This window comes from Coffea eugenioides, chromosome 2, assembly GCF_003713205.1.
Source record: "Coffea eugenioides isolate CCC68of chromosome 2, Ceug_1.0, whole genome shotgun sequence".
NCBI lineage: Eukaryota > Viridiplantae > Streptophyta > Magnoliopsida > Gentianales > Rubiaceae > Coffea > Coffea eugenioides.
Window position 1 is genome coordinate 10391261 of NC_040036.1, and position 60948 is coordinate 10452208.

General features: G+C 36.8%; 6 protein-coding genes across 10 annotated transcripts; 4 read left to right on the forward strand and 2 right to left on the reverse strand.

Moving 5' to 3' along the window:
- The first annotated feature begins 3898 nt into the window (after positions 1–3898).
- Positions 3899–12185, forward strand: LOC113763737 (amino acid transporter AVT1C). Its single transcript, XM_027307647.1, has 14 exons — positions 3899–3957; positions 4144–4433; positions 5040–5254; positions 6317–6645; positions 7156–7370; positions 8457–8480; positions 9037–9217; positions 9603–9822; positions 10121–10256; positions 10541–10560; positions 10981–11126; positions 11318–11361; positions 11465–11527; positions 11871–12185. The coding sequence occupies exons 3-14, from the start codon at positions 5070–5072 to the stop codon at positions 11967–11969; spliced, it is 1662 nt and encodes a 553-aa protein (XP_027163448.1). The 5' UTR covers positions 3899–3957; positions 4144–4433; positions 5040–5069; the 3' UTR covers positions 11970–12185.
- Positions 12186–13684: 1499 nt separating this feature from the next.
- On the forward strand, positions 13685–17710 carry LOC113762538 (thioredoxin-like 3-2, chloroplastic). Of its 3 annotated transcripts, none has more exons than XR_003467208.1 (5): positions 13685–14177; positions 15551–15625; positions 16439–16505; positions 16848–16954; positions 17066–17141. XR_003467208.1 is itself a non-coding variant. In XM_027306027.1 (5 exons), exons 1-5 carry the CDS (start codon positions 13846–13848, stop codon positions 17097–17099), a joined length of 531 nt encoding a protein of 176 aa, XP_027161828.1. In that variant the 5' UTR covers positions 13685–13845; the 3' UTR covers positions 17100–17710. The 3 variants fall into 3 exon arrangements, 2 of the variants coding, with proteins under 2 accessions (XP_027161828.1, XP_027161827.1); XM_027306027.1 differs by having other exon boundaries at positions 16932–16954; positions 17066–17710; XM_027306026.1 differs by having other exon boundaries at positions 16937–16954; positions 17066–17710.
- A 1855-nt stretch (positions 17711–19565) lies between these two features.
- LOC113763451 (pumilio homolog 4) lies at positions 19566–27151 on the forward strand. The gene is made up of 11 exons (XM_027307273.1): positions 19566–19609; positions 19864–20615; positions 21737–22394; positions 22552–23119; positions 23229–23370; positions 23444–23551; positions 24390–24602; positions 24688–24798; positions 26100–26294; positions 26547–26721; positions 26834–27151. Exons 2-11 carry the CDS (start codon positions 19875–19877, stop codon positions 26860–26862), a joined length of 2940 nt encoding a protein of 979 aa, XP_027163074.1. The 5' UTR covers positions 19566–19609; positions 19864–19874; the 3' UTR covers positions 26863–27151.
- Positions 27152–27624: 473 nt separating this feature from the next.
- Positions 27625–35117, reverse strand: LOC113764090 (OTU domain-containing protein DDB_G0284757). Of its 3 annotated transcripts, none has more exons than XM_027308145.1 (12): positions 34817–35117; positions 32894–33246; positions 32640–32812; positions 32387–32460; positions 31605–31659; positions 30616–30690; positions 30420–30493; positions 30271–30319; positions 29862–29946; positions 28602–28658; positions 28056–28086; positions 27625–27967 (listed from the first exon to the last, which is right to left on the reverse strand). In XM_027308145.1, exons 2-11 carry the CDS (start codon positions 33219–33221, stop codon positions 28079–28081), a joined length of 978 nt encoding a protein of 325 aa, XP_027163946.1. In that variant the 5' UTR covers positions 33222–33246; positions 34817–35117; the 3' UTR covers positions 27625–27967; positions 28056–28078. The 3 variants fall into 3 exon arrangements, with proteins under 3 accessions (XP_027163946.1, XP_027163944.1, XP_027163945.1); XM_027308143.1 differs by lacking the exon at positions 28056–28086 and adding an exon at positions 28466–28489; XM_027308144.1 differs by lacking the exon at positions 28056–28086.
- Positions 35118–38853: 3736 nt separating this feature from the next.
- Positions 38854–42020, forward strand: LOC113762469 (pentatricopeptide repeat-containing protein At1g60770). Its single transcript, XM_027305931.1, has 2 exons — positions 38854–39171; positions 40193–42020. Exons 1-2 carry the CDS (start codon positions 38932–38934, stop codon positions 41435–41437), a joined length of 1485 nt encoding a protein of 494 aa, XP_027161732.1. The 5' UTR covers positions 38854–38931; the 3' UTR covers positions 41438–42020.
- Positions 42021–42146: 126 nt separating this feature from the next.
- On the reverse strand, positions 42147–46105 carry LOC113762470 (serine/threonine-protein kinase PCRK1-like). The gene is made up of 5 exons (XM_027305932.1): positions 45767–46105; positions 44665–45071; positions 43861–44121; positions 43027–43149; positions 42147–42786 (listed from the first exon to the last, which is right to left on the reverse strand). Exons 2-5 carry the CDS (start codon positions 45061–45063, stop codon positions 42271–42273), a joined length of 1299 nt encoding a protein of 432 aa, XP_027161733.1. The 5' UTR covers positions 45064–45071; positions 45767–46105; the 3' UTR covers positions 42147–42270.
- Positions 46106–60948: the final 14843 nt, after the last annotated feature.

Below are 60948 nucleotides of genomic sequence, written 5' to 3' on the forward strand. Positions count from 1 at the left end.
TGCATTTACAGGATTTCCTTCCTAGAGAAACATTAGCAAGTTAAAAGCTACTCCTTTCAGCTCTTGAAGTAGATTTTCTTCATGACGTTGATATATATACCTTAACAGGTCTTAACAACAATCAGAAGGAGAAGAATAATTTTGTGACAACGACACACTTGAATGATGGATGCATAAGTACCAATGTACTCTTTTTTTTTTTCATTCTTCCACTCTCCAACAACGGTTAGACATAGAATTCAAATCTTTAAATCTGACGGTGATAAAGATTTTAAAAACCCTCTCCTGACCATTGAGCCAACTCCATTGACTGAAGATAACTTTGTACAATGTAAAGTAATTTGATTCACAAACTGATAAAAGATCGTAACTGGACTAAAATAGTGACTGGATCAAAGTTTATTGACAACGGAAGTTCCTTTTTTAATCTAATCGATTCAATTGTTTGTTGTAGTTTCTTGTCAATAAGGACTGCTTGGAGAACAGCATCCGTATCATTCTTTTTTCTACACATGCATTTTTATGTTGATTTTTTAACCCCAAAAAAAATGTTTTTATGTTACTTATGATGGACGACTTCTCTTAACAGGACACGAATGAATACTTGCATACATACAAGCATAAAACTGATAAAGATGAGGAATCTTGAACCAAGAAAACAGCAAATATATAGCTCAGCACTTTGGAAGATCTGCAAAGCAACACCTCTTTTTATGCTTGATTAGAACAAAGAAATCCTTTTACTTATATTAGTTTATACATGTCCTGTTATGAGTAACTCCTCCATCTAAATAAAGGAATCTGGTTTACATTAAAGAAAGAACAGTATACCTAGATAGCCAACAAAATGCGTTCATGGATCCCCAACCACTTTGATGCGAAACCCAGGTCACTGATTCAAATGATTCATTGAGCCCAACTAACACTTTCACAAGAATAATTGGTGAATCCTTAGAATTAGTGGAATTGGATTCATCCCACATATGAATCTTTCCCTTCAGATTCCAGTGAAAATAACGCAAGTGCACAGCAGTATGGTGCTTTATGTTTATAATAATAATCTTTCAATCAATGTGCAAAGTTAATTTAATGCAATCCACCCGTCTGCAGTTGAACAGTATATTGATGATGATTTTGGCGCCATTATAGGAGTTTTAAATTATAAGGAATTAAATTCTGAATGCTGTGCTACTTAATTAAACTTTTTCTTTCATACATCAAAATCCCACTACGATGAAATAGGTAGACATATGTGGAATCGAAGATTCATTCTTGATTTTGACTTTTTACATCTATAAATTTTTGGATTATCTTTTATTTCACGTATATCAAATTGCTGTCGCATATTTTTTTTAAATTTTTTTTAGACAAATACAAGAGTTTTACTATGTGTGATGCCGCTATTATCGATGTAAGAATTGTATTTTCTTGTATCTTAACATGCTTCATCACCTTCAAATAGATAGGCAACAAAAATTGAAAATGAAATGGTTGAAAGTCGACATCATGGTGGGTGACGTGGGGATAAGCACACGTTTATTTAATACGACTATCACTTAATTTTAGTGAGACGGCGTAAATCGTTGGCATGGGCTTTCTATGGATCGAATGATTATGCTTCCAGATGGACAAATTCATACGTCTTAAAGAAATCATTTTTCCTTTGGCCTAGTGACGATGTACATATCTGGAATGTATTGTTGCCATTCTTCCATTAGTTTCTTTGGAGGGTCACCCTTTTGACTGAAAAACATGGGCGTCAACCAGATGAATTCATTGAACGTTAGCATTTCTTGCGCATATGAGCTTCATTCGGTTGAAATGATGGAAAAGGAAATTCAACAATATGCTTATGATGGTTTGTCAAGCTGTAACTTAATTCATTAACATATCTTTCCTTTTTTTTTTTTCTGGATGAATATCTGGGTCAAATTAGGTAGAGTACAATTGGATTATACGTTATCCTTGCCTTCGTGCTCAATTTTAATTGTTTGAACGCATAAACATATTATAACATGCACGACGATAAAGTGTCAGTATAAGTTGATTTAATTGAAAAGAATAGATCACTTTCTTAGAAAAATGATGTGTATTTGAATTTCGCTGTCGACGTGAAAACTGCGTTGATAAACGATCTATAAGAACTTTTATAAGCAACAACATGTGATCGTGATGCATGCTCTGACCCGTGGTGATAATCGGAACTAAACTTTAATTTACTAAAAGAAATGCATGATGACAGAGCGAGAGGCCTTATTTACAGCGTCTTGCACCATTAATGATGCCCACAAATTCAATATACTGTATATGCTCAAATCATCAAAATTCAGGCTCTGCATCGTCGGCTACAGATGTTATATTTACTTTAACCGATTTTTCTTGTCTTCTTGGTTTGCAGAGAGTATATTCCATAACGAATACATCCAATATACTGACCACAACATGCATAAATCTTGCCCAACCCTTCAAGAAAGAAAATCGTAAGGAACATTAATAGAGACCACTCAATCCAAATTATACATCAACTTCCATCATCAGTTCTTTTCCAACAAGTGACTGGAATGAACCTAGACATGATAATAGATCTGAGACGTGGAGAATCGAAAATCAAATCTTGTGTTTCGTAAATGTCCCACGCTGTCACAAACAGCCTGCAGTGGCAGATCTGGTCTGTATTTGAGTACGTATTATGCTGATGCTGGAGTTGCAGGGCAATTATATCAATAAAATTGTTCATTGCACATATGAAATTTTTTTTTTAAAAAAAAAACTTCACTTATAAGAGACTATTATTTCACAGGTAAAAAGGGTTTGTCCTAATTATCCAGCTCAGGGGCTGTAAAATCACATCCGCCCCCTTGCTTACAAATCCAAATGGAAACAAAAAGACAAAAAAAAAAGTAGAGCTTTTCGGGTTGGAATTTGTATAGTACCTGATTAACAAGAATACAATATAGCCATTATGTGACATCCATCCCCACATGCAGGACCCTTGGATCTTGATGGATCACCATTTATTTGTCGCTGTCCATGAGTAGCAGCCTAACACTAGGAGGAGGGTTGTATAAAACTGGCCCTGCAATACAAACTAGTTGTGCAACTTGATGTAATGTAATGCCATGGATGCCAACGTTGATGTTGCCATAATCTTATGAATAATTGATTTGTTAAGAAAGAACCATGTATTTTATGGGAGTTTTGGTGGGGACTTTTTTCTGTTCCTTGAGTTTATTGGAGAGGCAGCAGCTATGCATACTTTTGCATAGTTTTTTTCCTGCTGTACTTGAGATGATCTTTTTATTGTTATTATTATCTTTAATCTTTTTTACGCCTAGATAGAAGTAGGACATACACGTATGCTCATCTCTGATGAAGTGTACAGAGAACGACATTTTGTCTCCTTCTTGATTTTTTTTTCTGGGATTTTTTTTTGACTCAATCAAGCCTAATATTTCAAAGAATGAACTAAATGTAATGTTAACGCAAACATTATTATTACAAGTGTATATGTGAGAGAAAAAAGAATCATAAACTCAACTCATACCGTGAGATCTTAGAGTAGTCTTTAAGTAGGTACTCTTGATAACTCTTTTAATAAAATAATTCAACTGATGTCCTGTTTATAATTTATTAAAATTTGGACTCACTCGCGCGCAGAATTACTTAATAAAACAGTAAATAAAGAAAGTACTGAAACTGGACTCCAATTCAGATACTAAAAATTAATTAAGAATCTTCTAAGATTACTTGGTTTATTTGGAAGACATTTTCTCATTTTCACTCCAAGATTTCTTCTTCTTGACAGATTGAACATAGGAAGAAAGCACAAAGATGATAAAGTTGGCCTAAAGTGCTTCCTTTGCCAATCCATGCAGAATGGTGGTAAGAAGCAACAACCAATGCCATTCCCACCCGCGACTTTCTACCAAGTTGGACTCTGCAATTCAGTCTATATGTGTAAGTGAAAACTTTATGGTTTTATGATTTTATATCCCAAAAGGGCTACAACTTTCACAGACACAACAGTAGCTGCACTTTCTGTCACTCGACAGAATCTTGAAAGTTCTCCGCCCTGTAAGCATATTAGTTCTGTTACCATAGGGATCTTGACACCTCGGTATAAATTTACCTGTAAATTAGCAGACTTTGGAGTAGATTAAACTACAGCAGCTCAGCACTCCACGGCTCTGGCCCCCAACATTGCTAGTTTTACACGCGCCTGCGCACACAGACAAACAAAAACAGAGTCACAGGCTGCCAGAGAACAGAAGCTAACTGGAGTTTGGTGCTTCTGAGTCTTTCAAGATCCAGAGAAGATTTATCTTTCATCCACCAAGCTTTTGTAAAGAAAAACAGAAAAGGGTCAGGATTTTAGAACAAGAACTCACCAGAAAAGCACAGCATTTCTGGCTCGGGACCCTGCAAGGCTGCAGGTATGGTACCCTTTTCTTTCTTCTTTCTCTTCTCTGTCTCTGCAGACGTCTTGTAGAAACCAGTTAGAAATCTGGGAATGCATGTGCATGCAATTAGTCCTGCATCTTGAAAGTTGGATAAATATTTGGAAATGTCTAGGAAATGTTCGAAAGTGGCTCTCAAAATCCTGTCAAAGTTTATTGATTGGTTTAATCTGTATTACTATGTTTAGCTACACTTGTATCCGGCCCGTATTTTCAGCCACCTTTTTTTTTCTTTTCTTTCCCTATCCTGTCTATTTTTGGTTTCTCCTGTCAAGTTTTTTCTCCCTTCATTCACGTCGAATTAGAGACAATCACCGACGTCTTAGCTAATCTGTTGACATGCATGTATGTCCATCTTCCTTTGTTAGAAATTCAATACTTCTTATCCTCCTTAGATACACATTTCATAAGGATATTTATGGTACTAATATTGAAGGAAGTTCTTAATGATTATTGAGATTGAGAGCATCAACTAATTTCTTAATATCCATGATTCTGTTGGAATTTGTTTATTAGTTGGATCTAGCTTTCCAATATTGTTACGATTGCCATAAAGGGTTGAGTTTAATTTACAATTTGAAGTTTTGGAGAGAGAGAGACACACAGAGAAAGATGAAGAATTCGGTATCAGAACAGAGTTTCTACATAGAGAGCGACGAGGAAGATGAGGAGAAGGCACTGGAGAAAGAAGATAGTGAAGATGGAAATAATTCTGATTCTAGCACTTATTCTAATGATAATGAGGACGAAAGGCCGGAGAGCAAATCTATCACCACCTCTTGGCCTCAAAGTTACAGGTGCGTATCATCTTATCGCACATATCTATAGTTGTTTCTTTCTACATCTAGCTATGGTGTTCTCTACGTTTGTTCTGTTCTTGTTCTGCAGATTCTGTATTTAGCAGTGAAGCACTTGGTTTCTTGAAATCTGTTATATTTATATAGTACCAGATATTTAGCTTTACCCATTCATTTTTAGCTAGGAGAGATATTTAGAAATGGGATTGAAATGCTTTCATCATTCATATTTTGGAGCTTCTTCAAATATTTTCATTCTGTTTCAGCCATGAATATCAGTAGTTTATGAGTTTGAATGGATCCAGTAACATCAGTAAAGCATAGCTATGGGCTTAAGGTAGGCTATGTAATGTTATCAAAAGGCCAGAGCATTTTATGTCATCCCTGGCTCCTCCTTCAGCTTAGCCGAACTTGGTAGGATGCACTTATATTGCTGATTACTGCCTCTATTGAAAAGTTTTTCCTTCGTCATGAGGGACTGGTGGTTAATCCCTGTGAACCATCTTTGGAAGTGAAGGAGTTGCATTTGTCCTTACTACATTTATCAATGGTAGAAACCATATTTTGGATATTACCTTTCATCGAACCGCTGATTCTAGAAGAGAAGTTGCCAAACCGCATCCAGAGTATTCATTTCATGGGCTTTAGACTGAACCAATTTCCATAACTTGTGTGTCATAACATCTGGCCAGAACTATACCAACTTTTAGACAGTCTGCCAGATGTTTTGATTGAAATAAGTGCCAGAGATTCACTTTCCTCCTTAAATCATGTACCAGAGTTTCTTATTTGCATCAGTTTTCAGTTGTTTTTGGAGAGGATAAAACATACTGGTTTGATCATGAGTACAACCATCACTCCCTCACGTGCAATTCTACAAGCTGCAAATAATTTGGCTCTTAACTTTTAAGATTTAGAATCAATTCCAATGGTTCTTTGTTAATATGTTTTAAACTTGCACAACTGGATTATTTATTTGAGAAATGGTTACATTAGTCATCTGACTTGGACTGTGTTCAAACTCTGGTTGATAATGCTTGGTATCTCATATCCTTGTATCAGGCAGTCCATCGATTTATACAGTAGTGTACCATCTCCAAGTCTTAACTTCCTGGGGACGCCTACATTATCACGTTTAGGCAGCTCATTTATCTCTTCTTCATTAACAAGAAGACACACTCCTGAAGTACTCCCTTCTTTGCAAAAACCTCTATTACCACCAGTAGCAGATGCACGGCAGCCACCAGAAAGGCGTAGTTCACATTCTCTGCTGCCCCCCATTCAAAGGAGGCCTTCCTTAAGAAAAGGAACTGCTGACAGGAAATCATCCAAGGTCTCACATGAGGTTTCTCTTCCTCGCCAGAGTTCATATGGACAAGCTGTGGTGAATGGTAGGTTTATTTGATTGGCTATCCATCAATCTACATAGAAATGCAGGAATATCAAAGAAGCATTTATCAGAGCAACTGCATAATTAACTTGTATGTTGACGTGAATGTTGATGATTCGTACTTCAGTAATCTGTCCTCATTCAACTTCTAGATGTAGGAATATAAACTTGCCCACTTTACTGTAAATTATAAAGAAAAGCCTAAATTTGCTATAATCTATTCACTCACTGAGAACTCTGATGTCTCGCATAATATTCTAAATCCTTTTCTTCTATCTGCAGATATATATTCTACCTATACACTTGATCTTTTTCCCTTTCCACTCACGTAAGGAAGTTCGTCCTTGCAGTTCCTTGCAAAATGAAATAAAATATCAAATCAGAAACTATCATGAAACATCTAGAACCGTTTGAAGGCCTTGACAATTCTGATTTTGCCTTTGCATTTAGCTGCTAATGTGCTCATGGTGAATGAAGACACATAAAAATTATGTACGTTTACCTTTCACAGGCATAAATGTTCTTTGTGGTGTTGGAATTCTTTCAACTCCTTATGCTGTCAAAGAAGGTGGATGGGTTGGGCTATCAATTCTGTTTATCTTCGCTGTTGTTTCTTACTACACTGGGATTCTCCTGCGTTCCTGTTTGGACAGTCAGCCTGGGCTCGAGACTTACCCGGATATTGGCCATGCTGCCTTCGGTAATGTGGGACGTATTGCTATATCTGTAAGTATACTGTATCTTTCATTTGCTTCTCCTATAGATTCCATCTAAAGATCCAAAGATATGAAAGGTCTCCTAGCTTGCATGGGAAAATTTAAATTGCCGACACCCAAGAGAGAAATAATAAAAACCAAGCGAACTTGTGAACTCCTTTCTTTGATTTTGTCCGAAGTTAGAATAAAGTAGAATACTAGTCTTCATTTCAAGATCTAGCAGAGAGTATAACATTGGGAACTGATGTACAAGAAGCTAAACTGGAGAGGAAGTTTGTGGCTTTTGATGTCGGAAAGTATCTTGGAGTCGTTAGTTATTAAAATTAAAAAAAAATACACTGTTGTTTTTATCTCATGGGAAGGATACATGGATTTAAGGTTCAAATTGCTTTTATCTTTGCCTTTTCTATCTTGGCCCCTCATGAACAAGCTCCTTTTTTCTAAACAAAGATTTGACCAATAATAATGTCATGCCAATGCAAACATTATTCATCCTACATAATTAAGTCTTAAATTAGGCCAGGCAAGTTGGTAGCTTTCAATCTAACCTCCCCTGACATGTGAGCCAGGACACTGCTACAACAAAAGCTGTCTAATGTCAGTGGATCCATGCAGCTTTATGCAGCGCAAAAGATGATTCACTCTAATTGGCTATCGGGCCTTTAGGTAGAAAAACCTATGCTGTCAGACCCTTTAATCTTTTTGGTAAAAAGTCATATATAATACTATATCAGTAGAATAATTTATCAAGTCGACCTGCACTGAGAGCTCCTGAATTGAATTCCTTTCTTGTATCATACAAGACACTGTGACTCAAAAGTACTTGTATTATAATGAGAATCTGCACTTCAATTCTGGAAGCGATATCATTGCAGCAATATCAGGGTTTAGTTCCGTCCACTACTCATTCTAAACTAGTCAGCCTTAATTTGGAGCTTTTCAAAATTCATAAATGATATTCTGTTCCAAGAAATCAATATACAACAGGCTTTTGCTTATTAAGCCATTGATGATTTATCATTTGTTGAATTGTTGATCACTTTACATACTTCATCATTTACTGACAATGTTAATCTTCTGTGTTTTGTGGATGCAGATTATTTTATATGCAGAATTATACGTAAGTAGATCTTTCTCAACTTCGAGCTTTTTTCATACTTTGGTGTCAGTTACATTGCCATACCTTGGAAGTATAATCTAACAGTATTCTGATAAAGTAACAACCAAAACAAAAAAGGAAGGAAATCAAAGAAAGTGCACACTCACTCATTATATAGGTCTTTCAAGTGTTGCAGTTTGCTAGTTTGTTAATTTTTTCGCTTCAGTCTATACTTTTAAAGGTTTTGAAGAATCGTGGACACTTTTATCAGTGATGTTGATTCTTGTGGCATCTGGTTAGAACTGTTATCCTCATCTAGCAATAGATTATTTGTCAAACTTTATGTTGCTTCTTTTCATTTGGCATCTAATATTTTATGTTGGATTTCTAGTTGCGGCATGTGTGTCTTGATTTGGCTAGATTGTGACATACCTTGAAATGAAGGCTATGGAGACATAAGTGAACTTTTGGAATTCGTCTCCCTAATTTTTTTCTGCCAACATGCAGCATTTCCTACTCTTTTAGTCTGATTTATATATCATGCTACTACTAAAGATTCCGTGTTCTCGCCTTGCAGGCTTGTTGTGTTGAATATATCATTCTGGAGAGTGATAACTTATCATCTCTGTTTCCTAATGCACATTTAAGCTTGGGAGGACTTGAATTAAATTCAAAACACCTATTTGCTTTGCTCGCTACCCTCACTGTTCTCCCTACTGTTTGGCTGCGAGATCTCACTCTGCTTAGTTACATCTCAGGTGAGTGATTTATTGATTAAGGAACTTTTCAAAGGAAAGAAGTGCAGATTTTGAGTATGATAGTGTAAGTATATCTTTCTTGAAATGTTCTGCACTGGTAATCTAGCAGATTGTATTGTCTCTTCAGCTGCGTTCAGGTAAAAGTTACCAATAATTTCCAAGTATTACCAGTGTTATATCTAGTGTTTCTCCTATTAAATTTTTGCTATAGGAGATTTTAGATCAATATTGGGTCAAAAGCACTCTCATCTGTCCCCTGAGGAAAATCAGCTTACGCTCTCATTGTTTCTTTGTGAATCTCTTTTGTTAATCTGAGTGTATCATGCACTGGGTGTCATGTACACTAAATTAACCATTATCCTCGTTTGTAAATTACTCTCTTTAGCTGGAGGAGTTATTGCTTCAATATTAGTGGTCTCCTGCTTATTCTGGGTTGGCTTGGTGGACAAAGTTGGCTTTGAGCCCAAGGGGACCGTATTAAATCTCTCAACTCTTCCTGTTGCTATTGGCCTATATGGTTATTGCTACTCAGGCCATGCGGTTTTTCCCAATATCTACACATCAATGGAGAAACCTAGCCAGTACCCTGCAGTTCTCTTAACCAGGTAAATCATGCAACAGCTGTCCTGTGAACTGTTACATATTGTGTTGGTACGGAAAAGGTCATTTTCTACATTATACATGCTTGAAAACTTTCTTTAACTGCCACTCTGAGTAGATATTAGAAACTCATAACAACATTATGTCATTGGAAGCTTGCACCAACGTCTGGCACCACTTTGCACATTCCTTACATTGCATCATCATATTGGCATTAGTAATCCTGTATACAGGGTGGCATATCTCATTAGGAGCTTCAAATGTTTTTTTCTTGATTTTTTCTTGTTTTTGCGTTGAATCTAGTTTTGGAATCTGTACTCTGATGTATGCCGGAGTTGCCGTATTGGGATACTTGGTGTTTGGAGAATCAACAAAATCACAATTCACTCTTAACTTGCCCCAAGATTTAATTGCCTCCAAAATTGCTGTCTGGACAACGGTAGGTCATTTTAAAGTTTCAGTGAAATGCTTCGCAGTGTTTTCTTTGATTCTTAATATTTGGACACATGCTAAGTTCACCTACCTTAACCACGTAAAGCACCATGTGAGAGGGCTTATCTTTCACATTTTGCTTACTAATTTATTATGCTTCCTCTTGGACTCTTTGACCACTGTATCAAACTTGAACTCGTTTTGGAATTTGAATTGCAGTTAGCTGGCTTATTTTGATTTTGCAGCCTGTGCACTATCTATAACTTCTGTTTTGTCCTTGCTATTTTGCAGGTTGTTAATCCATTTACAAAATATCCTTTTTAGAATTAAAATTGCTGACTAGAATTTGCATGCACTACAATCACTTCTGACAGCAATTCCCGCTTCTGATCAGCATATGTATTTAGGACATGATACTGGAGACAAAAAGGGATAGAAATTTTATTGCTAAAACTTTTAAAATCTGTAGATACTGGTTTACTTTTCAAAACAGCATGCTGAGTATTTGTTTATCAAGATAAGAACAATAAAACCAATGTTGTAGTGCTTTAGCAACTTAAGTATCAATGCACAATTAAAAATCCCAAAAAGTATATTGCTCAGGAAATTTAGGATGTAATTTCTCGCAATGGTAGTATCTGTTTGGATGATCTTCTTGAAGCTTTTAGATTTGCCAAACTGCGATGCTTTTAATCACAATGGAAGAGCTGAATTTCCTTAATATGAAACACATATGCTTTAACCATGACTCCTGTGGCCTTGTGTCTGGAAGAACTGATACCTGCAAACCACATCAAGTCTCACATATACTCAATCCTCATAAGGACAGCGCTAGTTGTCTCTACTCTGATTGTGGGCCTTTCTGTTCCGTTCTTCGGTAAGTTTCATTTGAATATTTGGCAGTGTAGCTTCTCAAATTTTTTCTTCGACTATGTTAATTGGCCGAGTCTATCATGATGCAAATTGCATCAGTTTCCTATTTAATTGGGATCTATTTTTCCAACTTTTTAAGAGCTGAGCTAAACAGTATCATACTGCTTTTTTTTTTCTTCTTTTTTTCTTTTTCAGGTCTGGTCATGGCACTTATTGGATCTTTACTCACAATGCTAGTGGTAAGTCTTACTATACCACTTATATGCAGTTACTTCTCCTACCACCTTCACATTGCCAATTTCAGTTTCTTCAGTAAGCTGATTTCAGAATTTTTTTTTCCAGACATTTATACTTCCTTGCGTTTGCTATCTTCGCATCTTGAAAGGAAAAACAAACCAGTTCCAGGTAAAACCAACTCGTGCCCCGCATTTTTATTCCACATTCCGCAAACCATGCTCAGATATGATTATTTATTGATTAATGGGAATAGAAAGAAACATGCTGCATAGACGAATGATTGAGATTAAAATCTCAAATCCATCTAATCCTCATAGTAACAAGTGGAAGAAGAAAATCATTCCGGAAATCGAAACACCTGATGCAGCTTTGAGAGATGAGGCGTATAGAACAAGCACAAATAAGCCACACTATCGCTTTGTACATGAGAAACATTAGGTGCCTAGGCCTTTGCTTGACACCCATTGTTTACTGTTTAGTCAGTCTTTTTATTTCCTGTTCATTCTTGCAGGTAGCTGCTTGTGTATCGGTCATAATAGTTGGATCTGTGTCATCTGCTTTTGGTACTTACTCAGCTGTCTCCCAAATTGTTGAGAACTTGATCAGTTGAGCTAAAACTTTTATGTGGTTCTCGCAACGGGGATAACCTTTTTTCCCTCAACGGAGAATATCCATTCTTTCCTCTTTTGAAACTGGGATTTTGTAGGGTACTTTATACACATTGTGCCATTTTCCCAAAATTTTTTGTGATGTATCACTTAATGTGTAGTTAATTCTCATAACTATATTGCATGAAATTGTCATGTATCTCAAGTTTCATTGAAAATTATAGCTGCATACATTCTAGATGTGTACTTGATCAACCTGCAAATTTCAAAAAGAAAATTCTTGATAAGAAGCTTTGTCCCACACTTTGCAGCCACTAAGTTAGCCACAAATGTGCATTTTTTCTCCCCTTTACAAGATCTCTTGTTCTACTGCAGTATTGCTAACATAAACATTTTCTGGCCATCTGAAGAGATGTCCATTATCCAAAGTAAAATTTAAGATCAGATGGGTTTTTTTGGTATATCCATAGATGAATATTCAGTTTAACTGATGGATATAATTATAGCAGATACTTATTTTCATCTAAATGTTTTGATAAGCACTTAAACAGATATCTGAAAGGCTTTTTTACAAGTTACAGTAATGTCAGACCATAAAGTTTGTCATCATCATGGAAATCTCACCTCTACTTTTAAGATTGTATGGATGTCTCTTGCCATCTATGTTTAGGGTCATTTTACTTTGGTTCCGTATCTATAACTTCAATAACTTATCTACTCTAAAAAATGATGATGATAAACTTCGAAGGTACAATTTTTCAATGAGAGATCACAGGCTCATATTATTACAAAAACAAGCATAAAATGTAAACACCAGCTGATTTAAACGTGCAAAAAACTGGAGATTTTTTGTTGAAGTATCTACATTTAGCAAGTTTTTGCAATGCATTTCTTAAAGATCTAAATATTAGTTTAGTCCCTTCATAAAAGGTTACAAGTTTGAATTGTAACAAGTGTTATGATCTACTTTTTTTTTTTTTTTTTTTTATCTTGTGTTATGATTTACATTGACTACTGTAACTGTAAATACATAAATAGCAATGGAAAAGTACACATTGTGTGTCTCATTTTACAATTAGTAAAAGAAGCTAGTTAATCGGATCGGATTGACTTCTGTAAATGTAAATATCTACGTTGACTTCTGTAACTGGAAAGGAGACATTCTGGAAGCCTAAGCCATAATGGAGGAAAAGATAGGAGAACCAAGACTAGAGAAGGCTTTGGCAGTCAGAACAGCTATGCAATTAGGAAAAGAAACACGTTGGTGGAAGATTGAAATGCACTGGAGGATATACAACAGTTGAGGGAGTTTTTTGATCAATGCAATTTCTTCTTTATACGTAGAGAAAGAAATCAGTTGTGTCCTGGGCTAGCAAAATTCGCTTTTTGATGTTAGTTAATGATAGATGTATATTAAAATACCAATTTTCTGGGTTGGATAAAAGATCAAGCACTAAAGAATTATGAGGGCAGCTTATCCCTTTTGTGAAGCATGCTTATATTATCAAGTTAAATCAATACAAATGTCATCGTTTTGAAAAAAAAAAAAAATGTATCTCATTTTACAACGTTGTTGTAGCTTTGTGCAATTGTACTTTGTCTGCCAATCTTGTCGGGTCAATACTAGCAGTCCCAGAATAAAACCTTAACCCATTTCCTCAATAAAGTCTTCTCATTTTTTGTCACTTGTTCTTTTGTCGGAACTCAGAATTCAGAATCCTCGTCCCCTCAAATTCTCCACATAGTATTCCAGGGTTTAAGACTTCACCTTTCCCATCCCCCAATTTCTAATTCCCTCCCCCACGCCCCCGCCCAGAAAAAAAGGAGAAAAAAAAAAAAACACACACACACACACACAGAGGGGAGGAACACAGGGACATGTCTGAAATAATGAAAACATATCCTACCAATGAGTATTTGCATGAAAGGAAGCTCTTTTTCGGCCCAACATTAGAGACTAGAATGATTTTTTCGGTTCCAAATGAAATAATTCAATCAAAGATGAATAGAATAAGATTAATTGGCGGCGGAGGAAATAAGGTGAAGGGCAAGGCGGCTTTATTAGCTAATTATAGTGATGAAGGGTCTGTTCAAGGTGCCCTTGACAATTCCCCGATTTCGATAGAGCTAGAGCCAATTTTGAGCGAATCCCAGTTCGATCGGGTCATTGCTGAAGCTCAACAGCTTGAAGAACCAATTTTAATTGTATGGTATGCAGTTGACATCATAGATTTTATTTGTTTTTGGGTCTTGTGATTTGAATGAAAAAGTTGACTTTTACATTGAGTTGGCATTTTTTGTTGCATGTTTTTCCCAACTTTTTTCCGTTGGAACAATTGAACGTCTGGTCTTAGTAAATATCGTTTCTTGTCGATGTAGAGGCTAACGTAGTGCAGAAGGCAATCGGGTTGCTAATAACTTGTTTAAGCATTTTGTGTCCGTGAACTGGGTCAAAAAGTTATTGGGCTAGTCTTTATTTTTTGCTGTTAGACTATTGCTTTTTCATTTCTGGATCAGTTGGATGACTTCACTAGTTTCTATCGTGAAGAGTCCTCATGGTGAATTTGAGAATTATAGCTGAGGCAGATTCTATTGATTTTGTTGAACAATAATGGAATGCATGGACTGATAAAGTCAGTAGTAACTCGTCAGATTAGGATTTGCCAGATCACAGAGAGTGCACGTGGTGACAGTCGTAGAGTTTTGTTTAAATTTTCTGATTCTTTTCTTTCGTATCTTGTGATTTTGCATAATAGATTTTGTATCACTTTTTCCAAGAGTGCTACTTTTTTTTGAATGTGAAAATAAATTGGAACTATTGATCCAGGAATATATGGGATTCAGAAATATTACCTACGACATGTTCATGGGATCTAGGTAGTTGTGTCCTACATGCGCCTATATTCAGGATATTTACGTGTTGTACAATATCTGTGTTTCAAAATAACTTTTGAAGTTTGATCTGTTCTCTGTACCTTAGTTGGTTACCACATGTTTGGGAGGGTAAAAATCCTAAGAAAGTTGTTTTTTCTGATTATTAGAAATAAGTGCCTTTGGTGTTGTAGGGCAGGTATAATTATGGTCAACAGAGAAGAGACCTCATGTTTTACCATCTACAGTTGGCTACCCCAGCTTGCTAGATAGACCAAGTGATTTAAATATTTGTCTTCCTATAAATCAGTTGGAAATTGTGATGCCTGCTGTTGAGTTTGTTTGTTAGGAGACCAAGCAATCTAATCCTTCAGTTGCCCTAGTCAGATATCAGCAACAGATATTTTTAATAGTAGGACCACATTTTCAAAGTCATTTTGTTTCTAATTTCATACACGCTTGATATGTTCATAATGCTAATAAATATGGTACAGAAGTATAGAACAAAATGGAAGAAGATCAGTGCTTGATTCAAATATTGCATGAAAAGTCCTTTTAGGAATTCAGTTGAGTTGTGTATCGATTTCTGCGGTGCTTTTACATGTTTCACATATGCAGTTACATGCTCACTGTCCTGTGGTATTTTGTTTCTTACCTGAGATTTATGCTGAGAATATTAAGCTTAGAGCATCCAGGATTATATTGGTTGCAGGATGGCAAGGTGGTGCAGAAAATGCATATATTTAAAACCGAAGTTGGAAAAGTTAGCTGCTGAGTATAATCCGAGGTAATTGATCTCATGTACCAAATTCTTGCAATCCGATCTTCAAACTCTGTTTGGTTTTGTAGGTGCTGGATCAGGTTAATTGGTTCTTCGCTTTCTTCTGTATTTTATAGAAAAGCATTGATGCACCTATCCTTTTGAAGACTTAATTTTGTTCTTCTTGGTATCAATTCAATGAAATCTTAATTACAGCAAGGTACTTTTTTGTTCTAGGTCAAATCCTGTGATAGTTGGAACTGTCCATGCTGATTTTTCTGCACTGGCCTCTTTTAAATAATGTATTTTCTGATTGTTCTACTGCCACTAGTTGCATTTAGCAGTGTGACAGACTGGTTAGTCTTTGTACTTATGGTGATGAAGGAAGAGGTGGACTTTGTTTTTTGAACGTCCCAAGCCTACTTGTTTCATAAGCATTACTGGTTAATTCCTAAATTTGGTTGCCTGTAATGAGTTCACAATTATCTTGAAGTAGGATATCCCTCTTAGATTATGAATTACAAGGGATGCTATTTGCATCTCAATAAGATCCATTTACCATCATAAGAGATGAAATCTTAGAACTTGCTTTTAGTTCACTGCCAGTGGCTCATGCTTCTTTTCACATGCTTATCTTCACAAGTATGAAATGGCATTTCCTGCTTAACTCTGAGAAAATAACATCCTTATTGCAGCCTTTTCTATGAACAAAACAATTATCTAAGATTGCAGTTATCTCTCATTTTCTCTTTTCACCTCACTCATCCATCCAACCCCCTCGTCAGGGGCTCTGTCTATATGCCTCTGCAATGACAATTATTGATGCCTTCACTGATGCAGAGTACGCTTTTTCCATGTTGATGTTAATAATGTTTCACACAAGCTCGTGGTTCGAGCAGGAGTTACTGTAAGTTTCCCTTTAATGATAAAAGTTTTTAAATGCTGTTGACATCTGCTTGCCTCATCATATTATCTGAATAATTATATCTGTTTCTCTGCTGTATGGATGCAGATTTCTACCACAAAATGTTATAAAACAATCATTTACTCTTTAAGTTGTATATATGAGTTCTGTGCATAAAGTGGTATTATTGTTTCAAAATGGATAAGTTAGCCAAATGAAACTGCTTCATTACTATGCAATCTAACTGGATGACTAAGAATATGCTACTCTCATGTACTAGACTGGAGTATTTCCATTGTGAGTCAGTCGATTTTTTTTAACACCCCATTATTCTGCGTAGGTTAGTTAAAGTTCAGACAAACGATTCGAATGAAATCTAACTGGACTTAATCTGCCTTTCATGTATCTGAAATGCGGCTTCCAAACAAGAGCAGAAAATGCCTACCATACAGGTAACTCAGTTTAATTACCCTGGAAATTGTGTATTGTCTTGACAGTTTCTGGCTTCAAACATTTCTAGAATTTTTGCAATGTGAATGATTTTAAAAAAGCATTGACAACAGCTATGGAAGGATGGCCAGAAAGAAGGGGAGGTGATTGGACGGCACAAAGCACATTTGGTGGTTAATGAGATACGTGAAATGATTGAAAATGAATACACCTTGTAATTCAATCCAGTCCCTGAGGGTATGCATTTAAACTTCATTCAACATTAGCCAATCGCACAGGAAAAAGCTGCATTCAGGTGTTTCGCTTGCCCAATTATAGGGAGATCATTGGCTTACTTTTTCCAATGCGTCATAGGAAGATAATTAATATACTTGTCCCCTTGTTTTTCCTATTTGTCTTCTCCCCTCGCAAAACCTCCCTCTTTTGGGGGTAGAAGGAGGGGAGGGGGCAGGGGAGTTTGCCACTTTTCGTTCTGGTTATGTAGCTGGCTACATACTTACCCATCTTAAGAATAATATAGTGCCACCTTTCAGGAAAAAAAAAAAAAAAAAAGGAAAAAAATAGTGCCACTCCTGTACTTACCAAGATTAGCTGAGGATGCACTACATATATCGGTGGCCAGGATGTCCCATCTTCACTGGTTTGTTCTTTCCTTTTTGAGTATTCTCATTTTACCTTGTTTTATGGAACCTTCCGCTGCCTGTTAGATTACTCACAAAAGATTTGCTGATAAAGATGGATCCATGTGTTTAATTCCACTCATTACTTTCTCTAGTTGATTTTACACACAGAAATTTTCTATGATGAATTATTATAACCTTGAAGTTTAGAACAATAAATTAATAAAGTAGTGGTGATGGATTATGATAAAAAAAAAAAAAAAAAAGTTTCAGAAGTAAGTGTCCATGCAACAGGGCTGGAAAATGTAAAGAATCAGATCAGTAATTCATGCTGCTGCTAAACAGCAATTGATATGTGACAAACTGTCCATGTTGAATGGATATATATGCCTTTCCCAGTACGTCTGGTGCTTGGACAATATCTAATAACCCCTCTTATTTAATTTTTCGTTTGTAATTCATGGTATCTACGAATTTTAGCAGTTGAATCCTCTCAAAAATCTATAATTCAATAATAATTTCATTAATCTGAGAAATTTTTTTTATAGAATGGTATATCTACAACCGATAATTCCTTCCTGGAGAAAATTGAAAAATGAAACTTGATAAGATTAATTGATACTACATTCACTTTATGGCTTCTTCAAACCGAGAGACAGAGCGAGAAGCAGATAACCACAAATGATTTTTGCTTCTTCTCTGTCTTCCATCCCTTTTGACTTAAATTAACTCCTACATAGAAATCTATACAATATATAAAGAAGTAGAGGCAGTGGTTGGTATAACCTTTTTTTTTTTATTCATTTTTTGAACTTTCAATTATATCCTTAACAAAATCTAATTTTTACCTTAATTACCTAATCATAGTTTATTAGTATAACTACTTATAACTGCTTTTGCTTTTTAAGTATTGTAACTACCAAATTACTATAGCCTTATAAATCAAAGCTCCTTAATTAATTTATATAAATTGTATTTATGTGAAAAACAAAATTCATATGATACTAATTCGTTTTAATTGTTTTTAAATTGCAGACACATTGGAGGTGCACTCGAATGTCTAAACAAAAAAAAAAGCACGTTTAAAATGTGCTCTGAACAATTATTTATAGTACTAAGTCGCACTTAACTGGGAGGAGAGACATGAACGGTTGCAGGAAGCAACTGTGACCGTTCCTGAAGGTTCATGACTAAGATTTAGCCAAAAAAATAAATGTAAAGTCCAAATTACATCTTGTACATTGTTCTTCACATCATCTGTGAGGTTCACAAAATTTTGTTTTATAGTTATACGTTATTGAAAGTGAATTATATCGTTTGTGTGTGTATATCTTATGCATTTTGCATAAAATTGACCCGAACGATTTTCCTAAGTATTCGATTTTCCTGACAACATTCGGGCCCTGTTCCACTTAAGTAACATAAAGTGATTGCGCCGTCATGGCAATGGCGGTCCCCAACCTCATGCACGTAACCTATAAAAACGCTAATCTCAGGCACCACATTAATCCCATGCAAATTTCCAAATTCCTCCACTCATATTCGTATGATCGTATCTATGAATCTATATACCAACCGACCGATAAATGATTCCATAAATTGGAAAGGTTGCCATAATAAGTAAAAAGATTTCCAATAATTGTACACGCAATAAATGAAATCCCAGAAAAATTCCTGAGATTCCTCCTTCATATCAATGCTAACTATCGTACACTCGTTCAATTTTGGTGTGTGTCCGACTATTTTTAGGTAGCATGCTTAACCAGAAAGTCTCTGATCTGTAATTGCTTTTGGTTTGTTCTTGTTTTCCTTTCCTTGTTTTGTTTTTCTTTCTCGCTTTCTCCTCCTCTTCTTTTGTTTGGAAGATCCCCGTTCCGTTTGATCTTTCCGCTGGAATTTCTCATTTTTCTTCAACATTCTTGCTTTCCCTGGATTTTTGTTGTAAATTTTGACGAGAATGATCAAAAAGCCTGAATTTTCAAGAGCCAGGAGGATTTCTTGAAAGCCCAACTGGATGCTATTCAATTACTCACGGTGGTAAGTTTCTTCTTCTTTTTTATCCAATTATGTCGTTTCAACCGCATTAATGTTGCTAGGATGGTAATTAATTTAGGATATTCGTTTTAAATCTTTTAATTATGGTTCTTCATTATGTTATTATTCTCTTTTCATTTTTATTTTTTTTTGTCCTTTTTTTTGTTTATTTTATATGCATTTTATATTTTTGCTCCTGATTTTGCTGGATTGTGTTTATCTTAATTTTTGTGGGAAATTCTTGTTTCTTGATTTAGGGATTCGTAAGATGGCTGATGAGGGTGGGAAAGATGACTGCTTGCTGTCAAGTGGGAGACTAATGAGTGATTCTGGTGATGATCTAATGTTGGGAGGATCAAGTTGTAATGGGGATTTAATGAACAATAGTAGTATTCTGGAAAGTGAACTTGAATTATTGCTGCTACAGAAAGAGCAGCAGAGGCAGCGAAATCGCGGCTTATTTGTTGGAAGTGCGAGGGATTTTGACATTCACAGGAGTGGTAGTGCTCCACCAAGTGTAGAAGGGGCCTTGAGTGCTGCTGGAAGTCTATCCAGGAATCCCAATTTTGCATCGCTTCATAGTACTGCTTCTAATACTGGTACTGATAGAGTTTTGACAGAAGAAGAGATTAGGTCTCACCCTGCATATTTAGCATATTATTATTCAAATGAGAATCTTAATCCGAGGTTGCCTCCACCATTGTTATCGAAAGAAGATTGGCGGATTGCTCAGAGGGTTCAGGCAGCAGGGTCTTCAGTTGATGGGACTGGGGACTTGAGGAACAACCTCTTGGTTGACGATGGTGTCAGCTCATTGTTGCTGTCAATGCAGCCTAGGTTAGCTGTCAAGAAGGCGGAAGAGGATTTGATTGAATTAAGAAAGGCTGCAGTGAGGAACCTTTCGCGGAAAAGCTCCACAGAATATCTGGAAGGGAGCTCTTCTAGTTCTGTTGGCCTATCAAAAGCTGGAATGGGTGCGAGAAGGAAGAGTTTTGCAGATATAGTTCAGGTTGTGCAGCTCGCATGTGTTGGAATTTGAAATTGAGTGTGCATTATTCTTTCTGTCATAGTTATTCATATTGCTTTGCTTGATTTTAATATCATCATCTTTTAGCCATGTGCACTTAACTTCAGTTGCACTTGGCCCATACCATAACTGCCCCTGCCCAATGAGTTACTGATTGTTATGACTACCTTCATTGTCTTGTCTTCTTATCATGTTATCATTGACTCACACGTCATTTACTGACATCTTAGAAGGGATTCAATTGACTTAGTGTTCATGCTTCCATATTTTGAAGATTACTGTTCATCTCCTATGCTACATCATTGGCAGAACCACTTGCAATGTTTATTTACTTGAGACAATTGGAATAATAATCACTAGCTGCACTTAGCCGCAATATGCCACATTACCCCTAAATAACTTTTGCTCCATAGGCAAACTCCAATCATTACAAAGCTTTCCATCAGAAGATTTGGACAAGTAAATGAAGTTCTCACTGGTTGCTATAAACAATCAAGAAATTCTACAGTGAAAAAATTTTCCATAACAGATATGACTCTGGTACATTGATTTCTCCACTTGGAATCATTTCAACAAACAGAGCTTGTAATTCTAGAGTTTGAGCATAATGCTTAAATTCTGATTTAAGTTGTAAGCAGATTGCTTTACTCAATTACGTGGACCCTATCAGCTGCAACAATATTATGACATGTGAAAAGACTGAACAATTACATTTTTCATGCTTCCTTTGATTTTGGTGTATGTATGGAATATATCAGGGACATACCTAACTATAATCATGTTGAAACCCCAGCACTCTAATTCTTAAGAGGATGTAAGAATTGTCTTTTGTTTCCTTCACTGGTACTGTGATTTGTTTCCAAGAGAAGTTAGCAACTGTTTCTTTTACTATATGAAAGTTATACTGAGGAGATTTATGATAGAGAAGTCTTAAATTTCTCCCAGTTCCCTTGATTCTGTGTGCACTTAAAAAAAACTTCAAAAAAAAAATCAACTCCCTTTGATAGGGAACTCTCTCTCTCACACATACACAATTATATATACCACTGTCTATTTGTTCGCACACTTTGTCCATCTATTCAACTGAAATGAGTGATTTACAGGAAGGATGTGGTCAACCTGCAACATCCTCAGGTCGTCTTTCACGGTCTGCTAGCCGTAACTCAGTTGGTGATATCTTGGATTCGAGAACTATATCTGATACCTATTCTGGAGTATTGCAAAATAGAGCAGAATCTTTTGATTCAATGCATCGTGGGCAACTTACTTCAGGCTTGTCCAGGGATTTAGGCCACCCCAGTGCTTATCCATGTACAACAGGTGCATCTTTGACATCTCCTCCAGGGTTCCCTGCTGTGGGTAGCCGAGTCTCCCTTGATGCCAAGAAAAACATCAGGGATCCAAAATCACAGGACCTTTCATCTCATGACACTGAAATTTATCATATTTTAGCTTCTTTCCCAGGATTAACTGTCAATAAAGTCAGCGAGGATGCTCCTTTAAGTTCTCCGACTCCAAATTGTCATCAGCTGAATATGCAGCAGCACTTCATTGACAAGTCTAGAGCTGAAAAATTGATCCCCGCTACCAATCATAATGAATTTTCCAGGGGGAAGATGGTATCACAGCTAGATTATGGGAACTTTAATTTAGACAGACAAGTAAATCTTCCAAGAAGAGCCTCTTCTTTAGTCAACCTTCAGTCACTAGTAAATTCTTCTGAGTTCACAATGTTGGACAACCCTAATCTCCAATATCCAGGTGATAATTTCTATGCTGAGGACTTCTAATGTCTTATATGTTGTGTATATCTATCTAGTCTGGTAATGAGCTAGCTATCTATATTCATGATGTCTCATAACACAATTCCTTTTCTTTTAAGTTTGAAGTTCTTAGTTTTTTTGTTTTATAATTTTAGGTTCACATTTGGGTAATGTTACTCTGAATGGACAAAGCTTGAGGAGGAGTGGTAATTTGGGTCTCTCTAACATTCATTCCCCAGACATACGTCAGGCTCATTATTCAGAGAAACAGTTGAACTATGCTACACATGCAGCGGCTATGCCAAGAAATCTGTCCCACACAAGAAATTACACAAGCACTTCTCACCCTGATTTGCACCAATTAGAGAGAATGTATATTGAAACATTGCTTGCACAACAGAATCAACATTGTCAGTTGCCCCTCTTATCTAAATCTGGAAGTTTGAATCTCCAGTACCACGGGATCCCTACATTTGGCCTACACATGTCTCATCAAGGAAACAGAATGCCAAATGCCGTTCATCCTACAGTGGAATCTGGAGGTCCTACTTTTCAAAATGAGCAACGTTCACAGTTTACTATTGCATTGAAAAGTCAACTGGGGGGAGCTAGTGGGACTAGAATAGAAGGGAAGACCATATCACCATTGTTAGAAGAGCTCAAGAGCAACAAGGGCAGATCTTTGGAACTTTCAGATGTTCTTGATCATGTTGTTGAATTCAGGTGATTATCGAGTCTAATGGCTTGTTTGTTCTGTATCAAGATAAGTTATCAATACAGGTAGTTTTCTCTAGTTTCTTCTCTGAGTTCTACCCCCTTCTCTGTAATGTAGTATGGATCAGTATGGGAGTCGGTTTATTCAGCAGAAGCTGGAAACTGCCTCTACTGAGGATAAGATTACAATATTTCCAAAGATCATTCCTCATGCTCGAAGTCTGATGACTGATGTCTTTGGTAATTATGTCATACAGAAGGTAATTATCTTTATCATCCAATAATTGTAATTGATATTCCAGTTGTTGATGCAATTGTTACTTGGATATGCAGTTCTTTGAGCATGGCACAGAAACTCAAAGAAAAGAGTTGGCTGATCAACTTGTTGGTCATGTTTTAGGCCTCAGTCTTCAAATGTACGGTTGCAGAGTAATTCAGAAGGTTTGTTCTTGAGCTTTTCTTATGTCTTGAATCTGAGTGTCAGAACTTTCAGATATTTTTTAATGATTGAATCATGAAATTTGTGGTCGGGTGATAAAACATATTCATCACAACACATTCTTCTGACATCTAGATATCTGAATAATATATATCTTCTCTGAGAATACTTGGGGTATGAAGCACCATATATCTGGTCTCTAAACTCCACTAATCCAATAAATAGCCTCCTTGATTGAACAAGCACAGAAATTGTTTCCAAAGTTAAGCTTTAACTGTAAAAAAATAAAAATAAAAATAAATAAGTCAAGCAACAAAGGTTTGAGAAGGAACAGAGAAAAATGTGAACACAGGTATAAATTTGATGTTTACTTCATTGCTTTTGAAAGGGGTTTTCAGTCAGGATGCCTAGAACACATGCAGCTACAATTAATTGATGAGGACAAAGTGAGGATGCTATCTGGAGGTCTGATGCTTATGCTACTTCTTATTAGGATTAAGTGGGTTCATATCATACTGTGCGTTTACACTCTATTGTTGTATGCTTGTTCTTGCATTACACCTCCTCAGTACTTATCTTACAATATTTATCATCAATGGTAGAAAAATGTGGATGGTGAGAGTGGAGAGTGAGTATCTTATGAGAGGAAGAGAGAACAATATTTTCCTCTACCATTCTTGTTTCTGTCCTGGATGTCGACCATAGATTGACTCACAAAAGAAATTTTACAATGACAGCACCACATGACCATTTACTAAAGGTTTAAATTTCCACTTTCTGTAATTGGTCTATTCTCCCGACTGGAAATAATTTACGAAAACTTGGTACTTACTGATTCAGGCCTTGGAAGTGGTTGATGTGGAGCAGCAGACACGAATGGTGACAGAGCTTAATGGTTCTGTTATGAAATGTGTCCGTGACCAGAATGGTAATCATGTAATCCAGAAATGTATTGAGTGTGTCCCACAAGATCGGATCCAATTTATTATCTCATCCTTTTTTGGACAAGTTGTTGCCTTGTCTACCCATCCTTATGGTTGCCGTGTCATTCAGGTTTGGTTTTAGCTGTTCATCTTTCTGTCATGATCTTTCTTGTTCCTGCATGCCAATCATGTCTGATGTCCTGTTTTTTATTCAGAGGGTCCTGGAACACTGCAATGATCCAAATACTCAACATTTCATCATGGATGAAATAATGAACTCTATATGTACATTAGCGCAAGACCAATATGGAAATTATGTCATCCAGGTACTCTATTACCTCTTTAGATCTATTTGTCTGTCTTGTCGCATCATTCCAGTTTACCAATATTTTATTCTCTATCACGCATGTGGCTGTTTGGTCTTAAATTTTTTCCATATATCAGATTTTAGTTCCTTGTCATCATATAATAATTGGGGTTTTTCCTTCAAAGTACTAACCTGAACTGTATTGTTTTGAAATCTGGTTGTGTCTGTTTTCTTTTCTACTTTCTTTCCCCTTCACAGATACTTTTGGTTGTCAATCGTAAATTCTAGCTACTGGTTTTGGTCACAGACCACAGTGGCACTGTCTGAATCTTTTTGCTTACAAAATCAGGGAGAAAGTTTACAGGGCTGAAATTAGGTTACTTAATCATGGTCTAGAAGGCATAGGTTGTTCTGTGTTGGAAATAGGCTTCTTGATTACAAGGGAAGGGCTCCATCCCCTACCAATTGCCAAATACTTAAACACCTGGAGGCCATTTGTATTTAAAGCTCAGTAAGAGAGAAACACATTTTGGTGTTTCTTTTGTAACTGACAAAAACTATGGCCTACTTGTGAAATGGTTTCATACAAATATTGAGAGCTTGTGGAATTTAGCTGACACTCTATCTTATACTTCCCTTTCGTTCTATTCCTTTTCCAACTGAATGACTTAGTTTCTTCTTTAGTCCATCCAGATATTAATGTCTACTTGCATTATGTTTGAACAACTCATAAATGCTCTGAAGAAACTCCTAATAAGGTAGTGGCTCCACATGTTTCTCACTTTGCCCTTAAAGTCCCATTGAATAATATGGCAGACTCTGTCACATGTTTTGCAATCCCTCTCTAAGGTAGTAGTATATACTTTTCAACACATCTTAGTACTAGGACACAGCCGAACTACAACATTAAATTTAGGACACTGGAAATGTTAAAATTTGAATTAGTTATTGAACTTCTTGGGTGTTGAAGCCAATTGGCACATTGTTACCTAAATTGCAATACACTTTTTTATTAGAATAGTTGCTGAGTGAAACTTATGCTTCAGTGCAAAATGTCATATGTTTCAAACAAGGCTACTTAGAAGGATGTGATATCGTATTAAATGTCAATGCTGTACTTGGTGGAAAGCAGGATAGCAATTTGTTTAATTGCTTTGTATAGCTTTTCTGTCGGTTCCTCAAACATTTTGCATGAATGATGGTTTTTCGTTTTGCTATTAGTAGAAATCTTTTTTTTTTTTTTTGTATTGAAGTAATGTGGTGCATTTGCTTTTCTTATGCTCAATGATGTAAACTCTTCTGTTCTTTCGCCTTGCTTAGCACGTCTTGCAACATGGGAATCCCCGCGAACGGTCTGAAGTCATTAGCAAGCTCGCTGGACAAATTGTGAAGATGAGTCAGCAGAAATTTGCTTCCAATGTCATTGAGAAGTGCTTAACTTTTGGTGGTCCACAAGAGCGTAAAGTTCTGATAGATGAGATGCTTGGTTCCACCGATGAAAATGAACCGCTACAGGTTGATTTTTAAATCTTAGTCCCGCATGCTAAGATTCAGCTTTTATCCTTTGGTTACTGAGCATTTGATTTGATGATTTGGCAGGCCACCTTTTGTTTTACTGACATATTTCTTGGTCCTTCTGTGCTTCTATTTTGATTTTTAGTTCTTCTTCTCTCAAGTCTTGAGAGGAGGAGGAGGAGAAAATGATGCCATTTTTTCAGGTCATTCGTTGCTAAAAACACTTTCAATCGGTTAATGATGTCCTTGCAGGCTATGATGAAAGATCCCTTTGGAAACTATGTTGTCCAGAAGGTCCTCGAGACTTGTGATGATCAAAGCCGCGGGCTAATTGTCTCTCGTATTAAGGTGCACTTGACTGCGTTAAAGAAATACACTTACGGGAAGCATATTGTTTCTCGTGTTGAGAAGCTCATAGCAACTGGAGGTGAGTGAATATCCCGCCGCGTCTTCAGACTTTTTGGTTTATTAGCACTTCTTTTAACATTTTGCTGTTTTTAGTAAAAGAATTCACCCCATGACATTCAACTTGAATACAGAGAAGCATATGGCAGTATCCTCTTCTTGAATTGAATGACAGAGAACCCCATATAACAAGATGGGATGGTGGCTCAGCCGCAGCGCCTTTTAGTTGATTGGAACCTCTGCTACTTGTAGTTGTAGATAGACTACACACTTCTTTTTTGCTTCCGTTGGAATAAGACTTTCATTTTGTCTTTTCCATCTGTATGTAGCCCTCTTATAAAGTTTATGCATAGTTTTTAGAAAGTCAAGAAGGTGTAGTGAGAGGAAGAATTTGTATCGACTCTTTTCCTCAACGAGCATATGTAAGTAACTGGGCAATTATTTGTAGAGAGATTGACTGTACATGATCGCTTTTCAATGATGGAAAAAGCTTGGTAAAAATGGCTATCATGCACTTTGATGCATTGGAACTCCTTATGCTTATTATGCATCATGACCGTTGGGAACTCCTTATGCACTTTGATCCAACATTTTTGTTTTTATTTTTTTGTAAGTAAGATTCGAACCATAATCTCTCACTTATGCTCACACCTTCCGAACTACTCAACTCATCCGTCCGCTCAACAGTACCTAAGTTAAATAACATCAGATTCTCCACTTTTCCCCCTTATTTTGGGGTGGTATCCATGGTTTAATATGCTGCCCTGCAGAAATACTTGGCAGGCATTCTTGCATATCGTGCCTCCGATTCAGAAAATGAGTGAAACCAAGTACAACAAAGAGACAATACATAATTTGCCAAAGTATCCCAATTCTAGCTTTTTTTTTAAAAAAATCTAGCAAAGCGGTGGCAAATTCTAAGCCCTGATACAGTAATTATGCATGGATATAATTGCCAAATAGCATTCGTGCTGTGCTCGCACAAAAAGTTAAAATTCTCCTCATAAATCTTTAAACTATGTACAAAAGAATAGAGCCTCAGAAAAAGAAGGGGTTTAAATTCCTACTACATATATATACAGTAGAAACCTATGTACAAAAGAATGTGAAGTGAACAACGCTCATCAGATCAACTGCGTCTTGCATGGAAATTATCCCGGACATCAACCTCCTAGCAACGCTAAACAACCAGTGTTCTACATTGAACAACTTTTAACCGCCAGGCCACCACCATCTCTTCTTTTTCTTGTTTTCTAGTTCAGGAAATTCTGCAAATCACAGACATTAGTAGGCACAGCATTTCAGTCTGAAACTTAAACCAAATATCTTTTCCAATTAATATAGACAAACTGTTACCTTCTAGGTTAAAATGTGAACATTTAGGCGTCTGATGGAAAAGAGTAAGCATATATAAGTTCAACTTCAAGACGGTAAGAAATGCTTGAAAACAACAATTGCTTGATTATATCGTCTATCAAAAACGCCCAATTAAAGCAATCATCCCATCAACAGCCATCTTCCAAACTACCTATCCCTCCATCACTAGCCTATTATCGTTTTTTTAATCTCCCAAAAGCATCAAGACTTGATCTTTGCTAAAATCTTAACAAACAGTTGGATTAACCATTCTAATTGACCTGGGTAAAGAGTGTTGAGCTAAATCCAAAGAAATTTTCTTGTCTTCATGCACTCACGTATGTTAAAACATGCAACAATTAGAAAGGAAAAGCAAAGATACTGTATACAAATTAAATGGATAAACTCACTGCTAATGGGAGATGCAAGGGTTCCTAAATTCAGCAATAAAGGACCTTGATGAGCCAGAGTATACAGAGTATTGTGTTGAATTGGAAGAAAAAATATAAAAGACAAAAAGAAAGAGAAGCGGATTAACGTTCTTACCTCCATGCGGATATATGGAGTTATAGTGCACTTCTGCCCAGAAGCTCAAAGTTATTACTGCAGGAAACATTATAACAATAAGGATCAACAGAAGTTATCTTAAACTCGGTACTCTTCAACTGATTATCAATCTCTCACTTTTAGCACACAGATGTAACATATAAAAGATAAAAAGGGTCCTTGCAGAGGAGGAAATTCCAGATTGACATTTCCAAAGCATGTAAAACAAACACGTCAAAGGACAACAGATGTCATTTAAGACAATAAGAAAGCTGAAAGTGAGAACCAGAGAAAGCTTTATCCAGCCAAACGGATGGCTAAGTGATCCAGGAAACTCCAATTAAAATTCAAAACCAAGAATATATTCGACACATAGCGGACTTACATTATACATTCCATTCTTCACCAATACATTGAAGAACAATTTCTCGGGGATTCAACACTTCTAAAATGGGGAATCGCATGAGAATCAGGTAAACCAACTCTCCTTAGGCGAGTTGGCCACCAGGCAAAGTATAGATTTGCAGTCTGGATACAGGTTGCAGGTTCAAACCCTTGCATCCACAGTTAAATCCAAAGGGTGTGCAGCAGTGCACCCCTTTGGTCTAGAGGTGGGTTTCTCTCCCTCTAGCCCCCCATGGCCCAATTGGGCCCTCCCCTAGTATAGGTTAGAGTAGGAATAGTGTGTAGCTGTTGCCAATTGACCCAAAGGGAAAAAAACAACAATTTCATCATTCTGCACTACTCTGCTCAAAAGCAGCACCAATTACTAAAAGCCATGAGACCTTCTTGACTAAATATGTTTCCCATCACAAGAGCGAGTCCTATTGCGAAATTCAGGTTTTCAGCTTCTAGCTTTTATTGCATCTATTTTTTGCAACACTAAATAATTTACTCCAGTGCAACCTTGAGTTACAAAAATAATGTAGTGCATACTCTCCTAATGTCATGTTTCACAAGTTTCTTGGTTACAATTCATCCTTGCAATTTAAAATTATTAACAACGGGATTCAATTCAGTAGCCATTTTAAGATCATAAAATTCAAAAAGTATGTGGGTTAATAAGAGTTTCTGTTGGATTAGCTTTGTTCTGAACTCTCCTTGCTTTACATAGAAAGGCAATCTCAAATTAAGGTACTGCTGAAGCTAGGTCAGGTCATCTGACAAATCTTAGTTACTTGTTTTAGAAAATTGTACCTGCTCTTAAGTTTCATGATCCGGAAAAATAAACTTGTACATCAAATGATAGAAAATACTTACTTCTGTCTGACTTCTGTATTTGAGGAAGAATCTCAATATAGCATGTGTCCTTGAAGGACGTTATCACAAAAATCCTCACACCATACTGTATAAGATGACAAGCATTAGTCACGATGAATGCAAAGTCACATTCAAAGAATGACGACACATCCTAAAAAAGGCAAGGAATATTGGTGAGAATTTATCTATGCAAATTTTAAGCCCCTAACTTGCAGCTAATTAATGTGTGCCAAATGCAGGTTCAGCAATTCAAGGAAAATTTATTATAGAAATCTGACTGAAAAGACCTGCTTATAGATATGCTACCCTTTTTGTGGATATAGAAACCATCTTCTACTCCATTTTGCAGAAAAATGAAAGAAGACTAAACCAAAACAAGCTCAGACAGAGGAAAAGTGAGGCCCTTTACCGAATCTGCTGCTGCCTGCAGTGTGACATGATCACCCCATTCGCCAGTCCTGTAAGGTTAAACTAGTTATCAATAGGAAATAAACACATAACAGGGAAATAGTCTAAAACACACCATGGAAGAGAAGACAACAGAAGCGAGATGAATACTTGGTTATTCTTTTCAAGTAGTCATCATAGGCCATGGGAACATAACCTTCATACAACTCTGGATGAGATTGAAGCTGATCAAATTGACAAAAAGGAATTATTAGCATCCAATAGAACACAAATCTATGACTAGAATTAAACATGCTGATTTCCTATAAGGATAATAAGTCATTCTAAAAATTTAACAGTATACAACCTGGGTGACAATTTGCTGTCTAACAAACTTGTGATGCTCAGGAGTACGATATATTTGATCCGACAAGGAGCGGAACTACAGGGAAACCAATAGATGTGAAAGTCATTGATCATAACACGACGACACTAAAACAAAAATCTGAATCAAGATATAAGACTCACTTCGATAAAGTATACTAACACCCAAAAAGAAGAGAGAGAACACACAAGATCAAATAAAACAACTCATCTATCCACGAGCCAAAGCCATATGAACTCAGAGACGCAATAAGACATTCTTACTAAAAGGGAAAACTTGATCTAGTGAAAAACAGCACAGACTTGACGTAGTGTGATAGCTAAGCTTTTAAGCAAGAACCTATGTTCCACAAAGTGCGGGATTTGGGGGAAGGGGTAGGACACAAGTTGCAATTTTACACTACAGAGACATTTACCATAAAACCACAAAGAAACCATGTAAATAGCACCTTAAATACCTTATCAGACCACAGTAGACAGTTGCTTTAGCATACACTCCCAAGTAGGTAGGGAAATGACATCAGCACTGGAGTTTTTCTTTTCTGAACCTTTGTTGCATGCAACTTGAGAGGTGAAATCCAGAATGATAACAAAGAAGGGACTCATAAAATACTTATTTTAGTTGGTAAGACCAAAATACATCCTTTCTCAAATTATTTGAGTCTCAAAAATCTTAAAGACCTATAAATTACCAAAAGTAATTAACATATTCCTAGGAAGGCAATATAATTACTTCAATATAGAAAAGTGATTGTTCAACCCTCAGAGAGATGCCATCAATGTAATCCAAACAAACAATTATGCAATTATCAGGATATGTGCCCACTAGATGCATAAAGCATAATCAAGAAACTATGACACTTCTGTCAAAGATATCATTGAAGTGAAGTTGAAGTTATATAATTTGACAATAAAACTCAGCCCTTATAACACATAGGTAATACTATTGCATGGGAATGTCAAAAAACCAACCTGGCAATTGCCATCTCCTGATACTTTTAGCTCGACCAAGTCATACAACTGCAATCTGAAAACCATTAAAAAAAATTCCAGCAAATAAGCATGGCAAGAGTGAGAGCAGATTATTTAAAGTCAAAAGGCTTAGGTTAATATTGAGCAAATGTCAGAGAGAGCTTTTTTCCCATTAAATCCGTTCAGAAATGCATGCAGATTGTAATATATTTATTTTAAGATAAAGTAAAAATAGATCTGGCTCACAACAAATTAATTACATTGATTCCTGAAAGACAAAAAACTATGCTTGCCCTGATTATACTAAGCAATTACTGGTTTTACAGCCAAGATAACACAATGGCCAACAAATCTATAGAAGAAGAGGAAAGGAAAGGCACTCCTAAACTTGCCCAGATGATATTTTAATTTTTATCTGGCCGTGGAAATTTCACTTCCACCTAAGAAGAAGAAATAATGAGAATCATAAGCAAGATGGAGCAGCAGCCTTAGCCCTACACAGCATACAAACAGATAATCACAGAAAATATAGGTGGACACGTAGGTGGACATGTCCCATGCTAACACTATAGCAAACTTTTCAGGACAAACGTAGGCAATAAAAATCATGCGGACAAAATCCCTATAAACAGCTATAGGTTACATCCTAGAATCATGGTATCTTGTGTTTGAAGAAAGACATTTTTAGAAAAAAGATTTGTGAAACAGTCCACGAAACTTCAGAGCAACCAGAGCTACAAAAAACAAGAGGCTAGTGAACTAAACAAGTGCTGTAAAAAAACCTGTCTAGCAATCTTTGATGATCAGAGGTAGCTTCATCAACTGAAGGTATTTCTCCATTAATTCTAGGCACATGCTGCAAGCAGTGATGACAAAAGAACATCAGTTACAATCCAAAAACAAACTCTGTCATTTTTATGTCCCCTGGCACAATGATATTCTGTTTTCCATTTGTTTACAATAACCACCACATCATTCATAATCCATAAAATGGGACATCTCTGTAGTGTAATGTACAAAAAGAGGAGTACATACAGGGACGGAGAACATCTGATTCAACCTCCTGCCAACTTCTCCATCAAGAGCAGATTCATCTTCTATCTCTGGGGAACCTGGTTGGTCCTCTGCATTAACAACAGCTCGTCCTGGGCTGGGGCATAATTTAAACATTCCTGCTTCATCAGGATCGTCCTGATTGCTTTGACATTCTACAATTCATATACTTGTTTCATCAAAGTAATTCAACAGAGTAGATTGACCAATTAACAGAATTTCTGCTCTTCCCATACCAGAATTGCAGTGTCTTCTTGAAGAACCAAACCAATCCTGTGAAAGAACTGAGATTTGCTGATGCTCTTCCTCAGCATGTGAAGATCCTGATGTTTCAGCTGCTGCAAGTCGTGATAGTTCTTCTTGATAAGCATGAGCAATTATCTCGTCATTGTACACATTTGCTTGCATGGGCTCACAGTATTCTTCATCTACATATGCAACTTCAGACAAGTCCTTATCGTATTTAGTAACAGTATTGGGACAGCCACTATCATTCGGTATACAGACATCTAGATGATGTAGACCCCACCGAATGACATCAGGGTCATACTCATAGATTGCCATCTTACTGTCCGTATGCCACAGATCCCTGTTCCAAACAACAAACATTTATTCCATTAATTAGTCCTATGTGAGAATGTCGTGTTCATCACATTAATTGGCAAGCATTCCATGATACAAGTGATTCTTCTAGCATTAACTTCTAGGCTATTTCAAACATAATAATTTCTCTCAACCAGACCATAGAAAAACCACTAATTTGCAATATAGATCATGGAAAAAAGTTTTTCTTCATAGGCTTCAGCTTAGTTAATTTTGATCAGCTCCCCAAAAACATGATATAGTGGCCTAAATTATGTATACTTAAATGTGTAATAGTTCCAACCATGCATGAAGCGAATTAATCACAAAGCTAAATATAGCAAGCATATGAAGTAAATTATTAGGATACCAAGCAATACACTGAAAAAAATGGGGGGAAAAGTCATTGGCTTATTTCAGATAGCATTACAACAGTACGAATCTGTCAATGTTTTATTCCTTATGAGCTGAACAACATAAACCGGACAAAACTTATAGACACCAAAACCAGAAAAGCAAACTTCTATCTAGAGTCCATAAAATAATTTAAACTAGTTTTAATGTCCAACGAAGAACTTCAAATTCTTTGACAAGCACCTTATAAATAGTGCCTAAGCTGAATCACAATTCTTATAGCCGGAGGCAAGATTCCCTGTTTTCATTAATCTTCAAACTTATGAGTTGCCTATACTCAAATATCCAGTAAATGAGTATAGAAATGTCCAATTGACCACGTAGCAAAATCCAATCCTACAACATTTTGCAAAAGAACATATAGATAATAATGTATTCTCAAGATAGTTGTATCGCATTGAGCGCTACATCCCCAAAAACCAATATGAAAACAAATAAAACAAAATCCAACTCTGACGTTGTCTGCAACTATAGAATTTAACAATCTAGGGGCATGGGGGCTGCAGAAGCTATGATTATAATCCAATCCTGGCACCACTTGGGTCGACGCTTGCCCTCATCTTGACAATTCAAACTAGAACATGATAAAAATCCAAAAACCTGGAAAACTTCCCTACTCTTACAATCCAAGATCCCTTTTTCAGCTTATTGAAATCCCAGCACACGCACAAAATGCAAAAAGCCTTGGGAGGGCAAAAGAAAAAAAAAAACCTTAGCAAGATCTTCTTTTTAGCTTTAGAAATCCCTGCTAATCTTCTTTCCTTAACCTAAATTTCATTATTTTCCTTTCCTCTACAAATTACAATTCCACAAAAGCATATCAGTTGCATCCAATTAAGCTTCCCGATTAATTTAAAAAAAGAAAGAAAGAAAGAAAGAAAAGCTGGTTTATCATCACAAACCATTAAATAAAATTACTCAAAAAAAAAGTAGCAAATCCAACCATGGCAACAATCAAATCTTCAGGATATTCATATTCGAAAGTTAATCTAGACCACAAGAAGCTTAAGGAATTTTACTAGTACAAGCATCTCTAGCAAACTTAGACACCCAGAAACCTAGAACAGAAAAACCTTCCCAAATTCAAAATCATTACATCCAATAACATATTAAATATAAAAAAAATTCATTATCACCTAAAAAAAAAAGATCAAGATGCAAACCTCAAAAAGTTAGAAAAATCGATTGGCCCGTTCAGACCTCAAAATCCTCCTTATATGATTGACTTATCTTTGCCGGAGCGAAATTTGTGAATATTCAATATTTGAGTTTGACTACTTTAATACGCAGATAGGATTTGATTTGGCATTGAATGGGATTCGAAAAAAAGGAGCAGACGCCGCCGCTTTCATAAAAAGAGCAGCAGTAGCCACGAATTGAAAAAATGGTCTACGAATGGGACTGATTTAGGCGGAAAGGCGGCCAGGGATTAGACTTTCGCCGTCTGTCTAGGCACTGATGAGTCCGGAAAAATCAGTTATTGTGGGGTCCACTTATACCTGTTTCCGGTAAGAGGCTTTTGTTTTTTCGACCTACTTTATTGTTTTTCGCCAGACGGACACGTGTCGGTATCAAAAGCTTCTTTTGGGGCAGTTGGTGTCACGTGTATGGTGGGGTTTGGTCGGTCGCCTTTGTTATGTAACCTTTTTTGCTTTCTTCTTCTTTATATTTATGGGAAGGGAAAATAGAATAGAAAAAAGAAAGGGGTGGACATTTTAAAAATCAAGGACCCCATCAATGCTCCTAAGACGAGTGTCAAGTAAACTCTTATGACAAGTTTAGAATCTTTCTATTCACCACAAAGCAAATATGAGTATTTTGTAATATTCTTGTGATTTAAGAATCATGGACATGTTTGGAACCAAGGGCCTGTTTGGAAGCTAATTTTTTAGCCAAGTATTTTACCTACAAGTTTTTTAACAACTTTTGCTACAGGAACCCTAAAAAACCTTCTCAAAGTTTTTTACCTACACACTTCAAAATACCCAAAACACACAAAAAAAAAATTCAACACAAAAAAAATTCCCTTCCTTTTTTTCTTCTTCCACCCCCATCCCAACCCGCCACCACCGCCGATGTCGACCACCACCGCCGTTTCGTCCCCCATCGTGCGGAGATACGCACGGCTTGTTGATGGCTATGGAGAAGGCGCACGCTGGGGAAAAGGCAGGGGGGAGGGGTCGGGCTGGAGGTGGGGGGCGTCAGGTGGCGAGAAGGTAGAGGGTGCGGGTTGGCGGTGAGAGGGGTCGGGCTGGGCAGGGTGGCTGGGGAAGGGGTCGCGGGCAAAAGGGGGGTGGCGGGGGGAGGGGGTCATTAAGTTGGGAAAGGGCAGGGGGAGGGCAGGAGGAGGGGGTGGCGGGGCAGAGGGGTGGCGGGGAAGGGAGTGGGAAGGCAGACGTGGGAGGAGAAAGGGGAAGGGTAGAGGGTAGCCGGGGGGAGAAAGGGCAGCAGGGTGGCGGGGGTAGGGGGTCGCTGGCAGAGAGGGGTGGCGGGAGAGGGGTGGTCGCGCTGGGGCCAAGGGGGTGGGGGGGAAGGGGTCGTCGGGCATAGGGGTGGCGGGGGAGGGAGTGGGAGGACAGAGGGGAGGAGAAGGGAAAAGGGTGGAGAGGGGTGGCGGGAGAGGGGGTCGGTGCTGGGAGGGAACGGGGAGGCTACACAGAACGAAGAAGAAAAAGAAAAAGGAAGAAGAAGAGAATAGAGAAAAGAAAAGAAAAAGGAAAGAAAGAAAAAGAAAAAGAAAGAGAAAGAGAAAGAGAAAGATAAAGAGAAAAAGAAAGAAAAAAAAAAAGAAAAGGAATCAAAAAAGTTTTTCATTTTACAAAAACTCCTATAAAATTTTTCACCTTACAAAATCTTCTACAAAAAAAATTTTCAAAAACTTCTACAGTGCACTATAGTAAAGTTTTAGACAAACTCCCAAAAAACTCAGGTTCCAAACAGGCCCTTTTTTATCAAGTTTTTTAGCTACTAATTTTTAATAACTTTAGCTACAGGAATCCAAAAAAAACTTATCAAATTTTTTAACCTACACACTTCAAAATATCTAATACATAAAAAACTTTCTCTTTTATTCTTCTTTCTTCCCCACCCCGATCCACCACACCTTTATCGCCGGCCACCACCTCCGCCGCTGCTTCCGGCGCCGGCATTCCTTCTTTTTTTTTCCTTTCTCCCTTTCCCTCTCCCCCTCCGCCTTTGACCGATCTAAACTGCGTATTCAAAGTCGAGGTAGACGCATTCGAAATCCAAAAAGAAAACATAGACAAAACGGAATCACTTTCTTCAGTGACATATCTATGCCAGAAAAACAGTGCTTATTCAAATGTCCCGGGATCGAGGACATCAAGACACCAAAATTTTTGCCCCTCTTCATCTCACAACCCCAGCCCAAGCTCCTCCAGCAATGCCTCTCTTTTCTTTTCTTTTTTCTCTCTCTCTCCCCCTCTACTTCCCTCCCTTCTCCCCCTCTCCTCCCCAGCCACCCTCCCCCTTCCCCCAGTCGCGGTACCAGATCGCAACACGACCACATTAGGCAAAGGAGAAGGGGGAAGGGGAGGAGAGTAGGAAAGGGAACGAGGGGGGAGAGGGAGATGGAGAAGAGGGGGAGAGAAAAAGCAAAAAAAAAAAAACCATGGCTGCTGTTCTCTGGCTTCGGGAGAGGAGTAGAGGGGGAGAGGAGAGCAGAGAGGGAGAGGGAGAGGGAGAAGAGGGGAAGAGAAAAGGAAAAAAAAATTAGCTTAACCATGGCTGCTGAGTCTTCAAAGCTGGAGGCAGAGGTGGCGAGGGAGGGAAGGGGAGGGGGAAGGAAGGAAGAAGAAGAAGAAGAAGAGAGGAAAGAAAAGAAAAAAAAATTGGACCATCTGCTGGTTCTTCAAAGCTGGCGGCAGAGGTGACGGGGGAGGGGGAAGGAAGAAAAAGAAGAAGAAAAAAGGAAAGAAAGGAAAAAAGCAAAGAAAGAAAAAAAGAAAAGGGAAAAAAAAAATTTCATCTCAAAATATTTTTTCAAAAAACTTCTACAGTACGCTACAGTAAATTTTTAAACAAATTTCCAAAAAACTTAGGTTCCAAACGGGGCCCATATTTATGTTTTGGAATAATCGTATGCCAAAGCCAAATTTTATCTAATTTTGTTAGAGTAAAAAACCTCAACGGCCACTAAACTATTGGTCAGATCATGTTTTGACCATCAAACTATTTTTCGTTAGTAATTGACCACTAAACAACTTAATCAGTAAACTCGTGACCATTTAGTCGATAATTGCTTTTAATCTGTAAAATTAGCAATTAATATGTGAAATAGGGTCGCGTAATTGTTGGACAAAATTACCTGGCACTTTGCCACATGTACAGCTAATTTCATTGATTAAGAGCAATTATCGACTAAATGGTCACGGATTTACTGATTAAGTTGTTTAGTGGCTAATTACTGACGAAAAATAGTTTGATGGTCAAAACATGATCTGACCAATAGTTTAGTGACCACTAAGATTTTTTGTCCATTTTGTTATGTTTGGATATTTAGCTACATATGGATAGAGTTGAAAGATGAATTGAGATATTTGATACTTAAATCAAATTTGACTTAATAAGAATTTGTTTGAATTTCATAGTTAAATTGGAACAGCGTTTTATGTTAAATAACTTTTAAGTTTGACAAAAAAATTGTTTAAATTCGATATGACAAATAAATAAATAAAATTTTAAACTCGTTAAAATAATTAAACAGATTTAAGCAGTTTTAGTAAAATGTTTGATTGCTTTCCTTTTTTCAAAATCAAAACTTTGCGTTACTAAAGTACCCACCTAAAGTGGCTTAAAATGTATTCCTAATTTTGGCTTCTCAATTGGTGTCTGCCAAATCAAATAATAGAAGTGGGACTCCTCGATTTTATGATCTATTAAGTGGACGAAGCTCATATGGGAATTCTTGCCATTTTCTTCTGGCAGAAGAATCATTCTCATAGCACAACACGTCTCTAACAAAAATTTTTAAAAAAAAAAAAAAAAAGATAACCCGAAGATGCCGAAGAGGATGGAGGATATTTGGGCTCAAACAGGGAAAGAGGATTAATTTTTGGGCTCTACGAGCTGACCTTTTATTGGGGCTTTAAACAACGATAAAAATATATTGTCCCATTAGTACAGCCCAAAATAAAATACTTTTCCCAAAAAGCCCGTTACTCCACCTGCAAAACTTGCAGTCACTTCTCCATCTTCTTCCTCTTCTTCATCTTCACTAGGGCTTACAAACTCAAGAAAGGAAATAGCAGCAACAAAAATGGCCTCAACATTTATGCAACAATTTACGAGGAAGTCGAAAACCGTAGCTAAGCGATCGACAAAGAAGTACTTAGAGGAAGCGCTTTACAGAAAGCTCCTGAAAGGCGGGAGCGAAGAAGAAAGCGTGAGGCAACAGCTGAACGAGTTCTTGAAATCCCATAAGTCCGCATATAAATGGGAGGCGGATCATTCCCTCAAGCTCCTCCGACAACGCAAGCTCTATGGCCCTGCCCTCAAGGTCTCTTCCTTCGTTTCCTTAAGCCCTATACCCTGTAACTCCGCTTCTGTAAAATGATTCTTCTATGCATCCTTGATTTGGAGGATATAAGAAATGGTTGCAGGAAATTTTTTTTTTTTTGTGAGTTGCATTGCATTTCTTGTATGTGGGTTCTCTCAGTGTCGGTTTAATTCTCATTTGGGTCAGTAAAAGTAGGGAACTTTAGGATCAATTGGTGATGGTGATTATGACAGTTGGGATTAGGTGTAGTAAGAAGGCAGTTATTTTACTTTTCCTTGGAGTATATGCCGTTGAATAAATGCTAGATATGTTGGTTGAGAAAAAGTTATCATTTTTGTTGGGCATTGCTTTGTAGGTTTTATATTGAAGAACAAATTTTTAATTGGTAAAAGAGAGAGGGGGAAATTGTTTTGGCATTTTTTGGTTGATAGGTTTTCAAACACAACTGTGGAATTACTCATTAGGAAATGTAAGGCTGGTGCTCGGATAGTCTGGTTATAGGTTCTGAATTAGCTACACATCAAATTTCCCGTCTTGTTGCAGCGCCTACTCTGCTACATCTTCCTCCAATTGTTGCCATGGAAACATAAAAAGCTGGTCTCAGCTTTTAACCTTCATGCAAAAGGGGGTAAACAATCTTTCAGGCTCAGACTTCCAGTGTGGTTATCAGCTAGGCCCGACTATCATATATTTCATGGTATCAATAGCCCGTTTTCTTGGGAGTTGCGTTTAACAATGTTGCTTCTTGTACTAGGAAGTGCAGCCAATGGAAAAGAAAACGAATTAGTGTTCCTGCAAGCCTGTGTCCCAAGGTTTGTCAAGGACAATTCATTTGTATTAAGATGTAGTGTGCAATTGGTCATGGGCACGATCAAGCATAAGTCTTCATCTTTAATACCATAGTACTTGCTGTTTAACTTGGTTGATTACTGCTGAAGTAATCTTCCCTGTTCTCTTGAACTTAGTGATTGTCCATGTTTTATGTACTGAAAATTTTTCCTCAATGCTTTCTGATATACAGCTGTCAGAAAGTATGACAAAGAGGGGAATGAACAAGACGGTTAGTGATCAAGCTATACATATCGATCTTATTGCAAAAGTTAGAGGGATTGCATCAGCAGAAACATACTTCATCAATTTGCCTGAAGCATCAAAGAATCATTTAACTTATGGTGCTCTTTTGAACTGTTACTGTAAAGCCTTGATGATTGACAAAGCAGAGGCTCTAATGGATAAGATGAAGGAACTTAATTTATCATTAACCTCAATGCCCTATAACAGCTTGATGACCCTGTACACAAAAATTGGGCAGCCTGAGAAAATCCCATCCATAATCCAAGAGATGAAAACTAGTGACATTTTGCCTGATTCTTATACCTATAATGTCTGGATGAGGGCTCTTGCTGCTGAAAATGATATTACTGGGGTGGAGAGGGTCATTGACGAGATGAAGAGGGATGGTCGAGTCTCTGGAGATTGGACAACATATAGCAACCTGGCATCAATTTACGCTGATGCAGGCTTGTTTGATAAAGCAGAGAAGGCACTCAAAGAATTGGAGAAGAAAAATGCTCGCCGAGATCTTTCTGCATACCAGTTCTTGATCACATTATACGGCCGCACTGGAAATCTGCTCGAAGTTTATCGTGTGTGGCGGTCTTTAAGGCTGGCTTTTCCTAAGACAGCAAATATAAGCTATCTGAATATGATTCAAGTGTTGGTTAACCTCAATGATTTACCAGGTGCTGAAAAATGTTTCAGGGAGTGGGAATCTGGCCACCCAGCTTATGATATTCGTATTGCAAACGTCCTTATAGGAGCTTATGCTAAACAAGGTTCATTGAAGAAGGCTGAAGAGCTAAAGGAACGAGCCAGGAGGAGTGGGGCCAAGGCTAATGCTAAAACTTGGGAGATTTTCCTTGATTACTATCTCAGAAATGGGGAGATCAAACCAGCCGTAGAGTGTGTCGAGAATGCAATTATAACTGGTAGAGGAGATGGTTCTAAGTGGATCCCATCCTCCACAGTTGTAAGAGAACTTATGGAACATTTTGAGAAAAAGAAGGATGTTGAAGGTGCGGAAGGTTTTGTGGAGATTTTGAAGAAGGCTGTGGATGAATTGGGTGTTGATGTGTTCGAATCATTGCTTAGGACATATGCAGCTGCTGGAAGAACTAGTCCTATCATGCGCCGGCGGATCAAGATGGAGAATGTGGAATTAAGTGAGCAAGGTAGGAAGCTGCTAGATGGCATCTCTGTGGAGTGACAGCTTTCACGTATAATTTTCTCATAGAATGTTACCTGAAGAGGTGAGGGAAAGGATTTGCATTTCAACTTCTTATCAAATAGCTGATGTCTAAGATGTCAGCTTAGATGCTGATTTTTTGGAGGAGGACATTTGTAGGACTTCTTTCCTTGGGCACTGGGGCCTCTGGATGCTTAGAGAATTCTTGGAAACTTTATGGAGCTACAGAACAGCAATTCAGTGACATAAAATAAACAGCTTTTGGCGATGTATTTTTGGTAGCTACATCTGTATTGACATCTGAAGGTTCTGCCCAGTTGAAATGGCCTTCAGAAGGAAAATGGAAACATGTTTCGAACGAACACAATTACTTTAACATGGATTTATTTTGGGGATTCATCTCATTTTTTCTCTTTACTGTCGTTCTTTTCTCCTCCTCCTCGCTTGGGAGGAGGGTGGGTGGAACACTGGTATAGGGGGGATGCACAGGATGAAGATATTGAATCTTGTGATTCCTAATGTATCTTGATTGCCCCCTTAATAGCTCAAGCATGTACTTTTGAATTTTGATAGACGTGTTGATTGTCTGGATTTTCAGGTTTTACCTCTGTGCTCTGGATTGGGTGAGAAAGATCCCAGTAAGTATTTGCTGAGGGTATCAGAAAGTTTTATTTCTGATTTTTGTTCTTTTACTCGGATAAAAGGGAGACATATTAACAGTTAAAAGATGAGGGCGCAAGTGGAGCTTTTAATAGATGAAGCTAAATTGCACTTAGAAAAGAAGCTGCTGACTTGATGAGCTTCATCTAATTGAAGAGAAAATCTGCTCTAGTTTTTCTTTTTTTTTTTTACCTTCAAGTAGCCTTCACAAGCTTAGGTTTCCATGTTCTCCAAAGCAACCATTTATTTTCTCCAGTTACATTGTCCACAAATCTTCTCTTTGGTCCTTGTACCTTGGATTTTTCTTCAAAATGTTTCACACTTGAACTAATGGGACCTTGAGGACTTCCAATCACACTTTCTTCCACAACCTTGTTTACGATTTCCAGAACTTCACTCATTCTCGGACGATGTTTGGGATGCCTTACTAAACATTTGTTGGCTGTAGCGGCTAGCTTTTGCGCAGACTTCAAAGAATATTTCCCATCTAGCCGAGGATCCAAAATCTGCTCAAACTTTTTAATGTCTGCGAGATGTGGCCTGACCCATTCCAGCAGTTTCTGCTCATTTTTGGGTCGGTTTCTGTCCAAAGGACGTCTGCCAGTGATAAGTTCGTAGAGAAAGACTCCATAAGCCCACACATCACTCTTGGATGTAAGACGCCCCGTTTGAATATACTCCGGAGCAGCATATCCAACGGTACCCACTACCTGTGGTTTCCAAAACAAGTAAACATCACAATGCATGGGATAAAATGCGAAATACTTGAGCTCATATTCAAGAACTTGTACTTAAAAGAGTCAGAAGATGGATAGAGCAATTGATCCCTTTTTTATGGGTTTTATTCTGGAATTAAGTATTAGTATATGACTACCAGGCAGAGGAGGGAATTGGGGTGGCTTGTGCAGCTCTTGTTACATTCATACACTAGCGATGCACTATCAACATACCGCAGTGGAGACATGGCTAAAACCATCAGAAGGTCCCAGCCTGGCTAATCCAAAATCTGAAAGCTTTGCATTCCATCGGTCATCCAAGAGAATGTTAGATGATTTGAAGTCTCTGAAGATAATCTGCACCACCAAAATTATATACTCCATCAGACAATTACAGTGATAAAACTGTGCAATCAGAGAGAGGTCAATCTCTCTCTCTATAAGATGATTCGCAACTGAAATTTTTCCTAGAATAAGCACAGAAAATCTACTTCTTTTAGTTGGTCTTTCATCTCAAACAAGCTTGCCGGTGCAACCTTGACATGTTGAGTAGATCACAGCTTAATTACGCATCAAGTAAGGAAATTATATGGCCTGAGCTTTGTAAACAGCCCAAGGACATGCAACAAATGCCTCTTTGACCTCTTTTAACAAGGAACTTACTATGTTGGTCTAATACCGGACACAAAGTAATGATGTTACTAGAAAGGTCATGTTTATTTGTATTTCGGAAGTTGAACATTGATTCAAGTTAAAAACTGGCTTATTTGTTTCTAGGCTTTTAAATTGCAAGTTGTCAGAAGAAGATAATAAGGCTTGGAGTCAAATTCTTGGATGGACACAAGAAGAAAGGCTGTATGGCTGTGTTGTTTACAGAACATATTTGATCTTGCACATTTTTCAGGAGAAAGAACGAATTCAAGTCACTGCTAAACAACCATAACAACGGTCGGTGATTGTAGCAATCTGAACTCAACTACTCTATACTTGAAAGTAGAAGGCTTTAGAATCTGGGAGAGTATTATTAGATCATGTTGAAATTTAGAAACTGTAGAGAACAACACACACCTGAAATTCCATTCCTTCATGAAGGTATGCTAATCCCCGTGCAGCATCCTGTGCGATCCTCAGTCTGGTGGCCCATGGCAGAGGTGTCTGAAATCGACTGAATAAATGATCTTGCACACTTCTGTTGGGCAAGTATTCATACACCAAAAGGCGTTGGATTCCTCTTTCATCATCCTCAGCACAATAGCCATACAGTTTGACAAGATTTGGATGTTCAACAATGCCAAGAACGTTAACCTCTGTCACCCATTCCTTATGTCCCTATATACACCAAAAGGGATCAAGATAGTTATTTTATGGCTAAGATTTTGCAGCGATGACAAAGAACATCAAACGATACCTAAGAAAAGAAATCTGGTTAGGGTAACACTATAGCCATGAGAATTTGAGAGCTGTGAAAACCTAATGTAAGATGTTGAAGAAACAGAATGAATTACTAGGGATTAAAAATATTTGTGATTGTTCTCAAGTATGTAGTGGGAGATCTAAACCTTGATTTTGCTAGGAAGGATAACATGAGATGACAAATTTGAGTTAGGCCACCAATAACCAACTAAACAATATACATACCCAATCTACGATCCTCATCAAATGTACATGATTGAGGATTCATGATTGTTTTTATCTTCAAGGAATTCGAGGTAAAAGGTGAACTTCAAGTTTCACATTTGCAATCTATACTATATGCGCTTTTGGTATTCTTCCATTCTTTTCATTGTGAACTAACACTTCACGTCGCACAAAGCTAGGACAATGATCAAAATTCTAGCACTATCAGTTAAAATGCTGGGAGGAGGATTTCACCTGCAATCCCCTTCTGCTGAGCTGTTTCACAGCAATATCAAGTTTTTTGTCCAAATCCTGTACATCCCTTATGACACCCCTGTACACACCACCAAAACCTCCTTCTCCAATCATTAGGGATCGGCTAAAATTCCTTGTTGCTGTCTTGAGCTCTGTAAATGAAAAGACCCTGAGGTTGCTTGGTCTTGGAGACGCGCTTGTAAGCGACATACCCACAGAAGATCCTGTGCTGATGTCCGAGACATTTAGAGAATTATATTCAGAACCTGATCTCCTCACCTCAGGATCAGTTGATGTTGAAGTAGAGGAGCGAACCGAAATAGACTTAGTAGTCTTTGGCTCATCTTTTCTGTCCGTGTTTGAGAATGAGAAACACCTCATAGCCCTTAATTTTGCCATTTCTCTAACTGCAAATTGCAAATCTCTCTAGTCATGGAACCATTAAAAAACAAGCGTTGCACTAGATTTTTACATCAATTTGTAAATTTTCGCCTTATCTGTAATTTTAAGAAACTCTTTAACTAAGAGAATCGATGAAGTCAGTAAAATTCCAATACAAGTTTGTAGTGCAAATGCAAAAACTTCTCTTTGTTCTGAATAATCAACACAGATATTCCAAAGATTATAAGAGGGAATAAGAAAAAAAAGTTCGTACAATTTGATTAGAAAAGCTCTTCTATCCTAGTGAATCACCATTGCAGAATCAACAGATTCAGTTTGTTTGCGCACAACTGGAATTTACATGAATTATGCCCTGCCATTACTTTTGCCTTATTTTGGGCCCTTTTAATAAACACTACTGCAATGGTCCGGTCTGCTTCCAGAATTACCAAATTGTTTTCCGTCATTGCATCACTTCCTTATAAGTTCCTTCCCAACTAAAGGTTAATTCCTTAAATTGCATCTACACTTGTCCCGCAAAATTCTTGATCATAATCTTATCAGGTTCATAGATTTCCTAGTCAGTTATCATTTACAAATATATAGAAGTTTAAATCCATTTGAGGAACTAGACAATGAGAAGCCAACTTTCACATGCAACTATGCACATATGGACCAAACACGAACATGAAGAAGTAGAAGATGGAAGAAATATACATACCTCAGGTAATAACAGGACAAGAATATTGTGAGTGCTAACATTCAAGAATGTCCATTTTCGACAGGTTATAAGAGGAGCCCAGAATCCAAATAAAGGCAGTGGGTCAGAAAATCAAGAAGCAGAAGGAGAACGAGCGTCCCATGATCTAAGGAAGTCAATGCTGGGCAGCTGGAATTCAGCTCACCAACCAGGTTATCCCCATTGAAAAAAGACAAGAGGGTGGGGGACAAAAAGGGAAAGAAAGAAAGAAAGAAAAATAGACCCCAGAAAAAAAAGTGGAAGGAAAACAGAAAGGCTGGACACAATTGATGATTAATGCTTTATCCTAAAGGAAGTGCAGGACCGGTCTCCAGTGGAATTTCTGAGCTAAGAAGTTGAATTCTGCGTATATTGTACTCAATCAAGAGTTGGATAGTGATTGTTTTGGAAGACGCAAAACTCAAGACGAAAGTACACCTGTAGTCGTAGTAGTAGTAGTAGTACAGTTAAAGAGTTCAAATCAAATGCAAGGGAACTTGTTCTTGGATTCACATTTCTTGGATGCAGTTCTTGGTTACTTTTTTTCTTGGTTACTTGTTACATCAATGTTCACCAACTTAATCGTACTTGTTCACCATCTGGCCGTTGGAGGATGCGCCAGCGGACATCAAATTTGTACTGCAAATGAGAACCGGATTTGGAATTGCATGCTAACGTTCCATCTAATTTCCATGAATTGTGTTAATAAACAAGAATGTTGAACTGAAATGATTGAACCCTTTATTTTGACTACTAAACTAATGTATAGTCATATGAAAATGGATGCAAGAAAATGAAATTTGAGTTCAAAGGTTTTCTCTTTTTTTTTTAAAAAACCCTCTTTACCTGTCCATTGTGGTGCTTCTTTTTTTTTTTTTTGACGGAGTGCCGAAGTCCGTAGTACCCCATGTGCATCCGTACATATGAACATGTGATCCTACATATGAATATATATGATCTCAATCTCTTATTTATGTGCAATAATGCCACATGTTCGTTTCCGATGAAGCTCTAAAACAGCTTTTTAGTTTGGGGAATTAGTAATTAATAGTTTGCATTTAGATAAGCATATGTGCCGGAGGATAATTAACTGAAATGACCAGGTGTAACTTGCAAGATGTCTTGTCCGGTTAACAATTCACCTACTTAAGAGCTACGGAATTAGGTTAGAGATGAGCTAGCAAACCATGCATTCTTTATTAAATCATTCTTTGATTGGAAGTTTTCGTTTAATCAATCATTTTGTACAATCTACATTTAGGTAATTTTAGTCCATAACAAAATGTAATTTTATATCTGCACACATCATAAATTAAGAATGTTGAAAGCAAGACTATCGTGATGCATACGTGATACAACTATCTTTCTTCTTTTTTTTTTTCTTGTAATAACGACAAATGAGGAGTAAATTATCAGATCGGATAAATGCACTACAAAACTCTCTTCTTTTAAAAAATAAGAAAATATAGGGCTTCCTTATTATAATGTAAAGAGCCGAGTTCGAATCTCCGAACCAGTACATGAAAAGGGACTGTTTCTGACCATTAAACTACGCAGATAATTTACAACAATGACAAATGAGGGGTGAATTATTAGATCAAACAAATGCATTACTATTTATATATATATATATATATATATATATATATATATATAGTGCTTCCTTATTTAATGTAAGGAGCCGAGCTCTTATCCCCAATCTAGTACATGAAAAGGGGCTACTGTTTCTTCTGACCATTAAACTAACTCAGATGCTATCAATCTACCACTTTTCCATTCTGTATATTCTAGAAGTCAAACAACTGTTGCACTGTGTGCCAGTAAGATTGAAAAGTTCACGCGGCTGACAAAGGAGTGCCCACGTTTTGGGATTTTGTGAACTGCAAACTATGCACACTTGGCTCATAGATTAGTAATGCTTAATAAAAAAAAAATTAGGTCAGACTTAAATGGATGGCTTGTCGATTTTTTCCCCTGTGTATATTTGACCTTTGATTATTATTTTTTTGGGGGTGTTAGTAAAGTAATGAAGTGGTGTTGATGAGATGAGCAGGCATCCGCATCACTGTTGTTGATACTCTTGGTCTTGGGACATATATATATATCCTTTATATATATAAGAAGCACTTGGCGCTTCTACTGTTGCTGGGATTTCGAGTGCATTTCCCTGCTTTAGGATGTTGTACATTGCTTCAGGATGTTGTACGTCGGACTGCGCTTTCTCGTGCTTGTGCTTTGTGCGTTGGTTGGTGCTTCTGCTTTGTGGTGGAGCCCACTTCAACGTTCCACTGCAACATTTGGCCTCTCATTGTATATGCGTTGGAGATGGGTTGACCTGTGCTTCTCTTCAAATTAAAATGATAATGGATGTTCCAGATTATTTGTTCAATTAAAAATTATTAATTTTCAATTAAAATTCCTAAAAACAAAATTAAAATTAAACTTTGGAAAAAAATTAAAAATAAACTTCAACTAAATTATTGAAACATGAGGAATTATGGTAATTGATTTAGAAATATTAAAATTGAGAATTAAACTCCAATTAAACTTCAATTGTAAATTAAAAGATGGAGAATTAAACTCCAATTAAATGATAATGGATGTTTGCAAATTATTCAATTAAAAAATATTAATTTTTTAAAAGAATGAAACTGCATTTATACTTTGCAATGAAAATTAAAAATAAACTTTTGGGAAAAACTAAAAATATATTTCAACTAAATTATATATAAAGGATAATATATAAGTAATGATATTTTGAGATAGGTTTTTGTGTGATGAAGATAAAGATCACATAGATTTACTGTTGAAATTTGGCCAACAAGTTAAATCATCTAGCTGGAAAGTTAAATCAGTTGTCTTCCACTACCTTTGGATTTTTACTCTTTTGGCCATTTACATGCTTATTTTCTGCTTTGCTATGCTCCCAATTTTGCCTATTTTTGTCATTTTGACTTCATTTCTCTCGGTTTTCCACTTGCCGCTTCTACTGTTGCTGGGATTTCGAGTGCATCTCCCTGCTTTAGGATGTTGTACATTGCTTCAGGATGTTGTACGTCGGACTGCGCTTTCTGGTGCTTGTGCTTTGTGCGTTGGTTTGTGCTTCTGCTTTGTGGTGGAGCCCACTTCAACGTTCCACTGCAACATTCGGCCTCTCATTGTATATGTTTTGGAGATGGGTTGACCTGTGCTTCTCTTCAAATTAAAATGATAATGGAAGTTCCTGATTATTTGTTCAATTAAAAATTATTGATTTTCAATTAAAATTCCTAAAAACAAAATTAAAATTAAACTTTGGAAAAAATTAAAAATAAACTTCAACTAAATTATTGAAACATGAGGAATTATGGTAATTGATTTAGAAATATTAAAATTGAGAATTAAACTCCAATTCTAAATTAAAAAATGGAGAATTAAACTCCAATTAAATGATAATGGATGTTTGCAAATTATTCAATTAAAAAATATTAATTTTTTTAAAGAATTAAACTGCATTTATACTTTGCAATGAAAATTAAAAATAAACTTTTGGAAAAAACTAAAAATATATTTCAACTGAATTATATATAAAGGATAATATATAAGTAATGATATTTTGAGATAGGTTTTTGTGATGAAGATAAAGATCACATAGATTTACTGTTGAAATTTGGCCAATAAGTTAAATCATCTAGCTGGAAAGTTAAATCAGTTGTCTTCCACTACCTTTGGATTTTTACTCTTTTGGCCATTTAGATGCTTATTTTCTGCTTTGCTATGCTCCTAATTTTGCCTATTTTTGTCATTTTGACTTCCTTTGTCTCGGTTTTCCATATTTCTTCTTTACTGATGGACCTACAATACACAGCTAGAAGAGATACGTGGAAATATTTTGGTATACATCCACAGAACCAGTTTACATGCAAGTTTCACTGCATTTCACTGCTTCCTTGACATCAGGTACTCTTTTATCCTCAGCCAAATTTGCTTCAGATCAGCTGTTCATTTGTTTCATAGTGGTATGTATTTGTTTCATCTGAATGTTTGGTCAGGTTTTTGAGCTATATCTTTCATAAAGTCTCTCAGATCAGCAGTTATTTTCTGTCTTCATGGAGGTATTGTAGTGTTTGTGCTTGGTTTAACTGCTTTCTACTTATGTATTCACTGCCTTCCAGTTTTTTACGTACATAGTTTGTTCCTTACGCATCAATATATATAGCTGTGTACATGCATATTTACACACAATATATATCTGTCTATACGGCTAGATTTTTCTTCCTGTGTCTTTGTTTCGTGCTTGGTTTCTCTGTATAAGAAACATGAGCTGCTCTAAGCTGTCTGTAAGCGATGATCGTGATAAACTTCGTGAGAAAAAGGATAATCGAAATCGTAAAAAAAGGGAAAAATTTGCTGCTCTTTCGGCTGAAGCAAAAGAAGCTTGTCGAAAAAAGAATAGAGAGGCGTATCATAGAAAAAAATTCGAAAAAATGCTTTGCAAGTCCTTGCCACAACAATTTCAACAGGCTCGCAAATCACCAACTTCTGCATCCGTTATGCATACCTTTGCTGCTGAACAATGTTCTCATGGTACATGCTAATATCAACACTCTTATTATATTTTTATCATTTGTCTGTTCACCATTCAGTATTTCCCTTACGTGCATCATGTTTGTCTTTGAATGATAAAGGTAGCAGAGTAACTGGTTCTCAAACTCTGAAAGACATAGACAATGTTGATCGAATTATTGATTGTAATCAAGGTTAGCCACACTATTTATTCTTCTCTAAGTAATATATTTAGCTATACTCAGCTGACATTTTTTCTGAATCATTATTAGCTGCTTCCCCCAATCAGTTGTCATCCTCTGAATTTACAAGACACTGCAGAGGTACTATTTAATAGGTCCTTTATTTAAGAGGTACAATTTACACTTTTTATCCTTTATTATGCTGATAATTGATTTTAATAGGTCCTCCAGAACCTGGTATTCGAACTTCTCAGTCTGCAAACAATAATGCTAAACTATCTTATACTGAGTCAAGTAAAAAGTTAAAAGAACAGATTTCTTCATTCTCAAGTTTTGAGAAAGGTAGATTACATAATTCATTTCCAATGTATTGTTTACAGTCAGATTATAAGCATTATTGTATTTATGCAATGATCTACTTTCAATTTTTAAACGCAGGATCTGCATCTAACTCTGAGACAAAGCATACGTGTGTAACTTCGACACAGAGTGCAGGTCATTTAGTCTTCAAAATGCATTGTGATTGCCCTTCCTTATATATAACCATCAACATTATCATTAGCACTCATATTAATTAGCTTCTTTCTTATCAGATAAATCATTCATATGTATGAACTGCTACAAATTCTTGACAGAAATTGCTGAAGAAGCTTCAGGTCATAATTCTTCTTGCAACTTTTTTAAAAAAGTTCTGATATCATTATTTATAAGAATTTGATCCACTTTATCTTTAATAGATTTGTCAACCATGCTTCCAACATACCAAGTGTACCAGCTTCCCCACAGTGGCTCTGCTAGAACAAGGACAAGTAGAGGTTACTACCTTCAATCTGACCAATCATTACTAGCACGCATCCAGAAATTATGCTGATTCTACCTATGATGGTCATACAGGCTTTAATACCTCATCCAAACACATTGAATATCAGTATTGAATATCAGCATATCTGAGTCATTGACAAATTATCCAAATACCTTCATCATGTTTCCACCGGCATGTACATACAGGTTTTTATGTGTGATTCTGATTATATATAATTGAACTATTCAGCCACAAGACAATCATCAGTGAAACAAAAGAAAGCTGTCAGTAACAGAAAGAAAAAAAAAAGAGGTATAGATTACAAACCATTACTTGTTGCTTTTCCAGATACTTATTTTCACTTTCAGTGTTTAGTTTGACTCAAGTAATTGGTAATTTTACAGCTAATCAAGTTGTCGATGGAGTTTATGCACTGCAGTTTATTAATGACAAGGCAGATAGATTACCTAGCAAACCTGATTGTCAATACTGTGGATCAAAAAGGATGCACTCTGAGACACCTAATTTCTGTTGTTCTGACGGACAAGTAGTTCTACATGAAAATAACCTTCCAGACATTCTTATAGAATTATTTACTGGTCACTCTGATGAAGCTTTATCCTTTCGCACGTATGTCAGAACATATAACAATATGTTTGCTTTCACTTCCTTTGGTGTACACTATGATAAATCGCTCTGCAGGAGAACAAATGGTATATATACATTCAAAGTTCAGGGACAGACCTATCACTTCATCAAAGACCTTATTCCGCATGGAGGATCTGGACTATATCTGCAGCTGTATTTTCATGATACAGACCATGAGCTCCAAAATAGAATGGCAGTTTCTAAAAGATTAACAGAAACTATAGTACTGAGGATCATGGAACTGATGAAATCTAATCCATACGCATGCTTTTTGCGAAGCCTCAGAAATGTTCCAAATTTAGATTCATATCAGATAGTGCTGAAATCACATTCAGAAAATGATCAACGAGTATTCAACCATCCAACAACCTCTCAAGTTGCAGCTCTTTGGACAGAAGGCCAAAATTCAGAATCAGGTTATGCCAGACACATCCAAATTTATACAAAAGAAGGAAGGGATCACTTGGTGCAATATTATTATGGCTGTTACGATCCTCTGCAGTATCCACTATTATTTGCACTTGGTGAAACAGGCTGGCATCCTGGCATCAGAAGAGTGACCACAGAGAATCCAAAAAAGAGAAAAAGATGTATTCAGAAAACCAGAACTACTGCTGTTCTAACCAACTACAAATCTGCTGAAGAAATGATATCTGCTGAACAAGAAGGTAGTTCCAACCTCCAATGACTCATACATTAGTTATATGCAAATGACTTATACATTACTTACATACATTAGTTATCCATTACTTATACAATTAAACATGTGCACTGATTTATATGCAGAATATACTACTTTTATTGATTATATGGAGAACATAGATCACTTATATTTTGTCAATGTATTCACCTTCATCCAATTGAATCAATAACTTATAGCTTATGTATGTAACTTTCAGCTTGCAATGATCCTGAAAACAACAGTGAATCTGTGTCAATGCGAGAATATTATGCTTATAAATTGCAGATGAGAGACAAATATTGTCCAAATATACTCAACACTGGAAGATTACTTCAGCAGTATGTTGTTGATATGTACATAAAAATCGAAAGCCAGAGACTAGATTACTATAAGAATAAACAAGAATTTATAAGAAGAGAGGAACTACAAGGCGTTATGGATAGCGTCATAGCAGGTCAATGCCAAGGTTCAAAGGTAGGCCAGCGAGTGGTGCTTCCAGCTTCATTTATAGGAGGCCCGCGTGACATGAAAAGGAGATATGTTGATGCTATGGCTTTGGTACAGAAATTTGGTAAACCAGATTTATTCATTACGATCACTTGCAATCCTTCATGGCCAGAAATAAAGGATCATATGCTCAGAACAGATGAAGGACACAACAGACCAGATTTACTCACTCGAGTGTTTCATGCAAAGCTTGATATGTTGAAGCAAGAATTATTCAAAAAAGAGATATTTGGATCTGTTGCTGCTTACACCTATGTCATTGAATTCCAAAAGCGCGGTCTTCCTCATGCTCATTTCCTCATAATCTTGAAGCCATGTTCAAAGCTTTACTCTACAGATTCTTATGATCAAATCGTTAGTGCAGAGATTCCAGATGAGAGCAAAAATCAACATCTTTTCAACATGGTTCGTAGACATATGATTCATGGTCCTTGTGGCAAAAAAAATCCAAACAATGTCTGTATGCAAGGACAACATCAGAAAAAATGCAGAAACAATTATCCAAAGCCATTTTCTGATAAAACATTTCATGGGGATAATGCATACCCCACTTACCAAAGAAGAAACAATGGATACAAGATGATGGTTCGTGGACATGAATTGGATAACAGATGGGTTGTTCCATACAACCCTTACCTTCTTGCAAAATTCAACTGCCATATAAATGTTGAAATCTGCTCTACAGTGAAAGCAGTGAAGTACATATATAAGTATATCTACAAAGGTCATGACAAGATCCATTTTCGAGTGAATTCAGACAGCTCTAATGACTCAAATTCTGATGCTAATTTATCTACAGTTGATGAAATCAAAGACTACCAGTCAGCTAGGTGGGTATGTGCAGTCGAAGGTATATGGAGGATATACAGATTCTTGCTATCTGAAATGCATCCTTCTATTATTCACCTACAACTTCACCTAGAAAATTGTCAGCCATTGAACTTCAGAGGAGATCAAGACTTACGCGATGTAGTAAGAAACAGATTTGCTAAGAGAACTATGTTAACAGAATTCTTTTACATGAATTCTACTGATCCTCTAGCTCAGAACCTCAAATGCACTTATAAAGAGTTCCCTGAACATTTTGTCTGGTATCCAGGAAGGAGAAAATGGGAGCCAAGAAAACAAAAAGATTCTATAGGCAGGATAGTGACAGCAAGTCCAATGGAGGGAGAACGATACTTTCTCAGACTACTCCTCACACATGTCAACAGTCCAACTTCATTTGATGATTTGAGAACAATAAATGGAGCTTATGTACATACTTTTCGTGAGGCAGCAATCTTGAGAGGTTACTTTGAGTCCGATAAGTCACAAGAACAATGTCTTGAAGAAGCAAGTTTGTATCACATGCCATATAGTTTGAGAAGATTATTTGCGACTTTGCTCGTTCATTTTCCTCCTTCAAATCCAAGATATCTTTGGGAGCAATTTGAGCAGCCATTATCTGAAGATATGAGCAACATTCCAGAAATATCAGTTGATCAGATTCGTTTGCAGGTACTATGTCAAATAAATGAGTTTCTCCAATCAATGGGAAAAGACATTAATCAATACGCTTTAGTTTCAAATACCCTGTATTTTGATGCCTTGAACAAAAACACTCGTGATACAATAGCTGAAACAAGAATCTCTGTACCAGAGCATGACCTTTTAGCAATTAAACAACTAAATGCTGATCAGAAAAAAGCTTTTGACATTATTATGAATGCAGTTTTTGTTCACAAGAAAGGGATCTTCTTCATTGATGGACCAGGTGGAACAGGAAAAACATTCCTCTATCGAGCACTACTAGCACAAACCAGATCAAAAGGATACATAGCTCTTGCTACAGCATCTTGTGGAGTTGCGGCTTCCATTTTACCAGGTGGAAGAACAGCTCACTCAAGATTCAAGATACCAATTGCTGGAACACCAGATAAGCAATGCAGAGTTAGTAAACAAAGCTCATTAGCAAAACTCCTTCAATCTGCAATTCTTATAATCTGGGATGAAGCTCCAATGGCGCATAAGGGCTCAATTGAAAGTGTTGACAAACTTCTAAGAGATATAATGGACTCAAACGATTTGTTTGGATCAAAGGTCATTGTTCTTGGAGGCGATTTCCGTCAAATCTTGCCAGTGGTAACAAAGGGATCAAAATCTGAATTTATTGATGCAAGCATAGTCAATTCGTACATATGGCCACAGCTACGTAGATTACATCTCACTGAAAACATGAGAGCAAGACATGATCCAGAGTTTACTCAATATCTACTTCGCATTGGAAATGGAATGGAGCCAGTTATCTTCAAGAATTCTATCCAGATACCTCCATCAATGCTGATAAGATATACAAATGAGGAACAATCACTGACTGCACTCATCAGGACAGTATTTCCAGATTTGAAAGCATTTTCTGACCAAAATCTCTCTGCAGTTAATCGTGCTATACTGACAACAAAAAATGACTTTGTTGATCAAATTAATGAGAGACTCATTGTACATTTAGAAGGACAACTCCAAGAATATATCAGTCGAGACAAGTGTATAGACAGCTCTGACCAGACAATCATGGAGGACTTGCTGAACAGTTTAACTCCAAATGGTTTTCCACCTCATAAGCTACTTCTTAAACCATATTGCCCTATCATGTTACTCAGAAACATTGATGCTCCTCAGGGATTATGCAACGGCACTAGACTGATATGCAAATCCTTGAGCTCCAATATCATACATGCGGTCATAACATGTGGTGAATTTGCTGGAAAAGAGGTCTTCATCCACAGAATATCTTTCAGAGTAGAGAACAGTTCAGACTCACCAGTACCATTTGAACGTATTCAATTTCCTATCCGGCCCTGTTTTGCTATGACAATAAACAAAGCTCAGGGACAAACGCTTGATTTTGTTGGCATATATTTGCGTGAACCAGTTTTTTCACATGGACAGCTATATGTAGCAATGTCAAGAGCAAAGAACAGTAGTTCTGTGAAAATTCTTATCAAACCATCCATATTTGATGATGAACAAGACTCGATTACTGAAAATATAGTATATACAGAAGTACTAGATCTAGCTTACCAGTAATTGCTCTAAGCATGTGCATACGAGTTATTTATCCATGTCCATAATCATATACCTCTTATAGTCTTCATTCTGTACTCATGTATTCTTATTACAAGTCACAGCAGGAAAGAAACATCATTCCATTCAGTGAGATAATCCCTGGACTACAAAACTGGACAGCTCTGGTTCAGGTTCTGGACAAGCAAAAGGCATTACTTTCAAAAGCCGGCAACCGATATCAGAAGCTGATATTAATTGATCAACAGGTAATCGAAATTCTGAACTCCACTCTATATACTTTATTACTCAACCTTTATATTCAGATCAACACAACTATATTTGTTACCAGGGTACAACAGTTGAAGCAATGATTTATAAATCAGACATCGACTTCTTCAGAAACCATTTCCAACTCTACAAACGATACATTCTCTGCAATGCTAGAGTTGAGTACACACCATCAGAATATCGCAGTCATCCAAATCAGTGTACATGGTACATAGATAATTCTACTGTTGTTCAAGCAATAGATGAAGTCCAGCCACCTCAGATTCCAACTGTCTTCAGATTCTCGCCCTTTACAAAATTCCACCAGCACATAGATGATAATACAGATATAGGTAAGTCACAAAACCATGTCCTCAACTGCTAATATGCGTAGTCTTCATAACAGTTATAACTAAGCACATTCCAAAATCAGATGTCTTAGGCATTGTCGCTGAAGTTCATCCTCGAATACAGAGAGCTACTACTGCTACCAGGGAAGTAGTGATTATAGACAAAAGGTATGTAAAACCATCCATTTATTCTATACCAACTCTATACCATCACAAATTGATCAAGATATCCTTTTCTAACAAATTGTCACTTATCAATAAAACACAATGCAGCATGATGCCAGTGATTCTGACTCTGTGGGGTGAGCATGAAACAGATGAAGGCCAAACGATTGCAAATATCATTGACACAATGCCGCTCATTGTTGCACTTCGAATTAAAGTATCATCATATCACAGTGAGTGCATAACAAATTTCTGATGCTTCGCATGTTTAGTGACTTAGTATGTATTCATAATACTATGTACCTTACAACACATAATTATTGCAGCACTGAATCTCTCAACAAAATTTGGATCAAGCATTCTGGTTAATCCTCCGATACAACAAACTGCTGATCTCAAACACTGGTACTACTTCTTCTCATAAGTAATCATTTGAAAATATTTTCTATCAAATACATGCTAAACGTTACAAATGAAACTTTTATCTTGACTCACAAGGGCTACTGAGACACAAGCAGAAATCAAGAAACTGATGGCAGAAAAAGCATACCACAACCGAGCTAAACTTCTGCCACAACCAAGAGATGATGAGCTCACAACTATTCAAGATTTCCTTGCGTTTCCTACGGTAAATTGTACCCCTCAAGCTTTATCACCAAAAACATTTGAAAGATACACTTTGTTTTTTATGCCAGCTTCATCACTTGATTCCCTACTCTTGACCTCTTGTACCAATAACTCTTATTTTCATCCCTTTTTACTTCAGGATTTTTCATTTTCTTCTTAAACATGTTAAATATTCACATCTACATCTCAATTTCCTTATCAATGTAAGCTGAACAATAGTGACTTTAATACAGAAAAAAGCCTACTGGTTGCGTGGTACTCCAAGGTTACTAGACAAGAGCCAACGATTATGGTGTAATGCTTGTCCACAATGCCACAAATCATTCAGAGGAAAGCCAGCGTGGAAAATTGTTTGCACTTCATGCAACAAACAAGTAAATATTACTGCAAGATGCCGATTAACTGTAGAACTTGCTGATTATTCTGGAGTTTTGACGCTTGATCTTTATGACAACGATGCTCTTCAGTTACTACCTTTCACCTTATTGGAGATGCAAGACTTAGAAAACAAGGTAACAAATCGATTTTTATATGCATTCAGAATACTATGAGTAAAAACTAAGTGTACCATATCTGATCAAAATCTGTTTATATTACTTTGACAGCATGAACTGAACTATGAAGCCATTGAAGAGGCCATTAACAGCACTGTGATAACATGCTTTGTGAAGAAAATGATAAACACCCATGCATCCACCAGTACTGAGAAATACTCAGCCATTATCCTGCACAAAACATCCATGGCAGAGATTCTATCACAAGTTTCTTCCACCATTGCTTGCTCAGAATCAAGCACAGAAGCTGCAATCACCACTCCACAGGCCAATGAAACTCCACTCGCTACTGCTCCAAAAGACACAAATGTGCACAGCAGTTTGCTATCAACTCTGAAAATCACAGAGAGCCCAACTAAAAAGCAACGTACCAAAGAATCTGAAAAGGAAGAATGAAACTGCCATATAGTACTTTTTGTTAGCAAATATTTTTGGACATCTACTAGCATTCCACAACTTTTGATTCTTGAACTTTGGCTCCTCAGCTTTCTACCCCTAAACTTTTTGTTGCTGAACCTCTACTACTCTTTATCATTTGTATAGCTACTGAACTTTTGATGCACTTTTGCTTAAAGATAGTTAGCTGAGCATTGTGGAACTGAAAACACCCGCTGTATTATGTATACTTATTGTAACTATTTTGCCTCCACTAGCTGTGTTTGAATTTTTTCTATGCTTGCAAATCCATTCCAATTTTACAATAGTTTATTCCTTTCACCTTCATTTGAAAAAAAACTAGAGCACAAACTACAATCAAACCGAGTATTAACAAACCATGAAACACAAAAACATTTCCACTACCTATGAACTTCATGCAACTAAACTTCCTCAACACAAAATCTAAACAGAAACTTTTACATATAATACAGTACATCACAACTGCAAACAATTCCACGATACAAATCATACAGATCAATGAAAACATACATAGCACTGCATTACAAATTTCTTCCACACGCATCAGAAGAGCCACTCATCGCACTTTGAACTGCTTTCCTCTGTTCTTCAACTTCTACTTCCATACGACGAGCAATGATTTGAAGAAATGGAAGGTGTCCAATATCTCCTAATGCACTTTCCAGCACACGAGCCTTCTCTGGATGTCGATAAAAAGATTTGAACAACTCATATATCTCATTCCTAAGTAAAATATTATTTGCTAAAAGCCGATCTGCACCACTTAAGATCCCATTATCTCCACTATGCCCTGCCAAGTTTCCCAACACACCACTTATTGATACTCGATTGAGCATAACTTCAATATCTGGATGCAAATCACGTAACACTGCAATACGATTATGAGTATAATCCATCTTCAAGTCACAAAGAAGTACAAAAAAATCACTAATAAAGCATACAAAAACCTATAACAATACAGCAACTAAATAACCAAATCACAAAACTAACGCATTTATACACATCAATGACATCACAGAGCAAAAAGAAACAAATACAAAAAACAGAATGACACTATACACATGTGAACTAAACAACACTGACAAAAAGATATGTGCCACACAAAAAACTACTGTATTCACGTGAATTCTTTTACTCTGTCTCCAAACCAAAACAAAAAGAATCAGTGGTCAAAAACAGATGTCAACCTGTCCAACATCAATTTCCCTGATCATATTCTTTCTCCATCTATAATCAAACATACCAGTCTGTTTAGTCTATCAACATTTACCCGAAATATCCTACAACTATTCATTGTTGATTCATTTAAAAATCTGATACATCGCACCAAACAATTAAAAATATCAAATAAATCTTCTTCATTTTATTATCCATTCAATCAACTTTTAAATTTTTAAACACCTCCATATATTTTATCTATCATTCATTAAACATTCGACTCTTGTCAAAAACTGCAGATTCAATTCGTATTCTGTTTCAAATTTCCTACAAATTTTCATTGAACAATAATTCACTCTACGCTGGTTCCAAATCTCATACATGCGATGGAACATATGAACATATCGCAGAAATATCCTTCATTTTATTATGGATTTAATCTACATATTTTATTCATGTTAATTGTATAAGTTATTATATAAGTTAATCTACATACATGATAATAGACCTAATCTACATATTTTATCCATGTTCATTAGCTCTGATACACCTAATAAAATTCTTTTAATTCATGTTAAAATTCCAAACAACTTCCCAAAAACTGCAGGCTACATTCGCATGAGTTATGACCAATCTAAAACCAACACATTGCAAATCTTAAATTTCCTCACAAATTTTCACTACATGCTATTGTACCACACTTCTACAAATAAAAACTTCAGTACTTCATAAAATACATACATATACATATCATGCTACTTTATGTAGCAAATAGAAGATCATGATATTCTCCAAAAACTCACAAACATTTCTTACTAGCTAAACACCATACGCTAAAAAGCATACGTCAAAAACCAACAATACACAAACCAAGAAACACATCTTCGCAAAGCCAAAACCTTCAATCAGTTTCGCCACCCAAGTCACTAGAAGATGGCGGACTGGGAAAGTAATATCTTTCTTCTAACACCTCCAACCTCATTCTACTAGCAATCAATCCCAAGATCGGATAGCCCCTTCCGACCCTAAACGCAGCCTCTAGAACCGACGCCCAATCATCATGCCTATAAAATTCCTTGAACAAATTACATATCTCATTTTTCAGCAAAACATTTGCCACCTGTGCTCGTGCAACAGGTTCAGCTGGACGATTCCGACACCCATTTCCTAAAGGATAAGCTGCTCCACGAACAACAGCCAGTTGATTCACCT

Coding starts and splice junctions, on each gene's coding strand:
- LOC113763737 (XM_027307647.1), top strand. CDS start 5,070: ATGAAGAATTCGGTATCAGAACAGAGTTTCTACATAGAGAGCGACGAG. Junction 7,371..8,456: donor TGGGACGTATTGCTATATCT/GTAAGTATACTG, acceptor TTGTGGATGCAG/ATTATTTTATATGCAGAATT. Junction 9,218..9,602: donor TCTGCTTAGTTACATCTCAG/GTGAGTGATTTA, acceptor TACTCTCTTTAG/CTGGAGGAGTTATTGCTTCA.
- LOC113762538 (XM_027306026.1), top strand. CDS start 13,846: ATGTCTGAAATAATGAAAACATATCCTACCAATGAGTATTTGCATGAA. Junction 14,178..15,550: donor GAACCAATTTTAATTGTATG/GTATGCAGTTGA, acceptor TATTGGTTGCAG/GATGGCAAGGTGGTGCAGAA. Junction 15,626..16,438: donor GCTGCTGAGTATAATCCGAG/GTAATTGATCTC, acceptor TCACTGATGCAG/AGTACGCTTTTTCCATGTTG.
- LOC113763451 (XM_027307273.1), top strand. CDS start 19,875: ATGGCTGATGAGGGTGGGAAAGATGACTGCTTGCTGTCAAGTGGGAGA. Junction 26,295..26,546: donor ATGAAAATGAACCGCTACAG/GTTGATTTTTAA, acceptor ATGTCCTTGCAG/GCTATGATGAAAGATCCCTT. Junction 26,722..26,833: donor GAAGCTCATAGCAACTGGAG/GTGAGTGAATAT, acceptor ACTTGAATACAG/AGAAGCATATGGCAGTATCC.
- LOC113764090 (XM_027308143.1), bottom strand. CDS start 33,221: ATGGCAATCTATGAGTATGACCCTGATGTCATTCGGTGGGGTCTACAT. Junction 30,320..30,419: donor TACTTGAAAAGAATAACCAA/GTATTCATCTCG, acceptor TTAACCTTACAG/GACTGGCGAATGGGGTGATC. Junction 28,490..28,601: donor CTCCATATATCCGCATGGAG/GTAAGAACGTTA, acceptor TGCTGAATTTAG/GAACCCTTGCATCTCCCATT.
- LOC113762469 (XM_027305931.1), top strand. CDS start 38,932: ATGGCCTCAACATTTATGCAACAATTTACGAGGAAGTCGAAAACCGTA. Junction 39,172..40,192: donor TCTATGGCCCTGCCCTCAAG/GTCTCTTCCTTC, acceptor TCTGATATACAG/CTGTCAGAAAGTATGACAAA.
- LOC113762470 (XM_027305932.1), bottom strand. CDS start 45,063: ATGGCAAAATTAAGGGCTATGAGGTGTTTCTCATTCTCAAACACGGAC. Junction 43,150..43,860: donor ATGAAGGAATGGAATTTCAG/GTGTGTGTTGTT, acceptor TTGGTGGTGCAG/ATTATCTTCAGAGACTTCAA. Junction 42,787..43,026: donor TTAGCCATGTCTCCACTGCG/GTATGTTGATAG, acceptor TGGAAACCACAG/GTAGTGGGTACCGTTGGATA.